Genomic DNA, 65,526 nt, shown 5'->3' with positions numbered 1-65,526 from the left:
GGACAATGGGGTATGAAAATTCGTATATAAATCATCTTTCTTTCTATGTTGAAATATTTTGAAAACAATTATTAGTTCTGAAGCAATAGGCGTATTTATATCAGCTGCGTTACCTTTGGTGCAGTCTTTAGATGGATTAGACTTCGCATCTCTCTTGTAAATAAGGGATGGCAGATGCAGTCTTCCATTGGCTTCGGAAAACTCCCTTGGACATGTTGGAGAAACAAAGCTCAAACAGCAGGCTGAATGGTCTTGCGAGTTCTGCACTCCTTCAGGACTCTTGCTGGAATTTCATCAGGACCAGTAGCTTTATCTGGTTGCAGATTCCTGAGAAGCTTCCTGACATCTTTGACCTTGAAGGCTATCTTTTCCATTGAGCACGCTAATGAATGCTGAACTTCAGGGTACAGGCTGTATCAAAATGTTTGGTACCCATCAGTTTTTGGTGTTTATTGACAAGCCTGTATGTTTTTCAATATGCAACATTGGATCCTCTTGAAATGCTCATGATTTATAGTTGTATGACCCTTCTGAACATTCATCTATAAATAAGGTAGCTCCTATGTTGCATTTTGTTTCGGTGGTATTGCCCATAATCACTGAAAACTGATGGGTACCAATCATTTTGATACACCCTGTAGATTCTTCTGCGCAGGCAAACTGATATTTAGCGGCAAAGGTCTGGCAAAAATTTTCAGCCTTGTCTTTTGATTGTCTTGTCATTCATTGATTGTGCGCCCTGTGTGGCTGCACTGGTTATGTCCTCTTAAGTTTTGATGATTTATATGTCTTATCAGTAATTTTTGGTCACCAAAGTTATATCAGTGTGCAGAGCTAAGCTCCTAGATCAACCTTATCAACTCTGATGTCGGATGATTCTGCATTTTTGGTGTATTTTGTGATCATATTTTTGTGTATGATGCTACATTTTGGCCTATACTGATAACACACAGTTGGAGTGGATATTGATTGTTTTCTACTTGACTGGACTCCCACACACATATGGCTAAACTACTATTATATCCTTTTGTTGTGCTCCTATTGATCTATATGGTCATGGCTGCAATGACTGGTATCTCCTATTCAAGAGGAGAGCTGTTGAACATGAATCCTGGTAGAATACGACTACCCAGTGATGTGTATAATACCTTGGTGGACTTGAATATTTGTTCTGTATGTCCAACTAGAAGAGGATGTAGAGCTGGAAGGGATAAGCAAAGGCCTATTTCAGTTATAGTAAATCAGAGACACACAGAGGTAACTGTTGGTAATCCTAGTTCCCATACAGGGCAGAATCTTGACAACTTATGTGAAATACCTCCCCTAATCAGGGACATACAGAAGTAACAGTTGGTAATCACAGTGCCCATACAGGACGGACTCTTGACAATTTACGTGCAATACCTCCTCATAATAAATCAAAACTTAATTTTGTTGTCTGAATGTACAATCTCTCAGAAACAAAACATCAGAATTTAGTGACCTTGTACTGGAGAACAATCTTGATATTGTTGCAATAACCGAAACCTGGCTATACCCATCTGGTGATGAGATAGCAATTTCTGAACTCACCCCGACTGGTTACACATTTCAACACATCCCAAGATTAAATAGGCGTGGTGGTGGTGTTGGAATTTTGTACAAATCCAACTTAACTGTAAAAATCAAAAGTGATGTCAATTCTTACTCAACATTTGAATCATGTCATGCAGAAATAAGTAGCAACTCAACATCCGTGCACATTGTAATCATATATCGCCCTGAAAATGATAGTACAGGACGTAGGTGGAATTTTGGGCTATTCCTCAGTGAGTTTGAGAGCCTGATTGATGATTACCTGTTGCAACCATCAGAGTTAATATTTACTGGTGACTTTAACATACATGTTGATGATTTGACTGACAGTGAAGCAAATCGGTTTAAGTCTCTGTTGTCCTCGAATGGTCTTTTTCAGCACATCACAGAGCCCACACATAGACAAGGCCATTGTCTTGATTTGCTTATTACTCGTGAAAATGCACAATTAGTATCCGATATTTATCTTCATCCTGGTTTGTCATGGCATTATGCAATTATGTGTACATTAAATCTTCAAAGACCTCAAGCTCCTTCTGTGTCTATCACCACACGTCGTCTCAAAGCAATTGACATCAATGCCTTTCGCGCTGACTTAAGTTCGTCCTTAGCTGAGATTGATTTTGCAACTATGGATATTGAATCTTGTGTTGAAAATTATAGTCTTGCCCTTAGTGGCCTCCTGGACAAACATGCCCCATCGCGAACGCGAACTGTTAGGTTGAGACCAAATAGTCCATGGTTTCATGAGGGCATCCGGATAGCGAAACAAAAAAGTAGACGGCTTGAGCGCAAGTGGAGAAGTACAAAGCTTGAAGTTGATTTACAAATGTACTGTGAACAAAAGAACACTGTAAATAAGTTAATTGAACAGGCTAAAATAGAGTACTACTCAGGTCAAATCAATGAGAAAGCAGGTGATCAAAAACAGTTGTATAAGGTTGTAAATGATTTGTTGCAAAAAGCACAAAACCTGTGCTTCCACAGTGTGAGTCTGATGATGCTCTTGCCGAGCAATTCTCTGAGTTCTTCAGTAAAAAGATAGTGGATATACGTAATACTTTTCCTAGCAAATGTACTGATCCATTTTCATGTGAGAATGAATCAAACACCACTGTTTATCTTACTAGCTTTAAACCTGCCAGTGAAGTTGAAGTCCGGGATATTATTTGTAAGTCACCATGTAAAACCTGTGAGTTGGACCCTGTCCCAACATCACTGGTCAAAGAGTGTATTGATGACTTTGTTCCTCACATTACCTACATCGTAAATAAATCTTTTGCTGAAGGTATTTTTCCAACCACTCTCAAGACTGCATACATTAGACCCCTGTTAAAGAAAACTGGTTTGGACAAGGAAGTCCTAAAAAATTATAGGCCTGTAGCCAATCTGGAGTTCTTAGGAAAGACAATCGAGCGTGTTGTATCGGCTAGACTGAGTTTGGTTATAAATGAAAATAATCTTTCCGATGGGTTTCAGAGTGCTTACAGGCCAAAACACAGCATTGAGACCGCTCTATTGCGCGTTGAAAATGATATTTTGGCTGCTATGGATGAGGGAAACGTAACCGCTCTCATCCTTTTAGATTTAAGCGCGGCATTCGATACCGTGGACCACAACATTTTGCTAAGCAGACTTCGTGATTTTATTGGCTTGAGAGGTAATGCGCTTGCATGGTGTCAATCATATCTGAGTAACAGGCCAGAGTATGTTCGCGTTGGGAACTCCTCCTCCACTCCAGTTGTTCATGATTATGCAGTCCCGCAAGGGTCAGTCCTTGGACCCCAATGGTTCACCATTTATACCTATCCAGTTCATAAGATAATCCTCAAATACAAATTACAGTATCATGTATATGCTGACGATACGCAGTTGTACATGTCTTTCAAACCAACCCAAGAATGTGCTGATCAAACCATTGAGTGTATTGAATCATGCATTTGTGAGATCCGTAAGTGGATGCAGGAGAATTTTCTAAAATTGAACGATGAAAAGACTGAATTTGTTTTAATTGGTTCTCGACAACAGCTGTCAAAAGTTAATGTCCCACATATTACAATAGGAGATTCTGACATCACTCCTTCATTGAGTGCACGTAATCTAGGTGTTATTTTGGACTCGTCAATGTCTCTTAATACTCATGTATCAAGTATTGTACGTTCAGCATCATTCCATATCAGAAACATTGGTAGAATAAGAAAGTACTTAAGTCCTCATGCTACTGAACAAATTGTTCACAGTTTTGTAACCTCCCGGCTTGATATGGGCAACTCCCTCTTGTTTGGCCTTCCTCAAGATCAGATTGCACGTCTACAGCGTATTCAGAACACTGCTGCGCGCTTGGTCACTTTAACTAGAAAGAGATCTCACATCACTCCAGTTTTAAGAGAGTTACATTGGCTGCCGGTTGGTTACAGAATTGTTTACAAACTGTTGCTCATTGTTTTTAAATCACTAAATGATCTTGCACCAGAATATATCAAATGTCTCCTCCAACCATATAACCCTCCTCGTATGCTCCGTTCTAGTGACAAATCGCTTCTCTGCGAACCCCGTTCAAAACATTCATAGGGGGATAGGGCTTTTTCAATTGCTTCACCACGTCTCTGGAATACTCTGCCAACCCACATTAAACTAAGTACATCTTTAACACAGTTTAAAAGTTCTTTAAAAACTCACTTAATGAAAGAAGCATTTTACTGATGTGCATCACCATATTTTGTTCACCTATTGATTGTTGTTCATGTGTAGATTAAGTTGTAATGAAAATTAATTTTTATTTTGTAGTTTAAGTTAATCTTTGTATCGCGCCTTGAGCGCCATTGATTTGGTGGAGATGTGCGCATTAGAAATTCACATTATTATTATTATTATTATTATTGATGTAGTGTAGACTTGACACCCGTCCTTCAGCACTGGTATATCAACTCTCAACCCTGGTGGACTTATACCAGAGACAGGGTGTTAACAGTGTTCCATCATTTCTTGCTGCTGAGGTTGCCACCTGAGAGTTCTGTCCTCAACTTGATGTTACAGCTCCTTCTGGCTACCTTATCTGTATGATTGTACTAATTGTTATAACTCAAGAACGGCCGGTACATGCTAGATAGGTAAAACTACATTTTCTGAATCCTTATGACCAGAGGAATACAATAGTAATGTTTTCGACACAATTTGATGAAGTTTAAAATTTGACCCCATGGAAACCTTTACCCATTATACTCTGACCAAAGTTGCCCCAAATGGATCTGGATGCTGTACTCCGATTAAGCAGGACAAGCCTACATCACATGAGAGGGTTTGACCTATAAATGACCTAAATCATGATTGTTGGAGTGACTGGGTTTGTTGAGGGCTATGAAATTTGAGTCCAGGAGTTTGACAAGTTCTGTCTTGAAGCTTGTGAGTTTAGTTGAATGCCATGGGGCAAGTCATTCCAGGCCTTGGTTGTCCATGAGAAGAAACTTAGTTCCCGGATGCGAGTTCTTGATTGTTGTCGTTGATAGGACAGAGCATGGAAGAAAGAGATTCTCTTTCTTCCATGGACAGAGCATGGGTATTTTTAAGTAAACGTTGGGGTTTGGTGAGGTGGTCTTTCTAGTCAATATCAACTAGATTATGTGAAATCTTAAACATCAGGATGAGCCGCGTGATAATGCGCCTATTCTCAAGGCTGGTCCACTTCAAATCATTCAGCATTTCAGTGACGCTTGACTCCCTTGAATAGTCATTCATACACATTCTAGCCGCAGACCGTTGGATCTTTTAAGCCTGTGAGAATCTTGTTGGGGGAAAAATGCGGGGTAACTTTGGTCATGCTATTTTTAACCCCTAGGCAGTAGCGTAGCGGGGGGGGGGGCAGGGGGGCAGACTGCCCCCCGGACACCTAAAATGGGGACGGAGAAGCGGGAAAAAAGGGACGAGCAGAAGGGGAGGAGGAGAGAGAAAAGGAAGGGAAAGGAGAGGGAGAAAGAGAAGAGAAAGGGGGAGGAGAGGGAGAAAGAGAAGGGAAAGGGGGGAGAGGGGAGGGAAAAAGGGAAAAGGGAAAGGGAGGAACAGGGCCATCGCCATGGGGGTGAGGTGCAACTGCGACCCCTCCCCCCTCCAACGACCCCTAAAAAAGGGAAAAGAGAGAGAAAGGGTAGAGAAGGGAAGAGAGAGTGAGAGATGGGGAAATGGAGGGAGGGGAGAGGTGGAAGAGGGGTGAGAGTATGAGATGTGTCTCTCACATCACATGATGGAGAGGGGATAAAAACTACAATAATTTCGTAATATAGGCCCTATTGGGCCGGTACCGTAAAATGGGGTAACTTCGGTCAGCGGGGTAACTTTGGTCAGTCGAATATATTTTTTAAATGATCATATTTTCGTACAGCAATATTGTTTTTAGTCATATTTGGTGTCAATTTGTTAAGAAATATATTTGGAAGAAATAATACTCACTCATGTCCAATTTCCTCGAAATTTACGAAAAAATTGTGACCAAAAATGAGCATTTTTTTACATTTTTTTCAGAAAAAATAAAAATCGATATTTGTGAGCAAGGATGTGTACTTGATTAATTTTGCAAGGGGTCAAATGTCACAAAAAACAAAAACTTGCCCACAACAGCGAAGATCAATTTTTTTGATTTTTTTTCTTCATGGAATGTAATACGCTGTCCAAAGTTACCCCAAATACGGGGTAACTTTGGTCAGGCTAATTTCAACCCCTAGGGCACCCTTAAAAAATTATTTAATTTTTTTTTTCAACGTCAAGGTGAAGAAGGGAGCCCTAATGTCACAAAAAAGATCTAGTTAGAAATACAATTGGTTTTGTTTGGAAGCAGTGGTTTAAAAACTCTCAAAAGTGCCCAAAGTTACCCAATTTTACGGTATATTGGGTCTACAATGATGTTGACCAGGTGCGTTGAGGTGATGTGGACAAATGATTTTGCAAGATCGACAAAATGCATAGGCCTATGTGTGCATCCCATCACCCCGCCGCACCGCGCCCTTCATCAGCACCAATGGAGATTATAGCTATGGGGCAAAGTGGCAAGTCAGTCCCTCTCTTACTCAGTTGACAGAAATGGTGAGACAAAATTTACAATTTTCATCATCATTTTGGTCTATTTTAGACCCAAATTAACCCCATCATTTGACCCATTTAGTATAAAATTGCCAAATTGCCGCGCCCTACGCGCGCATTTAGGCCCAATTCTGTGAGAAGATCTGCGAGACGTCCCCTTGGAAAGTTGTAAAAGGTCTAGCCTATGCGTCTTCCTTTGGTACGATTTTAGGACATAGTTGTCCTCAATTTGGTTAATTTTAGCATTGAAATTGCAATTTTATCGTGCTCTTCGCGCGTATTTGTCCCGGTAATGTTCTTTTAGGCCTATTAGGGAATGAGTGGGACGATTTGAACATTTTGCCCCCTAGCTCGGTACGGTGAGTCCGGTACATCCCCCCTTGAATTTTAGCATTGAAATTTTTGGGACAGCTTGGCAAATACCTGGGTGTTTACCAGCAAAATATATTTCTCGACACCACCCCGCCACCCCCCCCTGAGAAAATGGTCTAGCGACGGCCCTGGCGAGGAGAGGGAGATAGAGAGAAAATGGGGAAGGAGGGAGAGAAATAGGGACGATACTGACGTTTGCCACCCCGGACTGACAATGCTGGCTACGCGCCTGCCCCTAGGGCACCCTTACAAAATTATTACAAAATCTTTTTCAACTTCAAAGTGTAGTGGGGAACCCTAATGTCATAATAAAGAGTTAATTAGAAATATAGGGCTAATCGGTTTTGTTTGGAAACAGTGGTTTAAAAACTCTGAAAAGTGCCCAAAGTTACCCCATTTTACGGTAGTATAGTACGGTAAGTGTCCGATGTCCCACTGTCCCACTTACTCCATCTTACCCTATCCATGAAAAAAAAAATCCTTTTTTTTTCCCTCAAAGCGGGCAGTCACTTTTATGCATGGAATGGTATGAATTGCTTATCAAAAAGGGAATGCAAAGCAGTCTACTTTTTCATATGGGCAGGGCAGTCACTGGGAATGGGATGTGTTGGATTAAATATGCATGGAATCATTCATACCATTCAACATGTTCAATAGTATGAATTGTGTATCAAAAAGGGAATGCAAAGCAGTCTAACGGTAGAATTACTTCAACGAGAGCCTACGTGTGGTTTGTGGCCGACGTGCTCCTTGTAAAGGAACTGAGCTGTATATATGACGTCACTCGCGAAAATCGGCAAAATCTGTCGCAAACATCTCACTTTCTAAACTATGACGAGTCCAAGTGGCACTCAAACAAGGGTGAGTTTTATCAATGTTTATTCATGTCAGTGCATTTTAACACTACTCAGTAGTTAATTTCAATTTCAAAGATATCAGGTACGGCACGTGTGGTGTACAAATTAGGTATGTAGCTCAATATACACGGTGAAAGTTCAATAAAGTTGTAGCATCGGCATGAAGGTAGCGGAATTTGGCAGTCAAGACATTACCTAAGGCTACAGTCTTCAGTGCGGTGATCATAGATCTATGATCTAAAATCCCGGGTCTAAAATACAGGTATACATACCTCGCACATTCTTTGCACAATCGAAATTTCAATGCGCTCCGCACACTTTCTTCACTAAGTTTTGGCTTTTAAGCTTGTTGTCATGATCATGCCACTCACTGCGGGTGACTGCGCACCGTGTCTGCGCAGGTTCACAAGTTCATGGTACACGGGTTAACAAACTTTGAGAAGCAAGGTAGAATTTACCAGATTAGCGCCACGTTGCTAGCTTAGAATTGTGTGCTACACGTGCTGTGTGCATAGCTTAGCCTTAATTGGTACACATGTTCTACGCAAGTTGGCATAAATGAGTTATTTTGTGGGATATCAAGTACCGTAATTCTTTCAAGGTAAAATACTAAATATATGTACTGTACTACTGAGAGCTACTGAGCATACATGGAAGTGTTAAATGTGTCACAGTCTGAAAATAGCCCTAATGTGGATCGGATCTGGATCTGAAAATTTTTGAAACGGGGATCTGCGATTGTGTGTTCTCAAGTAGGTTTAATCATGTTTATTAGCGACCTGACACCCATTTGTATTGGTTCGATCAAACATTGAAATGCTTTCAACTTTTGTACTGGATCGTTGAAGCATATGATACTCAACACATTTCTCAATGTACCGTATTTGTTCCATTAACCGCCCAGGGCGCTTAACAAAGTCATTTTTGGTGGGCGCTTATTTTTTACATAGTTTAGGCCTACAATACGTAAAAAAGGGGCAAAATGTTCATCCATCATCATCAGTGTATGTTTCCAACCATTTTTCAGATTTGCTTGTACCCGGTATTTCGATCATAAACTAATATCACATACAATTTGCCCGGTGGGTTCAGTCTTCACTGACAATGTGTACGCATGATGGTTCCAATTAGGGGTACCTTTCAAGAAATGTCCATGGAATTTTTGAGGACAAAATTGTTCATGATTGTCCAAATTAGGGGTGTTTTGGAGCAAAATTGTCCTTGAAATGAAAAATAGGGTATATTTCTAGGACTTTCGTCCGTGTTTTACTGCTACAGTTTTCGTTATTGTCCTCATTTCCCCGTGAAATAGGGGTAAAAATTCAAAAGCGTCCTTAAATGGTAAAAATAGGGGTATTTATTTGGAAAAAATGTCCTCGATTCCTCGTGATAAGGGGGTGAAATGAAAATGCGTCCTCAAAATGATAAAAATAGGGAAGGTATTTGGGGGCAAATTTTCCTTGATTTCGCGCAAAATAGGGGGTAAAATTGCTGCAAATGTCCTCGATTCCCCGTGAAATAGGGGTCATTTTCAAATCCTGGAACGGTCATACGTCCTACCTTTAAATACAAACTGAACCCACCGGGACAATTTGCTTGATTGTAAAGTAACTGGGTGGGCGCTTATAGGGGCATGGGCGGTTAATGGAATGAATACGGTAAGTTCCTCTGGCCCTACATTTTTATACATGTAGTAGTTGGTAAAAACAGATACTCTGGCCAGAGGTCTAGCTATTGATGGGCATGGCCATGGGCTGGCCATTTCTGTTGAGAATTGAATAGTTGTGTGTACATCACAACAGAAATTAACCCAATTAACATCTCAAAAGTTGTTGTAGACCTTCTTTAGACAGTGACAGTGTAGAAACATCACAAGGAGACTTGCTAAAATATGATAAATCCAAATCATGAAAAATTCAGCCATTTTGCAGAGCAATATTTTAAGGGGTACTACACCCATGTGGTAAATTTGTGACTATTTTTGCATTTTTCTCAAAAAATAATAACACACTGGTAACAAGAGTTATGTATATTATTGGGGCAAGGAATCCAATTACTACACTGAAATTTCAGTGACTCAAGACAAGCGGTTCAGTATATGATCGGAGATGAGGTACATCCGAGCGGTACCTTATTTCTAATCATAAATAACAAACCGCTTGTCTTGGGTCACTGAAATTCCAGTCTAGTAATTGGATTCCTTGCCCCAATAATATACATAACTTTTGTTACCACTGTGTTATTAGACTAGTTTTTGAGAAAAATGCAAAAATAGACACAAATTTATCAAAGGTGTAGTACCCCTAATACTTATATGCACTAAATAAATTTATACTCCAATGAAGTTGCACATTTTGCCAACTCAGGGGATGTTGAACCCACTCAAAAGATGAGATGAATTATCTCATATTTGTTGTGTGAGTATTATGTAGGCCTACATTTAATTAACCCCATATGGGATTAAAGTCATTGATCCACGACTCCACATATTCCACTCCCAACCCCTTAAGAGGGTACTACACCCAAATGCATTTTTTTTTACATTTTGTGAAATTTATTTAGTGCATATAAGTGGTTAAGGGGGTACTACACCCCTTGATAAATTTGTGTCTATTTTTGCATTTTTCTCAAAAACTAGTCTAATAACACAGTGGTAACAAAAGTTATGTATATTATTGGGGCAAGGAATCCAATTACTAGACTGAAATTTCAGTGACTGACAAGCGGTTCAGTATATGATCGGAGATGAGGTACATCCGAGCGGTACCTTATTTCTAATCATAAATAACAAACCGCTTGTCTTGGGTCACTGAAATTCCAGTCTAGTAATTGGATTCCTTGCCCCAATAATATACATAACTTTTGTTACCACTGTGTTATTAGACTAGTTTTTGAGAAAAATGCAAAAATAGACACAAATTTATCAAGGGGTGTAGTACCCCCTTAACCACTTATATGCACTAAATAAATTTATACTCCAATGAAGTTGCACATTTTGCCAACTCAGGGGATGTTGAACCCACTCAAAAGATGAGATGAATTATCTCATATTTGTTGTGTGAGTATTATGTAGGCCTACATTTAATTAACCCCATATGGGATTAAAGTCATTGATCCACGACTCCACATATTCCACTCCCAACCCCTTAAGAGGGTACTACACCCAAATGCATTTTTTTACATTTTGTGAAGATATAAGAAAAAAATTGGACAAAGTAGTACATGCAAAATGAAGGGGCAAATCTTCTCGTTCTATTGGTGGCATCGGTATCAATGTAGCTTACATGCCTTTAAAGGTAGAAGCCAAAAAGTGGCACATCACTGATGTACCGCTTTTTGGCTTCTCCCTTTTAAAAGCATGTTATGTAGGAAAATAAAATCCCAAACCCATCGTGCCCTGTACCGTACTAGAGCCCAGTGTACCTGCATTCTATGGCCTGCCTAAAATCCACAACTTAAGCGGAACCTACAAATGTATTCCAGTTAGACCAATTGTGAGCATTATTATGTGAGCTACATTGATACCGATGCCACTAATAGAACAAGAAGATCCCACCAATAGAACAAGAAGATCTGCCCCTTCATTTTGCATGTACCACTTTGTCCATTTTTTTCTCTCATTTCTTCACAAAATGCAAAATGCATACAAAATGCATTGGGTGATTTACATACATGTAGTACCCCGTTAAGACAGATCCTCAGCTACATCCTTGGAGCCTGAAAAAGAGCCGTATGATGTTTTTTTTATAATTTGTGCAACAGATATATACAGTGCACTGTAACTCAGGAATCAGGATCCAATAACATCATAAAATGATAGCGAAACCAAAACATTTTGGGCATAATAACGAGATCTCATAGCGAGACCAATAGATATTGGGCGTAAAGCATCTAATTTTATCATTATTATGTTTTGGATCCAATTTTTCACACACTTTGATTCATCAAAACATAATAATGATATAAAATTGGATCGGTTGAGCCCATATTTATTGGTCGAGCTATGAGTTTTAAAATATTTTACAACTCATAGCGAGACCAATAAATATTGGGCGTAAAGCATCCAATTTTATCATTATTATGTTTTGGATCCAATATCCGCTTGTCTTGGGTCACTGAAATTCCAGTGTAGTAATTGGATTCCTTGCCCCTATAATATACATAACTTTTGTTACCACTGTGTTATTAGTTTTTGAGAAAAATGCATTGGGCGTAAAGCATCTAATTTTATCATTATTATGTTTTGGATCCAATTTTTCACACACTTTGATTCATCAAAACATAATAATGCTCACAATTGGTCTAACTGGAATAAGTATCGCTTTGTGGATTTTAGGCAGGCCATAGAATGCAGGTACACTGGGCTCTAGTGTACAGGGCGCGATGGGTTTGGGATTTTATTTTCCTACATTAGTGGAACAAATGCTTTTTGGCATTCTTGAACCTGAAATAATAAAAAATTTATCGGTTCCATTTTTTCTATGCCCCCTGAAGTTCACACGAGGGGTCAAAGGTCACAGTGGGACCAAAACTTCAAAATAGTCCCATCATGTTTTAAAAAAAAGAAAGGTTTTATTTCAAACTCTAATGGTGACCCGCAGGTCAAATTGTAGAATTGTACATTAAACACACCTAAACAGACACAATGCAATTTGCAGGCAGCAGCTTAATCAGCGCCAATATTGCAACATTGAAACAAACAACTATATAAACATCCAATCCAACCCAACCCCATCAAATTTGTGACTATTTTTGCTTTTTTCTCAAAAAATAATTATACACTGGTAACAAAAGTTATGTATATTATTGGGGCAAGATATCCAATTACTACACTGAAATTTCAGTGACTCAAGACAAGCGGTTCAGTATATAATGATAGGAAACGAGGTACATCCTAGCGGTACCTTATTTCTGATTATAAATAACAAACCGCTTGTCTTGGGTCACTGAAATTCCAGTGTAGTAATTGGATTCCTTGCCCCTATAATATACATAACTTTTGTTACCACTGTGTTATTAGTTTTTGAGAAAATGCAAAAATAGACACAAATTTATCGAGGGGTGTAGTACCTCCTTAAGAAGGTATAGCATGCAAATTTGAGTAGAAAATGATTGGAATTGAAGTTGTACAGTCTGTACCCACTGTAACTTTGCAACAAATGTCTGTGATAGCTGTAGGTGTTTAAGTTACGATGAATAGTGAATAGTCATACTGCTGAAAGGACTACCGGGTATATATACTGTACCAGGTGAACTTTTGTTTTAATTCAAATTTGATCATATCGCATAAGCACCAGCAGTTAATTAGAACCTGATACTAGTCTCAGATTAGAACTGTACCTCTTTTGATGATTTATCCCATTTGTGTTTGTGGTCCAGGTTTGTTCAAATGAAGACATGCTGAATACAGACAGCTTGCTTTACAGATTCCCGTACTGGAAATGACCAATTTTACCGAGTGTACAAACTGTATGCATGTACCAATAGAAATACAGGTCTACTCTTTATCATATTTACACTATCTTACACAGATGTGTGTATCCAGTAATATCACATGACATTAATTAATTATAAGGTGATACTACTCCTTTAATTCTTTTGTTTTATCAAACTTTCAACATTTTACATGCATCAAAGAAAGTAGGCTAATAACAGCTGAATTCATACTCCATCACTGAACGAGGAGTGATTGATTTCTTGCCAATGAGGTAGAGCGCTTTTGGTTGCTTTGGGGGAAGCGTGTATATGTATTTGAAATACACACGAAAAAAAGAGGAGTTACATCAACAAGCGTGTGCATGGGCATCGCTAGGCTTTCTTATATTTCCGATTTAATAAAGCTCAGATTTTATATGTTATGCAGAATTTTGTTCTGATTAAGATGATATCAAATATATTTCAAAGTTTGAGGTAATTCGACTTATGGCCTAAAACGCAAACCCTATTTTGCACGTAAACTCTATGGAAAGCTATTTTGTATTCTGTACCCTCAATCAGCCTACAACAGACTGACCTTTTCTAGAAATTTAAAGCGCTTCTCATTTTTAAAGCTATATTCTGATCAGCTTGTAATAGGCGGGACTCATAACATCGTGAATTAATATAGAATGGCGTACACACATCTGGGCGCAGCGTCAACGCGAACTGTGTGTTGCATGACTGGACGTGCGCACTTTTGTGAATTTACGCAGGGCGTAAGTTGGGACTATATTGACTCGCACAGTAACAAATACCGAATAATTCTCACCCATTATGAGCTGATCATAATATAGGAGAATTTCCATGGGGAAGCAGGAACTCAAGCGACAGAACTTACATACATACATACATAGCGCTACATACATAAAGAGCGCAGCGCATATGACAAAAATGACAAAATAACATGGCAAAAGATGAAACCAGAATAATTAAATACAAAGAACATAAAAATTATGACCACTGTGGAACAAACTATTCATAAGCAGCAAATAAGTAAGTTTTTAGACCCTTTTTGAAAACAGACAATGTATTTGATTCCCTGGTGGTAGTGGGCAGATTGTTCCAAATATGTGGTGCTGAATGAACAAAAGACCTGTTTGTAGCAGTTTTCAGCAATTTGACACTGTTGATGTCAGAAAGATGTGTGGTATCAGAGGCGGATCTGAGGCCAGCTCTGGCTGGACAATACAGAGAGAGCAGATCAGTCATATAAAAGGGAGCTGATCCATTAAGGCATTTGAAAATAATCATCATGATCTTAAAAATGATCCTCTCTCTGATCCGAAGCCAGTGTAATTCTTGTAAACAAGGCGTAGCATGGTCCTGTTTTGTTCTGCGGCAAATGAGTTTGGATGCCCAGTTCTGGATTCTTTGCAACCTTTGAATGTCAGATGTATTACTACCCAGAAGGAGCCCACTTCCATAGTCAATGCGAGACATAAGACTTCTAACAACAAGGTGGCATGTGTCAACATCCAAGAAGCGTCTAACACGGGATATATTACGAAGCTGATAATTCAAACTTGAACAAAGTGAGCTGATGTGTGATGTCATTGTCATTTGACGATCAAAACTGAAAAATAACACCTAAGTTCCGAACATTTTCAGTCGGCAGAATCTCCATGTCACCAATCCGAAGAGAAACAAGCGGCATATTTTGCTTTTGGTAATCAGATACCGCAACAAAGAATTCAGTCTTCTCGTCATTCAGACGCAGCAAGTTCCTGGTCATCCATATTTTGATCTCACTGCTACAAGCTGTGAGGCGAGCAAGCGCATCAGTGATGGATGATAGATTTCAGGGATCAAAGTTGATGTATAATTGTATGTCATCAGCGTAGATGTGATATGAAAGACCGAATCGGTTGATGATATGGCGAATTGGAGAGGTGTACATTGAAAACTTGGGTTTCGTGGTGATCATACAATACATGCACACATTTCCAATGTTTAGAGTGTGGAAATATAATTTGCACATGTCACATTTTGTGAGAATTTTTGTCATTCAGAGCCATATTTAATTTTGTCATTAAATAGCACCTGGAAAATGTGCATTCAGTGTTAATAATAAAGATAATTTAGTTTGGTATATCAAATTTATCTGTAATATAGACCTTTTCAAATAGAGGTTGGCTGAAGACAGCTGCCGTTTGGTTATGATGACCCAGTTTATGATAATATTCCGAGTCACCATGCAGTTGTTGGGTGCAGGATTTATAATCCCAATATTGTAATGCAGGCAAAGTTATTTTTTGGTTTTGGAGTGTCCCAGGACCTAGAGCTAAATGCTAGGATCATTCGTGGTTGACCTACAAAAAATTGTTTGTGTTTTTAATAGGCCTACAATGTACATGTATGCAAAGTGATAATTTGTGTTCATGTCATTATGTACTCTACCATTGATTTCAAAATGGATACCGTATCACTTTGCACATTAAAAAAAATGAACTGGAATTTGGGGTACCCGATTACCCGCCCGAAAAATGTGTTGAGTTCAAAATTAACTGAAAATGCCTGCCTTAGGCTTGACACAATTTACATATTTACAATGGGCATAATTTGTAATCAATTTCAGTTTACAAAGTGGCAATCGATATACTTCGATATCAAATTTTGCTCAATGTAAACTTGTATTTATGATAAAATCATTGTAGTTTTCAAGAAAAATCATATTTTGGGCACAAAACAATTTACGATCATTTCAGACAAAATGTCAAAAATAAGTACTCCAAGACCTCAATCACATCTCGCTCGCTCTGAATACTGATCTGTTGAAACAGCATGCAAGTAACGGCTCTGTGAACTAAATAGCTGGACAGTATAGATCCCTGCCTTGTATAGAAGACTGTGTAACATCATTTAACTAATTTTCATGTCATGCCAAGTAAATATTGGAGTTTCCTCAACACATAAAAGTAAACTTTTTGTACTCCTTACTTACAGTAATGTTTTAATGTGGGATAAAATAGCAGTAAATTATTGGTGCACATCAACATTTGGGGTGTTGAATTTTGCACCATTGACATTACCTACAACATAACATTGTCATGTCAAATGATAAATGATTTTGCAGAACTTTGCAATTTTTTAAGGGTTTTAATTATTTAGAATATAGAATATATCAGTGTTAGGGTTTAGTTAGCATAGGTTACGGGTTTAGGAGGTGCTGATAATAGTTAAAACTATGTAACTTGTGGTGGCGTTCTTGCTAAATAAAATGCCCCTAAAACAAGATTGCAAAACAAAACAAAATCGCATAGGACAGCTTGTTTTTTAGGGTTTTTTTAAGCATAGCACATGGCTTTTTAGCCAAAAAGTCCTAAGACAACCCTTTTTTTGGCCTTAGTAAGCACATACAAAATCCTTTTGCAAAAAAATGAAGTACATACCTTTTTGAGCAACCTAAATTAAATTTATGATGATGATGATAAAGAAATTAACAAAAATGTGCTTTCATCCTTAATTAAAGATGAAGAAAAATCATCAAGGGGCCTATGAAGTCAGCATCACCTTAATGTGAAATCAGCTACCAGTAATCATGGTAATCAGCTGTATCCACCACACCTCCTAGCTCCACTTGCCTTAAACTAACAGCACCATGTGTAACGTGTCATTGCATGGTATATCACTGAGTCTAACCGATGAGTTTAGGTCATGTACAAAGTCCAGAAAATGCTGATACTATATCAAATGGGCCTATATAATTGGCATGCAGATTGGCTGATGTATTGCAATTCTTAGTGTGAAAACTAGACAACTTATAATGTGGGATTTATGAAACTCTTATTTGATAATGAATGGTCCAGCACAAATCCTATTTGGAAATATTCAACAGGTAAGTCACATCATAATGTTTTCAACCACTGGCTAGCTCAGTGCTGGAATTGATGTGAGCACTGAAGGATATCTTGGAAAAGATTTATAGGTAAGTCTTATCTGTTGGTTTGACAAACATGACACAAAGGCAACATGTGCCAAGAAAACAGTGTTCGCATGTGTAGTCTGTCTACACTTCCTTCCTTTTGTCAAGTTGGTTGTGATGCGACACTACAAATTTTGTGCAAAGGAGCGACATGCCCGGATGTACAACCGACCGCTAAAGGACTGAACTTTTGGCCCTACAACTATGTTGTGTGAAGCATGTTATCAAGTGGATATTTTCGTAAACTTGTGTCAAGTCTCAAGAATGTTCCTCCCCAACCCAAAAATAAATGGAAGTTAATGAGAAATATAAACCTGTCATTTTTAATGTAGCCTGATAGTTCTAAAGTGAGGTAGGAAGGCACTTGACTATGATGTAAAAATTAAGTTCATTCAGTGAGACCTGGGTAATTTTGGTCCATAACTTGTGCAGAAATACAAACTTGCTACAAAAACAAATCACTGGTCACAACACATCTATAGGGCGTACCTGCAGGACCAGGGCCTACAAAATTGTATTTTAACGTGCCTCCTGGCACGTTCGTGCAGTGAGAATAAAAATCCGGGCAGCAAGCACCACAAATCCGTGCTTATATGTTTATACTATTCAAGTTTCAACCCGACAAATGACTAGAAAGTTCCTTACTTTCGATTTACTTTTAAAAATGTGCGTAGCAATTTTTTAGCGAAAACCTTATTTAGGTGATGTTCTTATAATATTAGCATATGTTTACATTGTAAAAAATTGCTATACAAGCTGAAATTTGTGTAGCAGGTTGTCCAAAATGGGGAGCATTTTGCTCTACGACACAAGTTAAATCGAACCCTGAAAGTAAGACTGATGGAGTCAAAAATCCTATGCAAAACAGTTGTGGCAATCAGTCAAATATATAAAAAAAATTCAAGCAAGTATTGCCTTAGAACACCTCTGTCAATGCCCTTTCTCCCCAATTTTCGGCCACTCATAGGTGAAAGCCTCAGGACGAGCAGATGCTCAATATAGGGTGAGAGAACGGCTTTACCGCACTCTATCTACCGCAGAAATCAACTAGAATATTATTACCAAGTAATTAACTTTGATTTGGGTGCAAAATAGAGCAAATATATTGCAAATTGCCCCATATTTTAAAACACAACATAATCACCTTGAATTTGGGTTAAAATGGAAAGGTTTTGTGTGCTCCGTGCACAATTGTCCCAGTACAAAACGCTGCCCACCCGTTCTACACCAATGGGGGTAGTCAAAAAGTAAGGTCGCAACCTTTAAAGGCAAGCAGGACAGATAATGGGGGAAAATTGATCATCCTTCTGGATCAACATCGGAACAATGTTCTTGTCTTTTAGACCCATTTATGACCACATGAACAAAATTTCTAAGGTTATATAATGGATTTGTCAAGGCTTGATTCCAGAGGGGCGTAAGTTAATTTTTTTTTCATGTCCAGATTTTTAAACGTTGAGAACCGGTCTCTATAGTTTCTCAATGTTATTTTATTTCTTAAAACTTGACGTTTAATGGCTGCTGTAGCGTTCCATAAATGTGCAGTGTCCTTTCCCCCTAAAAAAGCCCCTGTGCAGGACAAATGAAAAATATTTCTAAGAAAAATGTGTTTGAATGCTACAACAGAGTCGGTACTCTCAGTGCACCAATCTCTCAGTAGACCAATGCCATTTGAAATTGAAGTTTAAGGTTTATAAAATTAAACTATAACGTAAATAGTTACAAAGGATTTTTAAAAATCTAAGAATTTACGAATGTAGCGAGCCAAATTTTTTTTAAAGCTTTTTTGGTCAAAAAAGGTCCAAATTTGGGGAAGAAAGTCCACTTTTACCAAATCCCCCCCCCCCCCTGAACAAAGTCCACTTTTTCAAAATCAGCACCCCAAACAGAGGATAATGGATTCTTAAGAATTGCCACATAGGTCAATCAATTGATTAAAATTATTAATTCAGATTTCATTGTGCCAAATTTCATAAAATTGTGTGCCAAGTGCTATGTATTATGCGACCGACAAAATTTATCAAACAAAAAAGGAGTCTAAACTCTAACTAACTTGAGTAAATTGTTTAGAATAACAAAAACAAATTTTAGTTAAATGGAAGGACAAAAGGGGTCATTCAGTGAGATCCTAAATCTATTCAGGGGTCATTGGGTGACTGGTAGCAATACTAGACATTGGGACATTGGGGCAAAGGTCTAAAAATAAAATAAATTTTTATTTGGGTGAGGAAGTTGGGGCTCAATGTGGCTGTGACCCATTTTAGTTAGTGTACTATCAGTGAATGAAGATTTATTTTTAGTGATTGCACCCACCCCCCTAACTGGAAGAACTTTAATTTCAGTGAGCCCTGATTTTCAAAAGGTGCAGCATTACCTATCAAAAGCACTTTAAATTGCAGTACACTCACCCACCCCTTTACCCTTCATCTTCATGTACTGTCAGTTGATTGGTCACTATCATTACCATGACCACATATTTATACTCAGATTGGTTGCTATATAGTTGGTATTTGAACATGTATAATGCAAAGCTTAAATGTAAACATTGGTATTATATTGGAAGTGCCGGTGTTTTATTTATTACAATTTACATACATATGTTCAGACTCTAATTAAGGCCTAGGTTTCTATCCAGTTGCTGACCTTCACCCACTTTAAAAAAATGGACAAAATAAATTAACAAAGAATATTGAACTGGTATTCTACAGGCTTTCAGCAACTTTCCCTATACATGAATCTGATATACAAGGCATAGCAGCCTGGCTGAAGATCGTCATTAAAAGTAAGCCAACTTGGAAGTTATAGGAAGGTTGAAAGGAAGTTTTAGTTTTAAGCCATTAACAAAGGAGGTTTGTTTGTTTGTGTTTTAAATGATCTTCCCATTGGAACTCCACAACAACCCATAGGAGAGAGTTATGGCTCGCACTATACCCACCCCTTATGTTAGACAAGCTGGTACAAGTCTTTCAGGAAATGCCTTTTTGTAAGACTTTTGTCTTGACAATCCTGTTTAGATGGTACAATATTTGCTCTAGCCTTTTGGGTAATGAGAAAGGACTAACTGATTCCAGTTTCTAACACCAGTAGGTGTAAAACATGGATTTTTTTCTGCTTGAGTGAGAGGAACATCTTTCTAGATGCAAGGACAATTCCAGATCTCACATCTGAGATCTATTTGTTTTTTGTCATTAGATTTATTTTATCCTCTGTCCCTGAAAGCTGTAAAGAGTAAATCTTATTTCTTTCCTCTTATAATAATTTCCACTTGAGTGCAACTCTGCATATTTACTTATCTTCTTGAGAACTATGCATGACAAAACCTTCTTTGGTACACCACCCAACAAAACAAATCAAGCATGTTACCATTGAATACTTCAGTATGGAGTTGTTCTCATTCTGTGCATTTTGATGTGCTGTGTAGAGTTGTTCTTGTTCTGTGTGGATGTGGATTGAGTTGTTTAATGTCCTCAGTGAGAAGTTAATTATTTGTTGCACATTTTATGGAATATTGGAATTATGATATGGTTCATCCTTTCATAAAATTGGCACATGTTTATAATTAGCTGCACCTGTGGTAAAAAGATATAGTTTTTAATGACATTGAATTCCATGCCACATCATGCATTATTAGATGGATATATAAAATCTGTGTGACAAGGACTCATAGAGCCAAAAGGATTGCAGTAGCCGTTGCAGTGTCAGCTGACTACCATCTGCTCTCTTCATTTGAAAATTTCAAAAAAGATTGCACTTACCTCAGGAACTACATATTGTATAGAATAATAACTTTGTGCTCTATAACCTTGTCATCATGCCAGTTCATCACTGTTCCAATGGTAGTTTTGATGTCACAGAGGAAGATAGATTAACACTAAATAATAATAAACCATTTGAATCTGATTTTATGAAAATTGTAAGTATTAATCATGTAAACTGCAACTCATGTAAAATCCAGCACCTTTTTCTATCAAAAGACATTATGTGTGTATCATGAGGGTATGTATGTAACCCAAGTTTCGACCCAAGTGGGGGTGTGTGTGTGTGGGGGGGGGTGTTGAATGGGGTGTGCATACATCTTGAAAATTCATTAATAGTACATTGTATATTTGGCAGTATGACACTAGTTTCTGTTGCCCCAAAAGGCAACTGGCAAATTGGAAAAGATTGGCCCATGATATATATCCACATTTATCAAAATTTCTATCCTCAAACTCGAAATTGAACCTTTTTGAAATAATTTTGACTGATACAGTATGTCTATTCGTCTCAGATAGAGGCTATGCACAATTTGTCTCCAATATCTCAAACGTAAATATGGCAGGGCAGTACTTTCAGTTTCTAATCGGAGAGATTTACAAGAATTTTCATTTTGCTTTCAATAAAATAAGAACAAATCAACCTATGGACTATTTATGAGTTTACATGTAAATGAGACATTTCACCAACCAGCACCCAGAAGAGTCAAAAGTAGATTTTTTTCACAATTTGGTAAAGATTTGTTGTCCAAAGTGAGCATTCCATGCTCTTAAATGTATTTTTGCATAGTATTTTATTAGGCCTGATTGAAATATACTGGTGTTACATTCACTAAATATATATTGTGATATTTGTTTCTTTATCCAATTTACAGACTGGTCTTGTCCGCAGGGACAGCCAAATCGAGTTCCGTGCCCTAGCAAGACGAGATGCAGAGAGGGCGCTTATCCATGAGTTGGACAAGCTCAAAGAGGAAGCACCAGAGAATGAAAAGCCGGTATGTACATTATTTAACGTCTGCAGAGTGCAATAGTCACACAGACATCCATCTTGCATGTGAGGCAATCAAGCAAATGTCCTCATTTTGTCAAAAACCAAACCTATTTTCATTTTCATTTATTGCTTACCAAAATGAAATACATAGAGAAATTGAATACTACTGTATGTCAGAAATGATTTTAAACTTACAAATAGACCATTGGAAACTACTTATCCACAACATAAACCTGTGTAGCAAAATTCTAAAGTTTGTATCTAAGTGGACATGGTGGCATGTACTTTTGATTCTTGCAGAATCTTGGCAAAGTAACTTCAATAAAGATTTTGCTAGGATCAAAACAAGCCCCTATTTCATGATAATATCTTTTTATGATGCCCATATATTGTTAAATTAGGCAAAGTGTGTGGTTCTAGAATGGGATGTTTGACAGAAATATTTACTAAGGTATTCTTTTTACCAACAGACTTTGAGCAAGAATTTTGAAGGTTTTCAGGATTTGTTCAAGAGGTTCTTACAGGAAACTGGACCATCCGTGGAATGGGCAAACATCCAGCCACTACCAAAAGATGCTGTAAGTCCTTCAATTATGTGAAGTTATCAAAAACAAAATCAGAAAATGTATTGTTAATGATACATCTTACTTGTAACAAATCAGGTCACCGCTGGGGGGGCACTTCAATATGAAATGGATAGCAAAATGTAAAAAAATATGGGGTCATTGGGTGAGAGCATGATTTTTGGCATTCTGTGAGAGCAAAATGTAAAAAATATGGGGTCATTGGGTTAGAACATAACCTGTTTTTTAAATGGAACCTTTGGGTTTTGAGCCGAAACAGCACCACAGAAACCTCAAACATCGAATTTCTAGTTCTAAATGGCTTCACATTTCTTTGTTTTTTCAAAATAAGTAACAAAATCAGTGATAAATGAAAGTTGTTGTTCAAATTGAAAAATAAGGGTCTTTGGGTGACAGATCAAATGGAAAAATAGGGGGTCTTCGGGTGACAGAACATGTGTTCGTAGTATGGGGTCTTTGGGTGAAAGTGACCGCATGCAGTATTTTTGAGACCACTGTGTCCACCTGTAGTAATTTTTGAAATTTGTGTAGAAATGAAAGAATTTACTGCTGATTTAATGCAACTTTGAATGCAGTGCATATCTTATACTTTAATAATAAGTTCTAAAGATATGATCTGACAAGCTTACTGCATTATACACAGTATATTACCAAATGAATGCATTTTATGGATTGAAGCACCATTGGTGAAGTGCAATGCTTGTTTGAATAGAAATGAATGCAGAATCTGACATGTGCACATAATTTGGCAAATTATGCCATTTTGGCAAATTTGTATGCAAATTATGTCATTATGTTGATATTGTTCAATTCTATTGTACTGTAATAGGTTTTGCAATCATGAATTACGAATTGCACTTGTTGCATTAAACAGGTGTGACAGGAATTATGCAGGTTCATTATATTTTAAATAATTTACTAAATTAAGTCTTCTCCATTCAGTGTTACTGACATTTATTTTTTGCTGAACCATGAAATGGTCTCAGCCTACATTAGTCTTTCTCACTTACTTACTTACTTCCTTACATACTCAGTAACCTTTTGATCTTAAATGAACATATCTCCAAATGCCAAGAAGGTATGACCACCCGGGTTGAAATCAAGGGTGAAAATAAGAGAGCTTGGACCAGGGGCCGCTTCTGCACAAAAAGTGGCCCCTGGTTCACTAAGATTTGAAGAAACCCACTTCCAAGAGGCCAATAAAAATAATGATATGCTGATAATGCTGGATGGGTTAAATAAGTACTATTTGCTTTAAAATTTGATATTTTTGGTTCACTATCCAGGGGCAAGTTATGTGAGAAAAGTGTCCCCTGGTCAACTACAAATGAGATGGAACCAGGGGCCATTGCAGAGTTTCTGGAGACCAAAACAGCTCCCGTCTCCCACTTAATTTCACCCTTGGTTGAAATTAAAGAATATAATACAAAAACACAGGGGGTTCTACTTCTAATAGTTTTAAAGTTGTGGTATTTTGATCTTCAAAATCTTAGATTATTAATACACAGATTGGAATTTTCCATGCCTGTGCCCTCTAAGCGTACTCGAATTCAGCTGACGCCGGTACAGCGTACAGACCTGGCGACATCGCTTATCTTACGCGCGAAGTTTCTTTTGTGTACGCTCGCGCTATTAGCGCTATTTTGAGTTTGCTCACGCGGTACCTGACTTAGCGTCGATCCCCTGAGGCAACATGCCATGTTTCCATGGTATGTTCAAAATCATCAGAAGTCACCCAATTGTAACCATGATATTAATTAATAAAATCAATCCATCGATCGATCGATCAGTCAGTCAGTCAGTCAGTCAGTCAGTCAGTCAGTCAGTCAGTCAGCCAGCCAGCCAGCCAGCCAGCCAGCCAGCCAGCCAGCTGATGAATAAAAACCGATGTACCCTCCCAAACCCGGAAAAACTAAGAAATGTGATAAAATATGAATTTTAACAGAGATCTGTGCACAGTATTCTGAGACAAACCTCTTTTTTGGTACCTAATAAGAATTATTTTAAGTATTTATAAGTTGGTTACTAATGTTACATGTAGGTAAACTTTGTTCCACATTTCAGGATTGTGCAAAATCAGAAATACTGAGAGTCCACATATTTGTGGGAATTCAGTACACATTTACTCTCAACAAAATTAATGTAGCTTATTAATTGCATTGAATTTGTAAAAATAAATTGCCCAATTTAGCTTAAGGCGATTTAATACCCTTATTTTCATCAGGACCCATCTTCTTTTTTTTGTTGCAAATTTATAAAGTATATAAATATGTTCATCATCTCATGTCCTGAACTTATAAAATATCTCTACATACAAAGTGGTTTTAAACCATTTTAGAAAATCATTTTAGCCCTATATATTTTTTTTTGTTTACTGTATCCTGGTAACTGAGATGTGTGTTTCATAACAAACCATAATCTATTTTATTGAACATGTCCAAGTAGAATACATGAATAGAATACATTAAATCCTTTGTTATACTATCTATAGAAGGGCAATTCCAAGCAAAAGTGGACATGACTCAAAAAAATGAAATTGCCAATATATATTTCTTTTAACTTTTATATTATTCCAAACAGATGTAAGGTTCAAGTTATAAACTTTTTTCGGCATTTTTCTAACATTTTGGTGGTTTTTTTAAGTTTCTTTGGAGAGTGTATTTTAAGTGAAAAACTCCTGTTCAACTTAGATATTTTCCAAGTGGGCCTATTTTATTAAACTTGGGCACTTTTCTTTTAAATTTGATACATTTTATATCTCTGAAATATGGTCTTCAAGAAACATCCAACACATTTTAAATAATCCCCCACTAATTTTTTTCTTTCATTGCGTTTTCATAGCACTAAATATGGCGTAGCACGAGTTACCGAAAGATGCATTTTTTTATGTATTTTCAAAATGTTGGCAATGTAATTGATGCCACTTATTATTTTCCTTCTACTAGTAGTAGGGATGCCCACTCTCAATACAGTTTCCACTAGAACGATTTTTCATTTACTGTGTGCGTGCACTCACACACGTATTGTCTATGGAGAAACTGATCGATACAAGAAATCCCAGGCATGTTAAATGGCGTACATACTTGTTTTGATCCAAATGTAGGCCTATATCAGGGTGTTTCAAGAAATTCCTGATTCCACCAGAAAACATTCACCAAACTTTTTCCTGTTTGGTCAGTAAATAGAGAGGACCTTCCTGCATGAAGAGATCAACTTTTTTAATGAAAAATTTAATGAGATGAGAACTACAACAGGTTGAAGTGACACCATTCCGTGCATCAGGTGTTCAAACGCAATTATCTCCAAATTTGGAGTGAATCAGACAAGCAAACTTACATACTCATAAAATTTAACTATTTATGAAGACAAAATGTGTAGGATGTTAAGAAATTTAAGAATGTTTAAGCCTACATGGCCCATCTCAAATCATGCACTTCCCGTGCACTTCTTACTACCATGTCCATTTCATAGGGAGTATAAAACCGGGGACCATCATGGCTTCCATGCACACAGTGTATTGCTCAATGTAGTAAAGATAAACTTTGAGTTGGAGCAAATTTCTCAAAATTGGCAGTGATTAATGTTACCAAACTTATGCCATGATGAAATATAATAATTTTTGAAGATAAAATGTGCTGACCGTAAAAGATTGAACAATGTTTAAGACTACCGCCATTCATTTGAAATAATGCACTTATTGTTCATCTCCTCTATGGAGATATTTTCCATGGCGACCATCTATGATCATGCTTGCGGTTTCACCAAACAAACCATGGGTTTTGAGGTCTTATATTTTTTGTTGTATGTCAACAAAATCGATTAAATTTTCAGGATGATCTTATTTTCATGTTGTTATAAGCAAATATAATGTTCCAGATAACGCTAGTTAATAAATACATTAAGAAAAAGTACCTTAAAATTGCACTTTCTGTTAGTATTCATTTTTGGACTTTAACTTTTTAAAATGTTCTAGCAGCCCTATATAAAACCGTAACACTCAAAAGGCCATATCTCTGGAATGAAACGTCCGATTAAGATTATTTAAACGCCAAAATGTTTCTTTCATCAATTCCCAGCCAATAAGTTAGGTCTGAATCAATTTAAAAGTACTTCAATTTTTAGTGGACATGCCTACTAGTAGTGCCTTGAGTAAAAATAAGAAATTAATATACAAAACACTATCCATCACATAATAATGACCCATTAAAAACTGTAGCACGAGTTACCAGTAGCACGAGTTACCGATGTAGCACGAGTTACCATAGCCCACTTCCCTCTGTACCAGCAAAGGTAATGCAAAATCTACCACTTGGCAGCAATAGAGGATCTCCCAACTACATGAATATGCATTTATATGTGACCATGGCATATTGCGTTTTCATAGCACTAAATATGGCGTAGCACGAGTTACCGAAAGATGCATTTTTTTATATATTTTCAAAATGTTGGCAATTTAATTGATGCCACTTATTATTTTCCTTCTACTAGTAGTGCCTTGAATAAAAATAAGAAATTAATATACAAAACACTATCCATCACATAATAATGACCCATTTAAAACTGTAGCACGAGTTACCAGTAGCACGAGTTACCGATGTAGCACGAGTTACCATAGCCCACTTCCCCCTGTACCAGCAAAGGTAATGCAAAATCTACCACTTGGCAGCAATAGAGGATCTCCCAACTACATGAATATGCATTTATATGTGACCATGATATTGGTAACAGCTTTCTAGCAGCAGTGTAGCCAGTGTGTGGGGGGGAAGGGGGAAGCCGGCCCCATGACAAACTAGAATTATGCAGTTAAGTAATTAAGGTGCCCATACACACACACACACAAAAGTGTGTAAATAACAAAGGTTTGTAAATAAAAAATAATATGCAATATGCAAATAAGCTCATTAATATTCATAAATATGCAAATAACATGACACAAAATTATACAGCACATCAGGCCACCATATCCAACCAAACCAAGTTTGAAGTTGATTGGTTATTGTGTTTATAATGCTGCAAAGTGGATTAATGAAAATGTAGGCAAATTGTAAATAAGCTCATTAATATTCATAAATATGCAAATAACATAACACAAAACTACACAGCACATCAAGCCACCATTATTCTATCACCATACCGGTACCAAGTTTGTAGTTATTGTGTTGGAGCTGTACAGTGGATTAATGAATTTGCTTCCGCCGGGACAGCCGAACAAAGAAAGAAAGAAACAAACAACCAGGCAACCACACATGTGTGGGGGCAAAAATTAAAGAGAAAAGTGACCTCCTGAAGCAGGAAAATTAAAGTAAAAATATGGAAGGCAAAGATAGAGATAAGATTCAAGGAGCCAGTTTCCACCCGATCATGTGCCAAAATAGTGTAAATTTATTTATACCAAATTTTTGCACACACCAATAAAGTCCTTTTTTTTAAGCTCAAAGACTTTACATTGTACATTTTGTACAGTCTCTCTAAAAAACATGCTATTTAGCATATATCCCACTATCAATACCTGGTCAAAATGATGCAACCAAAATTTTTAGCCCTCCACCCCCTAGGATCTAGCCTAAGAACCAATCAATTAATATGGGCCTCATGGAAGAACAGAGGATGTACCTTAAAACATCCACAAAAAAAGTAACCGAGACAAAAGAAAAAATAAAAAAAAAAAAAAATAGATACTGGAAATCCTGAGATTAACAGCCACAGTGACATTGTTGATACTGAGATTTGTATAGTTCTGAGATTTGTATTGGAAATTGGTTTGTTGTTGAGTGTAATGAGGCTCATTTTCCAGCTTAGTGAAGTGATTGAAATCGGGCAAACTAGAGTATTTGCACCAAGCAGGAAATGGTCTCAACCAAAAGATGACCAAACATTCTATAACTCAGGAAGCAATTTTTAAAAACTTACAGAGCAAATAACCATTAACATTACAAGTTTTGTGAGGGAATTTAGAGTCAAATAACATGGAAGTAAAAGTTTTATCAATTGTTGACTGTTCAATTTAACTGTTTAAATTTAAGCCCTAGAATAAAATATCCAAACAGGATCAAGCAAAGGCGTATGTAAGGCTGGGATGTTTGTATGTAATGTGTGTGGTACATTGTATGCTGGTACATACACTGAATAGTGTTATTTGTACATAGATGGGTTATTTGGGGGGGGTTATTTGTACATAGATTGAGTTATTTGATCATTACACCAGTTGTTGAGGAATTGTTATCAAAAAAAAATTGACATTTAGATGAACAATACCATTTTATATATGGCCGGACAAACTGTAGCACATGTTACCGTAGCACGAGTTACCATGTTTTTTGCCAGTCAATATAAAACTATGAGGGGCACAACTTTTTAAGGTATACCAAAACAAACCTTATTATAGCAATTACTTATCATATAATCAATAAGGCTTTAGTGTTTTTTGTTTTAGCACACCATCAAAATAAAAATGAGTGATTTTTAAGCATGTCCTCTGCTCAGTAGTACGAGTTACCGATTTTACAGCTGTCCCATACATACAAAAGTTGATATCCTGAATTAGCAATACTATGAGGATCTAGCCTTGAATGTTGGGTATTAAAATACAAAAAATACAGATTCTAATCAAATCAATTTAAAAGCTGGAGCACAAAGTATGTAAAAGGACGCCATAAAGTGTAGCACGAGTTACCGTGGAATTGCCCAGAAATATACTCACTGATTATAACACTGAATAAATTAAATAGGCCAAAATTATCTCTTCCACATAGACAATTCAATACTACACCATGTATGTATCTTCTATAATATATTGTTAGGAAAAGAGATTAAAAAAGGCTATAAGGTCATCAAAGGTCAGGTTATAGGTCAATTGGTTCAGGTCAAATTCAGGCATCAATTCTGAATACATGTGATAGTCTGTGATATCATACATGTCATAATGAGGCATCAATTTTGATATTTTGTCTGTTACTGGATATATAATGGAAATGTGTGAGGTGGATATACTAAAATACCTTGGGATGTAAATGGTGAGTACAATTAAGATTGCCTAGTTGAGTTGGATTGGGCAAATAAATATAAAATAGTTACCAAAATCACAAAAATGAAGCTTACGGCAAACTACCTAATATGGTGGTATAGGTGACAAAAAATACAATCTTTTTCAACATTGCTGTAGTGTGGTTGTGGTAACCTGTTACCTATGGCTTAATTAAGTTTCAGTGACATAGTGTTGGAAGTTCAAAATACAAAATATAGCTCGACATTGAAAATAGAAGCAATTTAACCGGTTAGTTTTTGATAGTTGTGGAGCACCAAGTTCATGAAGTCATAAAAGAAATCAGGGACCACTTATTCACATTTTACATATCAACATTATTTCCCTATGTGTTAGCAACACATATCCAAAATTTTAACGAAATCCGTTGATAGTAAGCTTTCCAAAATGAAGTGAATTTAAATCATCAGTGATGTACCTCCTTTTGGCTTCTATCTTCAAAAGCATGTAAGCTACATTGATACCGATGCCACCAATAAAACGAGAAGATTTGCCCCTTCATTTTGCATACCACTTTGTCCAATTTTGTTTTGTAATTTCTTCACAAAATGCAAAAAAATGCAAAAAAAAATCAATGGGTGTAGTACCCCCTTAAAGAGAAACATGATCTACATCTACAAAATACTCAATAACGTTGCTAAAAGTAAAAGCAATATCTAATTGAGATATGATATCATATTATGTACACGTAGGGCATTTTATGATTTAATAAGTTTCCCGAAGTTGGAACCACCAGAAGACTATAAAAAATAAATTGTTTGTTTGTCTTACATATCTGGGGTTATCATTGTCCATCTAAAAGGTAATTAAAACAGAATCAGGTGTAAATTTGCATATTTCACTATCCAAATGAATGTTTTTTTTAAAAGCAGTTTAAGGGCGAGAGCACATCAGACATATCAATTTTTTGATATATAAACTTTTTTTACTCTAATGATATGTATATAAAGTGTATGTAGCTGGGATGAAAAGCTGACGATCAATTAAAAATTTTAACCTTTTGTATTGAAGATATGGATTTTTTTTCCCAAAACACCAAAAACATTTAGATCTTTTTGGGAATAAAATACATTTCTTCAATATGAAAGGATATCAAAGAATATCAAAATTTTCAATTGATCGTCGGTTTTTCATCCCAGCTACATACACTTTAAGTACATATCATTAGAGGACTGTTAAATATAAAAAATTTAAAAAATAAAAAATTTTGATAATTTGTCATAATATTTGTATTATATCACAATTTAAAAAAAAATCAAAATTATTTGATATCATCAGGACATTCCTCAATTCAGAATGCAATTCGATACTTGTCTGGTGTACTTTCAGCTCCCTCAAAAAATGTGAAAACATCGCTAAATGTTAATATCCGATCCCTTAAAACTGCATAAAAACTGTTTTCAAACTTTTACCAGTGTAATTTAGAATGTTAAATTTCTGTTAGAAATTTTGTTTTCAAAATAGGGTCAGTCAGATGAGGAAAAGCAAGCACTTTTTTGGTGGGTTTGGTCTAGATCTATTAACTTTACTTTCAACAATATTTTGTGTAATTACAGATTCAGAGCTATTCAAAGCTAGATGAGTATGATCCAGATATGGCTAGAGAGTTACTGGACAAATTGGTGGTGGTCAAACTCAATGGTGGTCTTGGGACTAGCATGGGATGCACCGGTCCAAAGAGTATCATCCCAGTCAGGAATGAGCTGACATTCTTGGATCTTACTGTCCAACAGATTGAGGTGAGAGGGTAAACACAAAACACATGGGACAAACATATTGCTTGTGTAAAGGTCCTATAAACATTTAATTATCTTGCTTAAGAAAGTGTTATGTTGTGTCATATAAAATGGCTAAGAACCAATAAGGCCAAAAAAAAAAAAAAGAGGTTCGTCTCAAAGCTTGCGCGCGCGTTTGTAAAATCCCACGATTTGACAAAAAACAAATGCGGAAATTTTTTTTATTTCAAAAAAAAAAAAAATTTTTAGTTTTTTTCAGAAAAAATCGGCGAAAATCAGACTTTTTTTCTCAAAATACTATGAAAAAAAGTCAGGAGTAAAAAAAAAAAAAAAGATCGCATTTCACATTTGTTTTTAAATTTCTCGTGTGCTTTGAGACAAACCTATTTTTTTTTTGGCCTAAGATAGCAAGAACTTTCTCATGTGTTTAAGAATTTATATAGTCTAAAAAAAAAATTGTGCTACTTTTGATTTGCAATTTAGTAAAACATACAATCGTACATTTTGTCTACTGCAGTATGACATCAAAACCTTCAGGCAGCTGTTTCATACTCGCATTTCTGCAGTGCCTTTGCGCTTGTGTAAGGCAGCTCTTTGAATGAATGCTGCGCACAGAGAAATTCACTCTGACATCACTTACTGCACCTTACAAAAAGCATTTTAGTATATACAAATGATGCCTAGAGTTGAAAATGATAGCTGCCCAAAATGGGTAACTTTCAAGTTGCATGGTCTATAGGCAAAATATCTAATTCTTGATCATGAGAGGATGTACCATCTGCTTAGCCCTAACCCTACCCATGTTTTTTTGCTATCGGAAGGGAAAGCAGAAACGAAAAAGGAGAGAAGGTGAAGAAAGAAGTCACTTGGTACCCCCGGGATTCGAACCCGGGACCCCTCGCATGCCACGCACACGATCACCGACATGTAGCTACCGAGGTTTGGCTGCCCCAGGCAGCAATTCCCTTGGTATATATGACTTAGGCTGATTGCATCATCAAGTCACATGGAATGCATGCATGCAGAGTGGTTTTAATAGTGAGTTTTAGTGAGACTCAGTTGGGTTAGGGTTAGTGTTGCGTCAGCGCTACTTTTCATCATGGAGCATCACGATTGTAGGATTAAAGACCATGATTGGCCAATTGTCAAAAAATGTACTTGCACCGTAAGCGTGTAGTCTTGCTTGTAGTACACTCTGTGCATATCCATGTTGGCTTTAAATCAAGAATTAGATATTTGCCTATAGTAACAAAAAAATACAAAAAAGAAAGAAAAATTCAAGAAAAGTTTCCATACAATACAACGGTCTATGTATTAAAACCATCATGAAGTCAAGCATGATTCACAGTGTGTATTTATTATTGCCAACATCTGAACATATATATGCATCCTGAATGCCAAAATACAATTTGGTAGTTTCAATTTGATGGCTTGACAAGTTTTAAATGAAGAAAAATGAGACAGGTAACAGATAAATCAGGACAGGCATCTTTTTTGGGTTACTGGTCCTGGTGTCACGCTACATTTGGTTGGATTTTTATCCTAGCAAGTGATGCAAAACTAATTAATAATTTTCTCTTGACTCTCTCCATACAGCATCTAAACAAGACTTACGGGAGTGATGTGCCTTTAGTGCTCATGAATTCATTCAATACTGATGAAGATACCAAGAAGATTCTAAGGAAATACAATGCTTGCCAAGTCAATATCCATACATTTAACCAGAGCAGGTGAGTTGAATGTACAGGATAATTATATGCACAGTTCATCACCGCTATCTTATTTGTGGACCATGGCAGTCAATAAGATGAAATGCAATAATATCCCTGTTTCCAGTAACATGTTCTAACAAATGTTTGTAACCCTATCAGCCTAAGTATATTTGACGTATTCCAGATCTGCTCTTTCAGATATCAAGAAAGCCCCCATGTCAGCCTTTACTTCTTCCTCTATCACTGCATTCTTACCGATGGGAGTCAAGGATTTATGATTTGTATATAGAATGCTAGTTTATATATCCGATTGACCCAGTCCTTTTCATGACCCAGGTCATTTCTTATGCCATACCAGTACCACAAATAAAAAAATGTATTCAGGTATGTTGTATATCAGTAATTTGTGCACTGTAAAAGCCTGGATAGGTTTATAGGAGGTGCTGATATCAGCAAGTAGGTAATGTGATAAATGTAACATTTTGCTGCATTTTCACTAATAACATGCTACCGTATACATTTGCTCCATTAAATGGGACATTTTCGAAAGAGGGGATGTGTATTAGAGGTCATTTTTACAACGATAGTTTGGGGAAAAAATTGTTAAGTAAGCTTAAGATGAACTTATGATCAATGGCTTACGGTTCACTTCCGGGTTTGCGATGCCATTTTTGGCAATTAATGATTGTGTGTAGACTGTGATAAGCTTACGTACACAAGAAGGCATGGAATTTTTAGCACTTTTTGGTTTACAAAATAGTGGAGGTATTTATTAGGGGGGGGGGGCACTGGGCACTAATAAGTAAGTATATGAGATATTCTTCTATTCACAACATATGTAAAGATCACAACAAAGAATAGCCACTTGAGATACAAATGAAGATTTAATTTATTTAACCAGAGTCTTGCTTGTACTTAATGTTGCTTGTAAAATCCATTATTAATAAATGTACTCTTTGTGTCTTCATGGTTTTCACTTTCAGGTATCCAAGAATAAACAAAGAATCTCTACTACCAATTGCCAAAGATTGGTCTACCAATGGAGATAATCTGGAATCGTGAGTAATTGTGTGTATTTATTCAAATAATGTAATCAGTGTCATTGCAAAACTGATCAAACCGATGCTGAAATATAGGTGAGAGTTGCATGTTATGATTCTACTGCTTGTCAGCCCATGAAGAAAAATGTGTGTTTTATAAGGCTTATACAATGTAACATAGTGTAGTCAGTGTACATGTGAATACCAGTGCTCTGAGTGAGTGCTTGCGATTAAAGCTGCACCCAATAAAATACACGCTGACGTCTCTGACTATACTAGAATAAAAGTACCATAGTAAAATATTGTGTTGGTTAACAAGCCATACTAATAGAATACTTACATGTTTTTCCCTTTACTGCAGATGGTACCCACCTGGCCACGGTGACGTCTACCAAGCATTATACAATTCAGGCTTATTGGAGAACTTCATTAATCAGGGCAAAGAATATATGTTTATGTCCAATATTGACAACTTAGGTGCTACTGTGGATCTCAGTATCCTTTTTTTAAATCTGTAAATTAAGCTTTGTGGTTTGCTTCAGGTGGGGGTGGGGGTGTGTGTGTATTCCAACTGGGGAGATTCACACAACCAAATTCACACGGGAGATTTTTTTACACAAATCTGACAGCAACCGCCATACTGTGGAGGTTGATCAAATCAGAAAATGGCAGGTGATATACCCCTCTCTATGGCTCAAAATCCCCATTTCTGAGGTTATCTCCAACTGTGGAGCTCCACGGTTGTTAGCAGACTCCACAGTTGGTATGTGGCAAAACACACACACCTCCACAGTTTGAATGCGGTTACAAACGCACCCCTACACTTGGCAGCATTTACAAGATATGGTGTGTGAGTGTATGAAAGGGGGTGAGTGGGTGTGTGTTTTGGTGGGTTGTGGGGGTTACGTATGTGTAATATTCGTTAAACATGAATGAAAGGATGTAAAAATATTAAATTCAAAGATGTTGAAAATTGACACAATATGTAAATACACACCATCTGCTGCAGAAACGGAAACTTAAGTGTGATACCCTACATTCCAACCAGGGATTTTGAGAATGCGTCCCATATCGGTGATCAAAACATATATTCCTGGTTGATAGGTTAAATGTTATAATTTGTTTAACATCCTTGTGAAAGAAAGGAAGTAACATCAATGTTTGCATAATCCTAAAAATGTGTCCCCATTTGGGGGGGGGGGGGTAGTTTGGACGGTCAGATAACAATTGTTAAAATTCACCTTTTGATATTGTGAATACTAGCACACACACCCACCCACCCACTGCTCATGAATTGATTTAACTTTTAACTTTAAATTTTATGGAAATAAATAGGTTAATGATGAATTTACACCTGTACTAATGTTATGTATCATGTTGATGTATACAACAGCAATCATGCTCTATATTCCTTAATTCAAACAATCAGAAATTTTAAGTACGCTACTGGGTGAAGGCAATAGAGAATTTGTGATGGAAGTTACAGACAAAACAAGGGCTGATGTCAAAGTAAGTCTAATCTATTTTGTGAATCTGTGTTGCATCATCAGCCCAAAGGCTTGATATTGGACTTGAGAATCAAGCTGATATTTCTAGTATTGTCTCCCTTCATATTTCCTGCCCACATGACATTTAAGTAGAAACTATCATATGAGCTAGAAGAAAACTGAACTGAGTACCTGATGCCTGACAATTGATTACAATTAGGTCCATGAACATGATATCTACCCACAGAATATCTAATATACCCCAATTTTAATTCCAAAACCATAAATTTTACCCTTACGAAATTGGTTTACATGTACAAGTCTGTGGGAGCAATCAACATTTGTCAATTATCTTAAAAAGATCAATATGTAAGTTATGCCCTTTTGCCATGGGAGGGCAGTATAATAGACGTCTGTTAAAAATATGATATTATTAGGTATTGAAACAATTGCAACTACAACTTGGTTTGTCATTTTTTTCTACAACACCTGTTCACACAATAAGGTGTAACTTATCAAGACAATTTAGGAGGCATGCTCCATCCATGTAGGTTATGAAAAAAAATATATTGGTAAGCATTGGACCTTTCCATGGAAATGAGATATCTGCTACTCCAGGTCCCAGAATGAACCTGTGAAATTTCACAATAAGCAAAGTGAGTGTTGCTAAAATAAATTTTTAAAATATGGATAAGAAACAGATATAAGTTCTTCTCCAATTTAATCTTTTCTGCAGTATAAAGATATTCATGCATCGCAAACCGATTCTACCAATTTCGGTGGGATTGTAAGCTTATTGTAGCTTATTTATTATACAATAAGTGGAAAAATTATTAAAACATTTTGCTTGTCAATGGCTCATTTTGGTTGATTGCAACACAAGTAATTTCACAGAACTTTGACGAAACTAGTATTTGTTATTCCTTCACAGGGTGGTACGTTGATTCATTATGAAAACAAGCTGAGATTGTTGGAAATGGCACAGGTACCAAAGGAACATGTAAGTAGCAAGATTTGAAAGCAAAACAACTTGTAAAGGTGTTGCAAGTCACACCTACATATAGCTTGTCAACATTTGTCAAGTGACATAAGTAGGAAAGGAGACATTTTCTTGGAATTTGGAGGAATTTGATCAAATACATAGGCAAAGTTTAGGCAAAACATTGTTGGATATTACAAACAATTAGTAGTAGATTACTGGACTGACCTAAGGGACTTATACAGTCTCATATTTGGACTTCATTTGATAACTGCCTGGATGTATAACCAGTGTTGGGAGAGCGAGTTGACGCAGCGGTTGTTCCCTCGCCTTGCACTACTGAGGTCCCAGGTTCAAACCCTGGCCATGCCTAAGGCACTTGGTTTATCTTGATCCATTCTCGCTCTCGCAGGTTTTCTCCAGGATCTCCAGTTTCCTCCTGCTTTCAAAATCAGTGATTAGTTGTTTGGTTATCAAAAACTTCCTTCACCCAATGGAATTTGGAGAGCTGCAGAAAATGGGTGCATGTTACAATCCAAGTGCGTTTGCTCCAGGTTTGGCTGCCAGACTAGCTGATGCGATCTGATTGTGATGATTCACCACGCAGCGAAATTACAGCGCTTTGAAATGTGCTATATAAAATCCGACATTTATTTTTATGTTGATCATAGTAGAATTTCATATATTGTTACATTTTCTCTGTCAATTCTGGAACTTGATGATTGATATACATCAACATTTAAATGTTAGTAATATTCACCAACATTTAAATATTCAATGTTTTGCTGTTGCTTAAAGAGCTTCTGGAGATACACTTTTTTCTGACATGTGTAGTGATAAAAAAGTGCTGAATTTAACAATTGTCTATCCAATCATGAAAATTACTAATGAAAGTATTCAAAAAAAAATCTATTTCTGCTTCATTTAAACTTCTGCCACTCTGTAAAACTTTTCTCAAATGTTTCCAATCAAATAAATGTAACAGTCAATAACAATATTATCTGTGTTTCATTTCTTGATACAGGTGGATGAGTTCAAGTCTGTCACTAAGTTCAAGTAAGTCTTAAAAGAAATAATGTACAAATTGTTGTGACTGTGTTGTTACACAGGTCTTAATATGATACTTTGATCTGTACTGCACAGGTGGGTCTCATAACTTGCAGATTAGTACTGTATTTATCCTTTTGATTTTAGTCTTCATTGGGTTACAGCATCTGTTATGTTTAGGAAGATGAATACTTGACATGAATTAAATTGTTCAGCCAAAATTGGCAACAAATTTACATATTCACCTCTTGCACTATTCACCCATACTGGGTAGATCCTCAAACTGGCAACAGACATGAAAGGAAGAAGTTATCAAAATTTGAAACAATTATCAAATTAACATAAAATGTTAAATTTAAGTGCCAAGTATTTGGATTTTTGGTGACTGGAAATTTCATGTTTTGGACCCATTTCTCTCAAATTGTAAAACTATTAAAATTTGACTTTATTGCCAGTTGAAGCAAAAGATGTAGCTATGTTTCATTTGTTTGGCAAACAGGATAATGTTTTTAATCCAAAAAAATTAGTGCTGTATTTTTTTGGAAGTGGGAGTAATAGATATTTTGAGTAAAGTAAATTGTATATTCACTGAGACTCAACTATTCCCTTATATTAGAATGAAAGTTCATCTGTGTTGGTAGTAAACATAATTTAGTGGTTTAAGCCTTTGATCACAACACACAAATTTGCGTACCTGGAATTTTCAGTCTACACTTCGACTCTCATCAGCAGACTGGCAACCCAATTTATATCGGCGAGACTGAAAGATTTTTGGAACACCGTCGCCCCACCTCGTCTGAGGTTTCCTAACACATTTCATTTCATTTCATTTCATTTTATTTGTCAGATAAAAAACATTAAACATAGAGTAAAACACATACAATGATTGCACAATATTAAAAAAGCATATAACATTTTCAATTGACCAGCAATTAACATGAGTTATTTTCATAAAGGAGTTATTAAAAGGCAAGACTCCAGTCCATGATGAGGAATCCAAGACTCCCTCGGTGTGCAAAAACAGGAGAACAACACACAGAGCCTCTGGCAGGGATAGCCAAGAGTAACAAAAGTCACTTTCAAAGTGGCTAAACCTAAAAACTCTGCAAAAACAACACAGCAAAACAGAGATCACACCGAAGGAGACAGGATTCCTCCCAATGTACTAGAGTGGGGTAAAATAAATAAACTAAACATATTACATAAGATACACTCGATAAAAAAATCAATTCCAGCTGAGATTTTTGAAGTGCTCTTTGGAATTTGTTAACAACCCATTTAAACTGAAAAGAAGTTGATTACGGAGATCTTGAGGAAGTTGATCAAAAAAAGCAGGAAATCTGTTGAAAACAGTGAATTTAAAACCATCTGTGCGAGCATAGGTGTGACTCAATTTTTAATTCTCGTTGTGGCGGGGATTCACTGAGATAAACTTAAAGGGATTGATATCATACCTCCCATACAAACATTTTGAAACAAAGGACAAAGCAAGGTAAATATATCTGTTACGCATAGAAGATAAACCGAGCATTTCTAATCTGAAATTGTAACTAAGCTCCCCCCGGGGAGCAGGAACACAAACACGAGCCAGAAGTTTTTGAGTTTTTTCAAGTGATTTTAAATGACCAATTTGGTAAAGGAGCCACCCTGGTATTCCGTATTCCAAGATGGGTCTACATAATGTGGAAAATAATCTGGACGAGAATATCTGGATCGTTACAACGGACCAGCCGCCTAATAAAACCAAAGAGTCTTGAAGCTCTTGAAGTAACATACTTGACATGATCACCCCATTTCATATTAGCGGAAATTAAAACACCAAGGTATTTATAGAGTCTACGACCCTATTTTTGGGTCAAGTGTCCGAAAGGTCGCTGACCTCTAAATTAGGTTGCCAGTCTACTGATAAAAGTCGAAGTGTCAACTAAAAATTCCAGGTACGAAAATTTGTGTGTTGTGATCAAAGGTTTAAACCACTAAATTATGTCAACTATTCCCTGTTTATTGCTGTGATTAGGCATGGACTTTGTTTAGTTTTCTGTTGTCTCACAAACATCACTGTCATTGCTGTTGTTTCGTCATTACAGATTCTTCAACACCAATAACCTGTGGATTAAATTGGATGCCATCAAGAGAGTTGTAGAGGAGAAATCACTAGATATGGAGATCATTGTTAACAATAAAGTAAGTGCAGGTTGTCATCTGTGAAGAAGTCATTTCACAAAACCGTTTAATCTAACATATCTTAGGTAACCAATCACAAACTTATTACAAAACGTATATTTCACCTGTAACAAGATGGATTTCTCTAAAAAAGTTTTTTTTATTATGATTTGTGCCCATTGTAAGCAATCTTGTATGCTTGTAAAGTGACCTCTGTTCTGTAGAGAAGTCCACTTATTCCTGTGAAAACTGGTTGGAGAGATGCTGGCTTAGGGAAGTTTGTAGCAGAAATCCCAAAAATCCAGTTACATATTTAAAGGGTTCCATCAGACATATAGTTGGCAACAGTGTCATGTAATGTATAACTCCACAAGTCTCAGCACACTACAGGTTGTCGCTGACCACTACAGCCCCATATCATTCCATAAAAAACAACTCAGGGACTTGCAGCTAAGAAGCGCACACCCTAGACATTCCACAATCGACCTTTGCAGCCAGGATCAGCTCCCCGAGTTTGTACGAGTTACAACGAGACAATTAGCAGTAAGTTCCTTGTCCAGGGGAATTTCAAGCTAACTCCACCGGAGAGCATACTAACCACCACCAGGGTTCAAACCCACAACCTCTCACACTATTAGTCAAATGTCTTATTTAAAGTAACCATATCCCACAGGCAGATGGGTCATTTTCCTAGCTTCTGGTGGTACATGTACCTATAGATCTACATCTATCACCAGATACGGTTTTCATCTGTGTGTCATCACAGACAAGCATGAGCAGCATAATATTATCCCATAAATGAGCTAATGACACTGTGTAAATATATTTACCTGTTAATACCTTTACATAATTGATTCTTTATACTTCAGACTACAGAAGGTGGATTGAATGTCATTCAACTGGAGACTGCTGTAGGTGCTGCCATGAAGAACTTCAATGCTTCTCTTGGTAAGAAACAGAGAATTTGATAAAGAGAATTTATCCAAGAAGCTTCTTACATAATGCTATTAGAATCTGCGATATTATATTGTCATAGACATAGATGAGGACCAAAATTAGATTATCTGCGGCTTTGTTTTTGATTTTGTAAAAGTGAAATTTACGGTGCTAGAAAGCATGAATGCTTCAAATATTGCACTGTATAAAATGTACTTAGTTGGGTGTATGGCAAACAATCTGCAGGCACACTGGCTTCCTCATTGTAAGTAACCTCTCCAGATAAATTCATTGGTTACAACACATTTGCTATTTTACTTTCAACCAGTAAACAACAAAAATTTAGACTTTGACAAAAATCTATTTTGAATATGCATTGAACAAAAGTCAATCTAAGCACAATTTACCATTATGAGAGGTCAATTATACTATTTGTATGTTTTTTTCACGCAGGTATCAATGTACCCAGAAGCCGTTTCCTTCCTGTCAAGAAGTCATCTGATCTCCTACTGTGTATGTCCAATCTGTATACCATGAAAGCAGGTAGTCTTACTATGAGTCCTATGAGACAGTTCCCATCCACACCATTGGTGAAACTAGGAACACACTTTGATAGAGTAAGTCATGTGATCTCCTACTGTGTATGTCCAATCTGTATACCATGAAAGCTGGTAGTCTTACTATGAGTCCTATGAGACAGTTCCCATCAACACCATTGGTGAAACTAGGAACACACTTTGATAGAGTAAGTCATCTGATCTCCTACTGTGTATGTCCAATCTGTATACCATGAAAGCTGGTAGTCTTACTATGAGTCCTATGAGACAGTTCCCATCAACACCATTGGTGAAACTAGGAACACACTTTGATAGAGTAAGTCATCTGATCTCCTACTGTGTATGTCCAATCTGTATACCATGAAAGCTGGTAGTCTTACTATGAGTCCTATGAGACAGTTCCCATCCACACCATTGGTAAAACTAGGAACACACTTTGATAGAGTAAGTCATGTGATCTCCTACTGTGTATGTCCAATCTGTATACCATGAAAGCTGGTAGTCTTACTATGAGTCCTATGAGACAGTTCCCATCCACACCATTGGTAAAACTAGGAACACACTTTGATAGAGTAAGTCATGTGATCTCCTACTGTGTATGTCCAATCTGTATACCATGAAAGCAGGTAGTCTTACTATGAGTCCTATGAGACAGTTCCCATCCACACCATTGGTAAAACTAGGAACACACTTTGATAGAGTAAGTCATGTGATCTCCTACTGTGTATGTCCAATCTGTATACCATGAAAGCTGGTAGTCTTACTATGAGTCCTATGAGACAGTTCCCATCCACACCATTGGTAAAACTAGGAACACACTTTGATAGAGTAAGTCATGTGATCTCCTACTGTGTATGTCCAATCTGTATACCATGAAAGCTGGTAGTCTTACTATGAGTCCTATGAGACAGTTCCCATCCACACCATTGGTAAAACTAGGAACACACTTTGATAGAGTAAGTCATCTGATCTCCTACTGTGTATGTCCAATCTGTATACCATGAAAGCTGGTAGTCTTACTATGAGTCCTATGAGACAGTTCCCATCCACACCATTGGTAAAACTAGGAACACACTTTGATAGAGTAAGTCATGTGATCTCCTACTGTGTATGTCCAATCTGTATACCATGAAAGCTGGTAGTCTTACTATGAGTCCTATGAGACAGTTCCCATCCACACCATTGGTAAAACTAGGAACACACTTTGATAGAGTAAGTCATGTGATCTCCTACTGTGTATGTCCAATCTGTATACCATGAAAGCTGGTAGTCTTACTATGAGTCCTATGAGACAGTTCCCATCCACACCATTGGTAAAACTAGGAACACACTTTGATAGAGTAAGTCATGTGATCTCCTACTGTGTATGTCCAATCTGTATACCATGAAAGCAGGTAGTCTTACTATGAGTCCTATGAGACAGTTTCCATCAACACCATTGGTAAAACTAGGAACACACTTTGATAGAGTAAGTCATGTGATCTCCTACTGTGTATGTCCAATCTGTATACCATGAAAGCTGGTAGTCTTACTATGAGTCCTATGAGACAGTTCCCATCGACACCATTGGTGAAACTAGGAACACACTTTGATAGAGTAAGTCATCTGATCTTCTACTGTGTATGTCCAATCTGTATACCATGAAAGCGGGTAGTCTTACTATGAGTCCTATGAGACAGTTCCCATCCACACCATTGGTAAAACTAGGAACACACTTTGATAGAGTAAGTCATGTGATCTTCTACTGTGTATGTCCAATCTGTATACCATGAAAGCAGGTAGTCTTACTATGAGTCCTATGAGACAGTTTCCATCAACACCATTGGTGAAACTAGGAACACACTTTGATAGAGTAAGTCATGTGATCTCCTACTGTGTATGTCCAATCTGTATACCATGAAAGCAGGTAGTCTTACTATGAGTCCTATGAGACAGTTCCCATCCACACCATTGGTAAAACTAGGAACACACTTTGATAGAGTAAGTCATGTGATCTCCTACTGTGTATGTCCAATCTGTATACCATGAAAGCTGGTAGTCTTACTATGAGTCCTATGAGACAGTTCCCATCCACACCATTGGTAAAACTAGGAACACACTTTGATAGAGTAAGTCATGTGATCTCCTACTGTGTATGTCCAATCTGTATACCATGAAAGCTGGTAGTCTTACTATGAGTCCTATGAGACAGTTCCCATCCACACCATTGGTGAAACTAGGAACACACTTTGATAGAGTAAGTCATGTGATCTCCTACTGTGTATGTCCAATCTGTATACCATGAAAGCGGGTAGTCTTACTATGAGTCCTATGAGACAGTTCCCATCAACACCATTGGTGAAACTAGGAACACACTTTGATAGAGTAAGTCTTCTACAGTTTGTCCACTCTGAAGTACAAAGCGACAGCGCTCGTGTATACATCGCGTAAACAGTGCATAGTGCTGCGTCTCTGCTGAGGTATGCATGCCTTCAAAGTCGGCACAATGTGTGCGTCCGCGTCGGTACTTTGTACTTCAGAGTAGACTGACTGTAGTTTACATCTAATGCAGGCATGCCACAGGAGTGATCAGGCAACTTTACAGTGGCATTCAGGGAATCTTTGGAAAAGAAAGAACGTTCCCAGGACCATCACAAGTTTAAATCATGGGGTTGGGGAAGAGCAGTACTGGAATGATGTTTACCTAGGCTTAATTAACTTCAACATCTAGCTTCAAATCCAAAACTGCACACATTCTGCACAGAAATTTAGCCATGGTATTTCACGCAATGAACGAGAGCCATGACCTAGCCACCCCCCATCTCCTTGGTCTGGGGATTAATATGTTTTTGGTGGTGCCAGGATTTTGAAAACTTGCTACCATTTTTTTACAAAAGGAAAATAAACTCAAGTTTTAATTTTGACTTGATTTCAATCAAAATTCAAGCTTTGTTGCAAATGTTTCACAGATTTTATAGTCTGCTTCAATTTAGGCCTTTTCAAAATTAGTATTTCCTATTCTGTCCATGCCAATTCTGTCAATCCAATTGAACTCCATCCACTGTGACTGAAAAACCAGAGAACAAAGTCCTGCTTATGTTGGATTTGACCTTTTAATCTCACCATACACAGGAGCTCTCGGGTATTTATCTCGGAATGATGAATGCGTAATTAACCGAAGTTTCTCATAATATGCACGTCGCACATATGAATATTTATGTTTCACCACACTGTCGATCACATGTGGACAAGATCGATGACTGGGCGTGGTGATACTGCAAACATGGTGGTGCCTACGTGTATATGACATGTTTTAATGAGATAACAACATGATTATTTCACTGCTGCCCCTCATAATTAACTATCTGATCCAAAGTCCCCTTTTTTTCTTGGGCATGTGGTTTTCGGGAGGTGACAGTTTTCAATTGGGCAGGGTTTGTGAAAGAAAGCAAAAAGTAAGTTTTTAAAAGGGGCATACGAGTAAACTTAAATTTTGCAGTCAAATAACGATAAATTGGGATTTTTAAATAATTAAGGCTTTGGGGATGAAAATTACAAATTGCAACCCATTGATACACCAGAGAGCCTGAAAGTGCTATGCCTCTCAGCTGTATATCTCCAGGTTTCGCATTTAATATGGTGTGTGTTGGGGTTGGGGATGCATGATATGTGGGTTTAGGAGATTATAAATTGATATATACCAGTTTGTTAAGTTCTTTACAGAGGTTCTTACCAAATTTGATCCTTATACATAGGTTACTGTTGGCATGTTCTTATTACAGGTGCAACACTTTCTAAAGAGATTTGCCAGTATTCCAGATTTGCTGGAGCTAGACCATCTTACAGTTTCTGGTGATGTAACATTTGGAAAAGGTGTGGCGCTTAAGGTAGGTGTAATAGTTATCGTAATAAACTGCACATGAGATGTTTTATTTCACTTCAAACAGCATTGTCATTCAATCAAAATTTAAATTTTTATTTCAAAATGTTTCTTTTATCTCACACAAATTAAGTTGTATTAAATTAAATCAAATGGGCAGAAGAAATAGATCCCTCCATCTGTAGAACTTCTGGGAATATCTCTCTCTCTCTCTCTTAATTAAGTAATACTTTGGGTAATGCCCTATCGTTTACATGCAAATAATGTGTCCGAGGTAGTGAAAATGTATATTCATTTTTAGATGTTTTTACTGCAGAGGACACATTATATGGGTGTTAAGAATAAGGCAGTAACCTTCATTTCTATTCTTTTACTGCAAAAATATTGTGATTTCAAGAGAAAACATCCTTTTTTGCTCAAATATTTGAAGTCGGTTACATAAAAGTAAAGCATGTATGCATATCCACAGCACAAGTGACATCACAGGAAAATTGCAAATTGCTCTGTGCTGACTGTGCATGCTTTATTACATTCTATATATGTGACCCATCACATCAAAACACGGCAGTTGTCGGAAACCCACATTTAAAGATAACAAAGAAAATGTGCCCCGAAAAATAAAGGAAATAATAAGGAATTTGAATTCTATTTGTCCCATAAAATCAACATTCTACATGCGACATCAATGGATGAGGTGTCATTTTAAAGCTTTAAAGCAGTCCTTTAGTCTGGTAAAGAAACCTGTAAGTTCATTTTTGACGACAACTGCCGTGTTTCGATGTGATGGGTCACATATATGCAATCAGAGCACATAATTTCAAATATAGTACTTTTACATGACACATTTTGACAAATCACAGTGTGTGATTTTCAATAATGGGTTGTGATGGTAATAGAATGAAGAATAAAAGCATGATGTGATGAAATGGTCAAGGCTTGCAAACCAATTCTAGAGCATGTGTCACAATATAAAGGACTACAATTTTTTAAAAGGGGGGAAATCAGAGCACCTCCTTTTGCACATTCCTTGCATTGGTCTCCTTGTTAGAAGATGATGCCCCTGGGAAGGATAACGGCGTAGAAATCTTTTGACAGGGAGGAGTGTTATTTTCTACCTAATTACAATAGAGGCTGTCAGCCTTTCGCCATCTTGTGTGTACAAATGTTCTGTGTGTTCATGCGTCGGACACTACGCGCTGGGCGCAGCTTGGCACGCAGCTGTTATCACGCAACAACACGGTGATTTTGCTGTTCACGCATGGAGATCGAACGACCATCGCAGCGTGTACCCACAAGATGGCGGCATATGACGTCACGCTGACGGCCTCTATTGATGGGGTCAGATGCAAAAAGTGATATATCAATTTTTTTGATTTGAGAAAAGCAAATTAAAAAGTATAAATAAAGAACATAAGAAGAAAATATGTGCTTTGTCTGATCATAGTTTCAAAACTATACATTTGAATTTTTGAAGTAGGTTGACATTTAAAGCTATTAATAGGGCAGATGTTTTTGGCCTTAACGGAAACAAATTTGAAAATGGCGTATATTGCCTTTTGCATCTGAACTGATCAATTGAACATCATCTAAAGTTCATGGCTCTGATAAGTTGCTTAAAGGATGACTCCAGCAATCACAACATTATGCCTTATATGATAGACAATTAATTATCAAGCATGAATCACATGTTTTTTAAAACTCATATTGACCATAAAAACGAATTAATACAGCCGTCTCTCAACATGCGATATTCAAAATTCCGGCCGCTGAAATTGTCCGGTGCACTGGACAATTTCGGCGTGGGTGTTTTGAATGTATCGGGTGTTGAGAGCCGGCTGTTTTGATGGCCAATATGAGTTAGTTTTAAATAAAAACATGTGATTTGTGCTTGATAATTATTTTCCTAACATATAAGGCATAATGTTGTGATTGCTGGAGTCATCCTTCAACTAATTATCTTTGGGCAATTGTAGCTTTCCCACAGCAGTTGGTTTTCATTTACTATGCATCATTGAAAAACATAAAGGTTGTTTTTTGAGTAGGATATGTGATTCCATAAATATTGTTATGACATTTATTGCTTGTATCACTTAAAATGTTAATGAAGTAGGAAATTACTACTGATACAATGTTTTTCTTTTCTCTTGTTCCAATTGTAGGGTACAGTTATCATAATAGCCAATCATGGTGACAGGATTGACATACCATCTGGAGCTGTTCTAGAAAACAAAATAGTCTCCGGAAACCTGCGCATCCTCGATCATTAACAGATGTTTTCTCCAGTATTCAGAATTTGTTATGTCAACTTGAAGTCGAAGAGAGCAAACCTTTGTGGAACTAGCATCAATATCAAGAAGTGTAATGACATCACTGTAAACCAGATGAGATTGTTGCAAGTAATTCTCACCAAGTACACCTAAAAACTATTATGTGTTCAGTCAACTTAGACAAAAGCTAATTGTTTTATTAATTTTATTGTTCTTTAAAAAATATCACAAAAGAAAACTGTTTTTCCATCCTAGGACCTAACAAGTTTTTCAATTTTTCAGCAACAACAAATGTCTTTATTTGATTGTATTAAAGTTCACCCTATTTAAGCTTACAAGTTAACAATTAAGACAAGTTTTCAGCAACCCATTTGAAACCAAAACTACTGTTGACTGATATTTGAAATAAATGTAGATATAATATGTATTCAAGTATAGATGTATTTATTAATGTAGAAAACCTGCTAGGTTCAGAGTTACAAAAATACTTTTCTTTTGTGATTTCTAACATATGATCACATTGGTCTATTCCAGTTAATATACATACACCCACTATGGGAGACATGACTATAGTCTTCCACACAGGGAGTGTACATTTCAAATGGGTTTACCTGAATGGGTGATTCCATTTGAAATCAACACCCCCTTTGTTGGCGATTAAAGCTGTGTCTTCCATAGGGGTGTATGGATTTCAACCGAAATAGCCCATTTTCAAATAAGCAATCAAAACTTTGCATCTAATTTAACTGAGTACACGATAGTACTGTGTAAAGTTCACATATTTTATGAGCTTATTTTGCAAGAATGGGTTCACAGATATTTCAAAGTTATAGGTCTGTACATTGTTCGTGTATCATGTATCAGTGCAGGCTAAACAAGTAAACATTCTTGCATGTATATCATTTAAACACAGTCATGACTTATGTTGATGCTAGTCCTATGAAAGTTGACATTTGCTTGTATAATGCTTTGATGTGGCTTCACCAAGTGCTTCCGTCATGACTTCAAAACACCACAGCTAGAGTGTGATTAATCTTTATATAAAGTAGCAACTCCAACTCCTTTGCAGAGTATCCTAAACTGTGCCAGTATTTTAACACTAAAATATTAGCTCTCGTTTTTAACTTTATCTTAACTGTTAATTGTATTCCTTATCATCACAACTTCAATGCACAAACCTTAACACTAACCTTGACTATAGACACTAAATGCCTAACTTTGTGAAGCGGTGGGATATAAAACAGTCATGATGTGCGATATTATTAGACCAGTAGTTCTTGCAGTGCATGCTAGTATTATATTTTTAAACCAAAACAAAATGAATTACTGAAGATAAATTATACACTCTTTCACTGGACAAAAAAACTTGTTTCAGGGAAAAGCATTATGCATAAGACTATTGTTGTGTTTTACATGGATTACATGCTTGCTACTTAGGATTTCACTGTCATTTATAATGCATTATAGATGTGCAACCAAAGTAAAAAAGGTACATTCAGAAATTAACAATAGAAATACTTTGTCTGCACTCTCCATGTATTGATCAGTAAGTGATGAGACACGTTTTACTATACTATATCATAAACAGCTCACAAGATCACATTGGTCGATATGTTAACTAAGCAAATTCCAAATTTGACTGCCTCAATTACTGTCACCAGTAACTAAAAAAGTAAAAATAACCTATTGCTGTTGTAGCATGAAAACATTGTTTCTGGCTTAATCCTGGCAGAGGCCGGTTACTACATGGATAGTAATGTGTTGTGAGCATGCAACAAAAACAACACATAGAAGATGTGGAGAAAGTGCGGGTTCATTGTGACACATATGTACATGCCCCTTTTATATACAACAGGCTAAAAGCTCTGTGATACCTGTGTCTGGTTTTGTAAAAACCAAGATTTATAATTTTTAGATTTCCGTTATATTTTAATTCACTATTTCAAACATATTTGTATTTTAATTGTCTGTATTGTTATACTATTCTATTTTATTTTTACATTAAGCATTAGGTAACCAAAACAACCAATTTTTTTCTCTCTTTTTGCAATTGTAAAATCAGCCATTTTTTGGCAAATGTAGGTTGATTTTGAGTAAGAAGACATGAGTGAAGTGAATACATATTTGAAAAGCCCATGCAAGTAGCACAGGTTTCATCTCCATACCTATTAGTGGAGTAATACAAATGAGTGTAACAAATATTTAATATTAGATATACTGAAATATAACATAATACAGTTTAGGCACCCATTTGGAAGTAGCTAAACCCAAGTACCAGCGATATTATTAACATTTGTATAATGAGTATATGGTGTTCTGAAACTATTTTGGTGTTCAATATTTAGAACATACAACTGTATCAAGCATTCCATATGAATGAACAATTTTATGTTTAAATTGTGTCAGGGGAGAGGCCTGTTCTACATTTTAAAGACCATGAATTATCCCAGCAGCTGTTATTAATGTGGAGTGTGCTATAAAATATTGAAAGAAAATACTATTAAACATTGAAAAAGAAATACTAATCATCACAGAATGTTTGGTAGGTATTTTCAACTATCAGTTTGTTCTGCAACTTGTCCATCTTGCTTGTTCTTTGTGAAGATCTATAAATCAGCAGGAAGCAAATATTATTTTAGAATAAGGAATACCTTAAGGGATCTGGAATGAGCATTTCGACAGTATTTTTTGTGGGACATTAGAGCACATCAGAAATATCGAATTGCATTCTGAATACGAAGAATGTCTTTCTGATATCAAATAATTTTCATTTTTTGAAATTCACGATATGATACAAATTTTATGACAAATTATTAAAATTTGATATTTTTCACATTTTGATATATAACAGTCCTCGAAGTAAATTTTATAAATCTAATGATATATTCTTAAAGTGTATGTAACTGGGAGGAAAAGCCGACGATCAATTGAAAATTTTGACCTTTCATATTGAAGATATGGATTTTTTTCCCAAAAAGACCTATTTTTTTTTTGTGTTTTGGGAACAAAAATCCATATCTTCAATACGAAAGGTCAAAATTTTCAATTGATTGTCGGCTTTTCATCCCACCTACATACACTTTAAGTATAAATCAGATTTATAAAGTTTACATCGAGTACTGTTAAATATCAAAATATCAATTTTAATCATTTGCCATAAAATGTGTATTACATTGCTAATTTCAAAAATCTAAATTATTTGATATCAGAAGGACATTCTTCGTATTCAGAATGCAATTCGATATTTCTGATGTGCTCTAATGTCCCACAACGTTCATACCCCACCCCTTAACCCTAACCCAACCCTAATAATAGTCTCAACATATATTAGACCTATCCTGTTGCTAATCCTAATCAATTCTATATATGCTAATGCTAGAGCTATGGGATTGAAATCCGTGTCTCTACCTTATGATTAGCTACACTGTTTTGCAAAGATCTCTTGCACTAGCCAACCGATTATGTCAAAAGAATCGCACGATGCTACGCAGAATGATTGGCAACTGATTTGATGATGATGTAATTCAATTAGCCAATCAAAACCTGACTTCATACTTATGCCATAAACTGCAGCAAATTGGGTAGTGCAAAAGATCTATGTGTGGTTATGTAAAAATGTTTTAATTTCTTATTTTTAATTATTGTGAGTTGATGTCATCAATATCATTCATTCAGTCTGTTGGAATATTAGATAAATGTATAAAAGGCTTCTTTCATGGCTCCATTCTGAGTTGGGCACAAAATATGTCAGTCGCCAGGAATCTCCAAAATGTTTGGATTGCACAACAAGTCGACCAGCCAAGGTCACTGTATATGTAGTAATACCACTCTACTGTCTATGGTAATACCTAGTTTGGAGATTCCTGGTGACTACTTATGTCAATATACAAAATGTGTACACAATAGTTTCTTGCAAATTTTATTAAACTGTCAGAATCATGCCCATAGGCATATAAATTAGTAATAAATAATGCACTTTTTGTTTTTGTAATAATAAGTCCAGTTTATTTTCAGTTACTCCTAAATGTTACTAATATGTATTTAGTACATAACTATTATGGTTGATTTAAACTGATATGATGTTTATACATGTATATAAAAATTATCTTAAATTACCTAGCTTCCTTTAAGCTGTCTTGCAGAAGAGTAGGAATGCTGTGCAGGGTGATATTTGTTTGTACATCAGTTTGCGATAAGCTCTCAAGAACATTCTTAATAAGTTTATTTAGCTGTGGAATAAGTAGCCAAAAGTATGCTAAATACAGGAACAAAAGTTAGAATGTGAGCAACTTGGCTTAATTTCAAGTACATCAATTGAAACATCATATTTCTTGCTACCATTTCCAAGCAGATGTGGAGCATTAAACAGTGTGTCTTGAAAAGAAATGTATTATCCAAAATATTTTTTCAGTGCAAAAAGATATTTGGGTGCTTTACTAAATTAAGTAAGCTTTATGAATTTTTTAAATTGATAACTCCATTCTTGAATTATCTGAGGGCATCCTGTATGCTTCTATCTACAACAAATTACTCTCCAATCCAGAAAAATACAGCACTAATTTTTTGAGATTAAAAAATACCAAGTTCTGCCTAATGAAACATAGCTCAGTCCTAATCATGCATTTAGTATTAACTGGAGATAAAAACTATTTTACTAATTTCTTGAAAAATGAGCCAAAACATACATTTTGGCACACTTTTCATTTTTTGTGTTACTTTAATTAAATAATTGGTTATAAGAATGAAACATGTCTTTTCCAAAAATTAGTCTTTAAACTTGATTGTCACAGTATGCGAAAAACAGCCTAAAAATAATATTCTGAAATTAGGCCTGAAGATGCGTCTCGGATGAGACATGATAGTGTAGTCAGCTCAAAACAGTAAGTCCAGATGAACAGTTTGATACTTAATTTTACTTCACCCTAAAAATGCAAATTTTTGACCCGTAATTCATAAATTTGGCCAAATAGTGAAATTTAACTTTTATCGCCAGTTAGTACTAAATGAACAATTAGGATTGAGCTGTGTTTCGTTTGGTAGAAGATGATAATATTTTTTTAATCTAAAAACATTACAGCTCAACTTACCGTACTTTGCCTACATTCGACCTTGAATGATTTTTGAGTTGACACATTCATGAAAATAACTATAGATACTTGACAAGACCATTAGTAGCCCAGTTCTGAACCTTTTCATTGATCATTCATAACAATAGGTATCTGATGGATCAGTGAAGATAAGAAGGGATTATAATGTATCCGTAACCTTGATATTATAGTACATCTGGAGGAAAAAGTGCAATGGACATGTTTTCATTTTATGAAAATTGAGTATTTAACCCAAAAATGAAAATGGAACAATTTATTGGAAATCTGTTTTAACAGATTTTTTTGACATCTTTTTCTGCACTGTATTATACCTAAATTAAGAAATTTGATAAATATTCAAAGAAAATATAGGTCATCCAAAAATTGTGATTTTTACACATTTTGGGGCAAAAAAGGAAAAATAAGCAAAAATATCAAAATCTGTCTAACTGTTTCATTCATCAAGTCATAACAAACGGCCTACATGCTTAATTTCTAATAAAATATTGAAATTGTGAAAAATATAGGTATTTATTGATTTTCATGTTTTTTCTTGCAAATATGCTAATAATATGCAAATTATGAAATTGCAAAATAAAGTTTCTACATAGCATACATCTTTCAAGTATGATGTTCAAAATGACAGACATCAAAAAGAGATTTGTAAAGGTGTAGTAACAATTTTGGAATGGACTGTCTGGTTAGGCAAAGTATGGTAAGTTGAGCTGTAGTGCTTTATTTTTCTGGAATGGGGGAGTAATCAAGTGTAAATTGTCAAGAGAATGAACTCACATTATATACCTGCAAACTGCAGCTGAGATTTTGATATAAAATTGGATCGGTTGAGCCCATATTTATTAGTCGAGCTAGCTATGAGTTTTAAAATATTGGGCCGAGGCGTAGTCGAGTCAATATTTTAAAACTCATAGCGAGACCAATAAATATTGAGCGTAAAGCATCCAATTTTATCATTGTTATGTTTTGGATCCAATATTATCACAACTTGGATCCATCAAAACATAATAATGTATTAAGTTTGACTTTGTTGGTATTTTTATCACAGCATTAGAGATCAGATAGATTGAATCATGTGCAAGTGTCACTTGCAAATAAACTACTCAAAACACCATATATTTGTTTGTTCATGTGTATATTTTATTTTTAAGAAGTAAACGGTAATTGAAGGAGTAATAAGTATTTAAAGTGGCTTTCACAGATCTTGCGGGATGGTCCGCTGAATTTATATCATTATTTCAACTTGAAGATGGAGTACATTGCTAATTTAACAATTAACATCAATTATTGAATGAAAGCTTCAAGAACATGTCTATTAAGACAAATAAATATTATTTTGCTTCAGTCCGTGTACACTACTTGAAAAGTATGTATCTAGACAAAATTGGAATGTCAATGTTTTTTGTTGTGTATCTCTAAAAAACATCCCCAACAACATCCAAAAAGGACAAAAATGGCCGCACAAAGCAAAAATGGCCACCTATGCAGGGCTCAAATTTCAATATTGGTTGATTCTGGGTAAAACCTACCAATGTATTCCTCTCATTATTGGGATTCAGAAAAAGTAGTTTTATAAGGTGTAAAGGTTGTTAAATTTAGGAACTTCTCTCGCCATGTTTTTTAATAAGTCTTTCTATTTTATGTTATGGGTGTTTCTAGATTACCCTAATTCAAAACAAATAAAATGAAGAAAAACATAAGAAATGTTTCCATTTTCACGCAACTCTTAAAAAGAAGTGAGTAAAGACTTATCTTAAATTGGTTATATATTTGATATTGATAAATACAGTCATAATTCTAATTTGATATTTTAAAGGGATATTTTTCTTGATGGGCGTATTATCCGATGTTCCTCCCTAAATTATGTAATTACAACCGAATAAAACAGCAAGCTTAAGCTATTTTATATATAAAAAAGGCATTTTATTTAATGCCCACATGACCCATGGGTGTCGCCACCAAACCAAGACCACAAAGTGATCAGTTGATGTGCCACAATGTCATCAAAATTACTACAATTGAAATATTATTATCACATGATTTTTCTTGTTTTCAAGAACTAAATTTTTGAAAATATTTACTTTTGGCTAAAAAAGAGTTATCAACGGAAAGGTGCCTTTTTGGCATCAGGTAGATTCTGAATCGGCATACCCCTCATACATTAGTATGCAGATTCACACACATAAGGCTATTTACTATGACTGTAAGGCTATATTACAGTTGAGATTTTCTGCAGAGGGTCTTGGAGGGCATGGAAAGTATAATACAATCCATGTGATGTGACATGCCATTCAAAGGCGTAAAAACGCGTTTGTCATGTTTGTAGGGATGAGACATTTTTTGCCTCAAATCTTAACTGAAAATCTCTGAAAGTTCCTTTAACCAATTTAGTGAATCAAATTGTAGCCACCATTAATAAAATTGTAGCTACCATTAAATGCAATCATTGGGTATTGTAATAACATTGTGTTCAATGATTGTTTTATTTGTTTATTGTAATGGCATTGCGTAAACTCATTGTTAATTGTCCTTCATTCATGATAATGGACGACGAAATCGAATTAATATCAATTGAAGGCAAGGTCTACATCCTTTCTGTTATCAATTGCTTATTGTCTGTTCAGTTGCTAACTTACTGTTTATTCTTTCTTCCAATCATCAATAATGACAACAACAAAAAGATGTAGACATAAATATACGTTTAATCAAATTTATGTACAGCTGACGAATCTGATTTGTCTGAAAAGACAAAGCAAGGAAAGACCACCCTGGTAAGCATTGATTGCGTTGTTATAGGGACAATTTGAAACAATGGTTCATCTTTTATTGAATTTAGCAGAAGTGTTTGCAAAACTTCTCAGAATAATTCAGAGCAATGCCTTTTTTTATTATTTCAAATATTAGAAGATGGGTGCATTGTTTCTGTATTTGTGATTGTTTCCTTTGTGGAAAACCACTGACAACCAAACAAACACACAAACAAATAAACACTTTCTGTTGGGTAGTAGAGTGTAGAGAATTCAACAAAATGCAAGTTCAAGGGTAGGAACAATCTGCTTGATATGGCTACAAAAATGCACCTGTCAATTTATGCAGAGCGAAAAAGTCTCAAACAAATTCATAAGTTAGTCCCTAGTTAAAAGTATAAACAATTAGCACCTCATGGGAGAGGGATGCTTCCCTATCCTTAATTACAGTTCGGTCTAAACTGGCTCAAAAGGACACAGGCCTATGTTTTAATAAAAATTATTATTCGTTTCCAGAAAATAATTTTACATTCAACTTAACTGTATAGCTTAAGGGTAGACGAGTTATTGTTGGTCGAAGCTACAAACAAAAAAATAGATTTTCATTATTTTAAATCAATATATTACAGAAATAACACCTTGATGTTTTGCAAAAGTTCATTCTATAAATCACATACTTTGAAAACTTGCTTGATATATTACAGAAGTGTTGTTGTTTCAGCCCTCTTTATAACATAACTCAAGAACCACAGGGCCTACAAAAGTATATATGAGATATTTGAATTCTTCTACACACTCGCTATGAAATGATCAATGCAATTTTTGCCAAAGCTCACTACCATTCGCAAGATGCTGTGAACTACCAAATCTCAACAGTTTAAAATAGTTGCTAACCTTAACCCATTGCAACATCAAATTGACTTTCAATAATCAAACATAATTTCAATATGGGCCTTAAAATTGATTATTTGTCACCCTTCAATGAGTTTCCCCAAAAACACAAATTAAATCAAAACAACTTTGCTTTTGATCCGTTTCTTGTTAAACTACCCATGTTGAACTACTTCTAAACGTCCATACTCGTACTCCTGATCTGTAAAACGTGCTACCTCTGGTCACAGTCCTGTTGAAGATTATTGAACCACCTCTGATCATATTTAAAGGTGAACTACACCTACTTTTGATCATAATTGCTGTTGAACTACCTCTGACCACAGTTGCTGTTGAACTACCTTTGATCACAGTTACTGTTGAACTACTTCTGATCAGAATTACTGTTGAACTACCTCTGATCACATTTACTATTGAACTACCACTAATCACAGTTACAGTTGAACTACCTTTGATCACAGTGGATGTGAACTACCTCTGATCACAGTTGTTAGAACTACCTCCGATCATAGTTACTGTTACACTACCCCTGATCACAGTTGCTATGAACTGCATCTGGTCCCATTACTGTTAAACTACCTTTGAGCACAGTTGTTGTTGAACTACTTCTGATCAGAGTTACTGTTGAACTACCTCTGATCACATTTACTATTGAACTACCACTAATCACAGTTACAGTTGAACTACCTTTGATCACAGTGGATGTGAACTACCTCTGATCACAGTTGTTAGAACTACCTCCGATCATAGTTACTGTTACACTACCCCTGATCACAGTTGCTATGAACTGCATCTGGTCCCATTACTGTTAAACTACCTTTGAGCACAGTTGTTGTTGAACAACTTCTGATCAGAGTTACTGTTGAACTACCTCTGATCACATTTACTATTGAACTACCACTAATCACAGTTACAGTTGAACTACCTTTGATCACATTGGATGTGAACTACCTCTGATCACAGTTGTTAGAACTACATCCGATCATAGTTACTGTTACACTACCCCTGATCACAGTTGCTATGAACTGCATCTGGTCCCATTACTGTTAAACTATATACCTTTGAGCACAGTTGTTGTTGAACAACTTCTGATCAGAGTTACTATGTTAAACTGCCCCTGATCACAGCTGCTGTGAAATACTCCAGTTCACATTAACCGTTGAACTACTTTTGATCACTGTTACTACTTCTGGTCACAATTTCGGTTGCAGGAACTACTCCTGATCAGAGTTGCTGTGAGCTATCTCTGACCAATCGTTACTGTTAAACTAACTTTGGTTACAATTGCTATTGAAAAACTACCTCTGATCATCGTTGCTGTTGAACTACCTCTGATCAGGGTTGCTGTTGAACTACCTATAATCGCAGTTACATTTAAATTACATTTCAGATTATAAACTGTTGAACTACCTCTGATCAGTGTTCGTGTTGATCTATATCTGTCACAGTTTCTGTTGAACTACCCCTGATTACAGTTGCTGTCAACTATCTCTGATCGGGGTTGTTGTTGAACTACTTTGGATCAGGGTTACTTTCGAACTACCTTTGATTACAGTTGCTGTTTAACTACCTATGTAGTAGTGTTACTGTTGAACTACCTTTGATCAGAGTTATTGTTGAACTACCCTTGATCACAGTTACTGTTTAAATACCTCTGATCACAGTTACTGTTGAACTATCTTTGATCACAGTTGCTGTTGAACCACCACTGATCAGAATTACTGTTGAACCACCACTGATCAGAGCTGCTATGAATTACTCCAGTTCACATTCACCGTACGTTGAATTACTTGAACCGTTGATCACAATTACTGTTTAATTACCTCTGGTCACAATTACAGTTGAACGAACTACTCCTGATCAGAGTTGCAGTGGTATCTCTGCCCACTAATAACTGTTAAACTACCCAGCAAACACAAAACATTTTTGACATATTTTTTGATAACTTACTGCAAATATTCTATTTAAGTGTTGACAAAATATTTGGCAAAAATGTTTGCACAAAATATTTTACAATAACAATTTGAAAACATTTTAAAAATATTTTTGTAGTATGTTTTTAAACAAAACGTTTTAAATCGTTTTCTTGACCTTTATATAACGCGACATTTAATGATATTAAAACATTTTTATCAAAACCAAAATCAAAATTTAACCTGTTAAAAACGTTTTGTGTTTGCTGGGTACCTTTGATTGCATTTGCTATTGAACTATTATAGTTACTGTTGAGCTACCTCTGATCAGAGTTGCTGTTAAACTAACTATAATCGCAGTTACTTTTAAATTACATTACACAGTTACTGTTGAACTTCATCTGATCAGTATTATTGTTGAATTACCTCTGATCAGAGTTACTGTTGAACTACCTCGATAACTATATAGCTTTGTGTACATATACGGTACTGTTGAACTATCTCTGATCAGAGTTGTTGTTAAACTATCACGGATCAGAGTAACTACCTGTAATCATATTTGCTGTTGAATTACATAAATTAATGTAACTGTTGAACTACCTGTGATCAGATTTAATGTTGAGCTATCTCTGATCAGAGTTACTGTTTAGCTGCCTCTGATCAGAGTTACTGTTGAACTACCCCTGATAACAGTCACTGTTGAACTACCCCTGATCAAAGTTACTGTTGAACTACCACCAATTTGCATTACTGCAGAACTACCTCTGATTAATCAGTACTGTGACATTACCTCTGGTCAAAGGTACTGTTGAACTACCTCTGATTAAAGTTACTATTGAAGTACATCTGATCAGAGTTAGTGTTAAACTACATCTAATTAGTGTTACTGTTGAACTACCTGTGATCAGATTTAATGTTGAGCTATCTCTGATCAGATTTGCTGTTTAGCTACCTCTGATCAGAGTTGCTGTTGAACTACACCTGATAACATTTACTGTTGAACTACCCCTGATCACAGTTACTGTTGAACTACCACCAATTTGTATTATTGTAGAAGTACCAATGATCAATCAGAATTACTGGGGACATTACCTCTGATCAGAAGTACTATTGAACTACCTCCGATTAGAGTTGCTGTTGAACTACCTTTGATCACAGTTACTGTTGGATTACCCCTGATCAGTATTACTGTTGAACTACCTCCGGTCACAGTTTCTGTTGAACTATCTCTGATTACAGTTGCTGTCAACTATCTCTGATCGGGGTTGTTGTTTAACTACTTCGGATCAGAGTTACGTTCGCACTATCTTTGATTACAGTTGCTGTTGAACTATACCTATGTAGTAGTGTTACTGTTGAACTACCTCTGCAGATCAGAATTACTGTTGAACTACCTTTGATCAGTGTAGTGTTGAACTACGTACCTCTGAATAGACTTGCTGTTGAACTACCTCTGATCAGAGTTACAGTTGAACTACCTCTGATCACAGTTACTGTTGAACTACCTTTGATCACAGTTGCTGTTGAACTACCACTGATCAGGGTTACTGTTGAACCACCCCTGATCACAGTCACTGTTGAACAACATCTGATCAGAATTACTATTAAACTACATCTAATCAGAGTTTATGTTTAACTACCTCTGATAATATTTGCTATTTAGCTACCCCTGATCAGTATTACTGTTGAACTACCTCTGGTCACAGTTTCTGTTGAACTACCTCTGATTACAGTTGCTGTCAACTATCTCTGATCGGGGTTGTTGTTGAACTACTTCGGATCAGAGTTACTTTCGAACTATCTTTGATTACAGTTGCTGTTGAACTATACCTATGTAGTAGTGTTACTGTTGAACTACCCCTGATCAGTATTACTGTTGAACTACCTTTGATCACAGTTACTGTTGAACTACCTCTGATCACAGTTACTGTTGAACTACCCCTGATAATAGTTACTGTTGAGCTACCTCTGATCACAGTTACTGTTGAACTACCTCTGATCACAGTTACTGTTGAGCTACCTCTGATCAGAATTACTGTTGAACTACCCCTGATAACAGTTACTGTTGAACTACCTCTGATCACAGTTACTGTTGCACTACCCCTGATAATAGTTACTGTTTAACTACCTCTGATCACAGTTACTGTTGAACTTTCTCTGATCAGAGTTACTGTTGAACTACCTCTGACCAGAGTTACTGTTGAACTACTCCAGGGTCCATTTCTTTCAACTTTACGAAGCTTTGTAAGTCTCGAAATCATTTGTAACTTACGAAAGAATGGTACCCTTCGTAAGCAATAGGGATTTACTACAGGGATCTGTCGTAAAGTTACGTCTATTATTGGGTATTCATTCCTTTACGAACGGTTACTTGAGTTACGAAGGGTTAAAAGTTTAGTGACATGGACCCCAGATCATATTTTATTACATTTAAACAGAGTTGCAGTTGAACTACCTCTGATTAGAGTTAATTGTTGAACGACCTCTGATCTCAGTTACTGTTGAACTATATACCTCTGATCAAAGTTACAAACACGTGTTTGTTTTTTATGCGACGAAGATGAAGTTGAAGATGAATTGCACTTTCTCCTAAAATGCAGCTTCTTCGATGATCTTAGAGCAAAATATTTCCCCTCCTGTTTGGACTTGAGGCCAACAATGGCAAATTTCATTCGTTTTATGACTTCATCAAATGAATACACTTTAAAAGAACTTGCTTCATACTGCCATTATGCACTGCTTACCAGATACAGTATTGAAAAAAATGACTGACTTTGCTTGTATGTGTTTCTAAAATTGGTAAATATTGTAATCATTGATTTTACAGATGTGAAAAGGGCCGGTGGCCTATATTTACAATGTAATAAAACTCTCCTTTTGGGGAGGCTGAACTGAACTGAACTGATCAAAGTTACGGTTGATTCGATTGAACTACCTCTGCTCACAGTTAACATTAATGCTGAACTGTCTCTGATCACAGTTACTGCTGAACTACCCGTGATCACAGTTGTTGTGAGCTATATTTGATCACAGTTACTGTTGAAATACCTTTGATCGCAGTTACTGTTTAATATCTCTGATCAGAGTTACTGTTAAACTAAATGTAATCGCAGTTACTTTTAAATTGCAATTCATAGTTACTGTTTAACTTCATCTGATCAGTATTATTGTTGAATTACCTCTGATCAGAGTTACTGTTGAACTACCCCTGATAACAGTCACTGTTGAACTACCCCTGATCACAGTTACTGTTGGACTACTGTAGAACTACCTCTGATTGATCAGTACTGGGGTACTGTTGAGCTACCTCTGATTAAAGTTACTGTTGAAGTACATCTGATCAGAGTTAGTGTTAAACTACATCTAATTAATGTAACTGTTGAACTACCTGTGATCAGATTTAATGTTGAACTATCTCTGATCAGACTTGCTGGTTAGCTACCTCTGATCAGAGTTACTGTTGAACTACCCCTGATAACATTTACTGTTGAACTACCCCAGATCACAGTTACTGTTGAACTACCACCAATAATTTGTATTACTGTAGAACTACCTCTGATTGATCAGAATTACTGGGGCATTACCTCTGATCAGAGGTACTATTGAACTACCGATTAGAGTTGCTGTTGAACTACCTTTGATCAGAGTTACTTTGAACTACCCCTGATCAGTATTTCTTTTTGAACTAACTCTGGTCACTATCTCTGATCGGTGTTGCTGTTGAACTATTTCGGATCAGAGTTACTTTCGAACTACCTTTGATTATACAGTTGCTGTTGAACTACCTATGTAGTAGTGTTACTGTTCTGAATAGACTTGCTGTTGAACTACCTCTGATCAGAGTTACAGTTGAACTACCTCTGATCACAGTTACTGTTGAACTACCTTTGATCACAGTTGCTGTTGAACTACCGCTCATCAGAGTTACTGTTGAACTACCCCTGATCACAGTCACTGTTGAACAATATCTGATCAGAGTTACTGTTGAATTACCCCTGATCACAGTTGCTGTTCAACTACCTCTGATCACAGTTACTGCTGAACTACCCCTGATCAGAGTTACTGTTGAAATACGTCTGATCAGAATTCCTGTTAAACTACATCTGATCAGAATTAATGTTTAACTACCTGATAATATTTGCTATTTAGCTATACCTCTGATCAGAGTTACTGTTGAACTACCCCTGATAACAGTTACTGTTGAACTACCTCTGATCACAGTTACTGTTGAACTACCCCTGATGGTTACTGTTGATCTACCTCTGATCACAGTTACTGTTGAGCTACCTCTGATCAGAATTACTGTTGAACTACCCCTGATAACAGTTATTGTTGAACTACATCTGAGCACAGTTGCACTACCCCTGATAATAGTTACTGTTGAACTACCTCTGATCAGAATTACTTGTGAACTATCTCGTTGAACTCCCGTTTTTATTACAATTGATGGTGAACTATATACCTGATCAGAGCTGTTATTGAACTAGGTGCTTATACCATGCTTACTTCCTATTCCAGAAAAACGCAGTCCTAATTTTATTGTAATTAAAAAAATTATTATCTTGTTTTGTCAAATGAAACATAGCTAAATCCGAATCCTTTATTTAGTTCTAACTGGCAATAAAAGCCACTTTTTAATATTGTTGCAATTTGAGGGAAAATTGGCCAAAAACACGTTTTGTTACCATTGTAGTCACAGAATTCTAAGACTTGGCACAAATCTAACGATTCAAAACCTTATATATAAGCTAAGAGTTAGCTCATAATTTTTATATTTTATGTTATTTTTGATAATTGGGTATGAAAAAGATTAGAAAATGTGTTTTCTAAAAATTAGAATGTATAACTTGAAATTTGCCTTTGTACAAGTCTTTGGGCTTTATTGTCCATAGGCCCTACATACTATCCAAAAGTGGCCGAGTATTTTAATGAAAGTCAAATTTCGAACTTGAAAGAGTAGCTGAGACTTGTTATTTTCAATTATAGGCGAATTACCCGGCTTTATTATTTCTGCGTGTTTACTTTAGATAAGATGATTTACATCATGCACATGCTCGTCTTTGACGAGCAGTTTCAGAGCTGTTCAGGCCCTGAGCAGTTTGCTGGGGCAGTTTGCTGCCCGCTCGCTGATTCTACACACAACACTGTACACAACACTCAACATGCTCAATGACTCCATCGCCCTCATCATCATCTGTCAGTGTTGCTGTTTTGTGATTTAGGGATACTGTACCGATTTTATCCAAATTTGTGGATATATTTAATTGGATTAAGCTTCAAAATACATCAAACGTCAAAATGGATTGAATAAGATTTTCATTAATTAAAGCTTGTAATTTTGAAATATGTTTCTATTAAAATTGCTTGAAAATCATACAATTTTGAGAAATATTAAAGGGATTTAATGTAATTAATCTAGAATCACCACTCAATTACGGAGAAATGTCATGAATACAAGTCGACAAGTGAAGTACATAAATTTCGATTCCTGATGGATTCTACTAAATTCTGGCCAAATTTGGACTATTCAGAAGGATGTTCACATAGTCAAAGACCTGGGGTACAACTGGACAGATAACAGAGTGAGTGTCAGGAATAGAATACTGGAAAAATGTGTGTTTTTGTGGGCTTATGTTCGGCGGATTTGTATGCATCATCATGGGAGATCCCTGAATGTCAGCCCTGCTTCCTTGTTGTTTACCAAAGTGGGAACGTCTACTACGCAAAATGGATTCATAATGGAATGTAAAAATGCTATAAAATCACCAGCTTTTTTGAAAATGACAACGTTTGTGATGTTTAACTGTGGAAAATAGCAGTATAGTCTGTTCGGGAGTTGCTGGGTGTTATTTTACCAGGTGTGGCATCTGATATTTGTAGCACTAGGGCAATTCAGTACAGACAGGGATGCATGCATGCATGGATGTGAAAATAATAAAAAAATGTCTTGCACTTGAATTAAGCGACATGGTGATAGCCTATTAGCAATAGCCTATGAAATTGTTAATGAGATTGATTGTCTGTTGCACATGAAGAAATTGGCCATTTCATTCTGATTATAGAAAAATTATTAAATTTGTGTACATCGTCGTCCGACGTGGAACATACACTTTGCGTGGCTGTGCGTAGTAAGCTGTTGTACGCAGTTAACCTCGCTAATATGAACGCGTAGAGAAGCGTTGTACGCTCGTGTATTAGCGTGATTAGTCGCGGAGTAACAAGCGTAGTTGAATGTTCCACGATGTACACGAAGTTAATAATTTTTCTATAGTTATAACTACATCATTTGCTCGAGAAGTCTAGCCAAGAATTTGCTCACCGATAGTTTCACATTCTAGGCTAATTTTAGACTGTCCAAAATATGCAAATCTTGCTGAAAAGGTACAGTTGACTCATCAAAATACCTTTTATCCCGGTGTAAAAACTTGCACCGCTGTAGGGCCTACTGAAAAACGATAGTAACTACTCTAGCATCGAATGCGTAACTATCGTGTGCAAATTCGAAGCTAGAGTCCTAGAGTAATACATCATACATGTTGAGCATGTTGAGAGCAGTAGTAAGCTTACAAAATGTACATGTACCCCAGGACATGTACATCGTTTCGTTTGTTTTGATGGACGGACATATTTTTTGTCAGCTTGATTGTCATTCCTGGCAATGTGAAAACTCAAGTAGCCTTCAGAATTTTTTATGAATGGTTTATTCCTATCCTATCTTTTTGAGTTTTGTTCACCTGAATCCCCCAATCCTCAATAAGTTTTGATAATGCTGCATTCATTTACAAAAAGAGGCTTTTAATTTATCATGGCAGTGAGGAGAAAGTGTAATTCTAACACTGGTCAAGGCTCTGTCACAGTCATCACTGTAAATAGCAAGTTAAATTGTCAATCATTTAGTGTGAGCCATATTTGATTGCCTTGTGCAGTGATTATTGGAATATGTGGAATATAATTATACTTGTACATAGAGCGTGTTTCTACAGAGCCAAATAGGCCTACTGTTTTGGAAATGGTACGGAACCGTTAATCACTCCTGTGGAAACAGCCTCCAACGCCTTTTTGCAACGCCTTTTCAACACCAACGGAAACCTCGTTGGAGTAGGTTTTTGCTGTTTCTGTAGAAACAGACCGAAGCGGTAATTTGCCGTTTATTGAGCAAAATCAGGCAAAATGGCTGTTAATCAACAAGTAAATTGGGACGGACGACATAACAAGTCCAAACTATTATGTAAAGCCACGATTTCTCCGTGATACGGAAAAACGGAAAAATTCACGGAATTCGGGGTTTGCTCACGGAAATTTGTAAATGTCACAAAACAGTGGAAAACTGTGTAAAATGTCAAACTTTTCTGTTGATTTGCAAAATATAACAAAGAAAAGTGATTATTTAGCAGTAATCAACCATTAAACAATCCATTCTATAGCATTAATTCTAGGCCTA

At 36.3% G+C, this 65,526-nt stretch overlaps 1 protein-coding gene across 2 annotated transcripts; it reads left to right on the top strand.

Annotated features, from left to right (window-relative positions):
• Positions 1-7,800: 7,800 nt before the first annotated feature.
• Positions 7,801-47,832, top strand: LOC140152515 (UTP--glucose-1-phosphate uridylyltransferase-like). Of its 2 annotated transcripts, XM_072174867.1 has the most exons (15): positions 17,000-17,187; positions 21,905-22,027; positions 22,494-22,601; positions 31,206-31,388; positions 32,982-33,115; positions 34,081-34,155; positions 34,499-34,632; positions 35,567-35,646; positions 36,556-36,624; positions 37,628-37,659; positions 39,738-39,834; positions 40,683-40,761; positions 41,203-41,366; positions 45,068-45,172; positions 47,325-47,832. In XM_072174867.1, the coding sequence occupies exons 1-15, from the start codon at positions 17,146-17,148 to the stop codon at positions 47,430-47,432; spliced, it is 1,533 nt and encodes a 510-aa protein (XP_072030968.1). In that variant the 5' UTR covers positions 17,000-17,145; the 3' UTR covers positions 47,433-47,832. The 2 variants fall into 2 exon arrangements, with proteins under 2 accessions (XP_072030967.1, XP_072030968.1); XM_072174866.1 differs by lacking the exons at positions 17,000-17,187; positions 45,068-45,172; positions 47,325-47,832 and adding an exon at positions 7,801-7,878 and having other exon boundaries at positions 41,203-41,452.
• The last annotated feature ends 17,694 nt before the right edge of the window (positions 47,833-65,526 follow it).

This window comes from Amphiura filiformis, chromosome 5 (genome assembly GCF_039555335.1).
Source record: "Amphiura filiformis chromosome 5, Afil_fr2py, whole genome shotgun sequence".
NCBI classification, from domain to species: domain Eukaryota; kingdom Metazoa; phylum Echinodermata; class Ophiuroidea; order Amphilepidida; family Amphiuridae; genus Amphiura; species Amphiura filiformis.
Note: the sequence above shows the minus strand (reverse complement) of the source record. Positions and strands in the feature narration are given on the sequence as shown.

What these genes read in the sequence shown, in the direction of transcription:
- LOC140152515 (XM_072174867.1), top strand. Translation starts at nt 17,146, where the DNA reads ATGAATGGTCCAGCACAAATCCTATTTGGAAATATTCAACAG. An exon ending in CACAGGTACCAAAGGAACAT is followed by an intron (nt 36,625 to 37,627) that starts GTAAGTAGCAAG and finishes TTCTTGATACAG; the next exon opens with GTGGATGAGTTCAAGTCTGT. An exon ending in GAACTTCAATGCTTCTCTTG is followed by an intron (nt 40,762 to 41,202) that starts GTAAGAAACAGA and finishes TTTTTCACGCAG; the next exon opens with GTATCAATGTACCCAGAAGC.